General features: G+C 36.5%; 2 protein-coding genes across 2 annotated transcripts; one reads left to right on the forward strand and one right to left on the reverse strand.

Moving 5' to 3' along the window:
- Window positions 1–2,044: 2,044 nt before the first annotated feature.
- On the reverse strand, window positions 2,045–16,003 carry MLC1 (modulator of VRAC current 1). Its single transcript, XM_021555225.2, has 12 exons — window positions 15,902–16,003; window positions 15,038–15,221; window positions 12,843–12,932; window positions 10,768–10,821; window positions 10,526–10,627; window positions 8,789–8,890; window positions 7,839–7,910; window positions 7,266–7,382; window positions 6,512–6,568; window positions 5,325–5,447; window positions 3,743–3,910; window positions 2,045–2,606 (listed from the first exon to the last, which is right to left on the reverse strand). Exons 2-12 carry the CDS (start codon window positions 15,215–15,217, stop codon window positions 2,532–2,534), a joined length of 1,140 nt encoding a protein of 379 aa, XP_021410900.1. The 5' UTR covers window positions 15,218–15,221; window positions 15,902–16,003; the 3' UTR covers window positions 2,045–2,531.
- Window positions 16,004–20,359: 4,356 nt separating this feature from the next.
- MOV10L1 (Mov10 like RNA helicase 1) lies at window positions 20,360–48,171 on the forward strand. Its single transcript, XM_077783124.1, has 26 exons — window positions 20,360–20,438; window positions 21,489–21,673; window positions 24,691–24,847; window positions 25,219–25,331; window positions 26,101–26,291; window positions 28,322–28,462; window positions 29,383–29,609; window positions 29,740–29,935; window positions 31,150–31,344; window positions 32,701–32,815; window positions 34,138–34,315; window positions 34,921–34,991; window positions 35,368–35,459; window positions 36,199–36,257; window positions 36,813–36,928; window positions 38,019–38,049; window positions 39,167–39,345; window positions 39,861–40,007; window positions 40,743–40,864; window positions 41,650–41,749; window positions 42,136–42,300; window positions 43,705–43,878; window positions 44,626–44,775; window positions 46,394–46,501; window positions 47,154–47,291; window positions 48,049–48,171. Exons 1-26 carry the CDS (start codon window positions 20,360–20,362, stop codon window positions 48,142–48,144), a joined length of 3,525 nt encoding a protein of 1,174 aa, XP_077639250.1. The 3' UTR covers window positions 48,145–48,171.
- Window positions 48,172–54,780: the final 6,609 nt, after the last annotated feature.

Below are 54,780 nucleotides of genomic sequence, written 5' to 3' on the forward strand. Positions count from 1 at the left end.
AGGGCATATGAGCAGGGGGTGTTGAATTACAAAACCATTGGCACACACAGTGAGACTCACAGTGAAAACTTTCTCTGCCTGAAAAGTGCTTTTCATGTCAGCAGCAAGCCCTACACTGATTATGATTTTAAAAGCCTGCCTCTTACCTCCATGATTTTTCTTCTTGAAGGATATGAGAAAATTCAGCCTCCAGAGAGGTATCCATGGTGGGGCTCCTAGTTTACAAGGCATGCAGGGAGAAGTCCTGCACCTGGCAGATTGTCCAGTCTCCACTGAGCTGAACAGAGCAGGAAGGGAGCCATGGCCAGGCAGGGAGCCCTGGGATGTTCATCTTCATTGGAAGGCAGAATCTATGGCTGGCATCTCTATTGCAACTTCTTTTTTTTTATTCCCATCTATTCCTCATCCTTGTTAACCTAAGATGACTAAAACACCTCAGATACACTCATAACCATTACTCACAGGCAATCCAGTTTTTAACTCAATCATCCTGTTTAGTCTATTTAGTTTTTCTCTTTCTTTTTGATGATTGATATTTTCTTCACTTCTTATTAAAACACTTCAGTTCCTCAAGAGAAATGCATATATCTCCTATTATATATGCTTTGTTTCTTCACAGTCACTCCTGACAGCAAAAATTAAAAGAAAAAAATCAGGAGCTGTTTAAAATGCTCTCACTCTTTAGAGGAGAGCACCTCAAGCTGACTCAAAAGGATGTTAAAGTGCCTTTGTCTAGTTTGTTGGTATAAGCATTTTGTGGAAAAGAAATTCCATCAGTTGTGCAACTGCCCTTAATTTCTTTTCCACCTAAATTATTTACAAAAGTAATATCTACTTATGTCTAACCTGGATGACCAAAGCCAAGCTTTACTTGACAGAAAACATAGAGATAATCTCTTAAAGATATAGATTCAGTTAAACAAAGTGTTTTACCATATAAAGTAAAACAAACCATTAAAGAAACAGTTAAGTTACATTCACAATATTCTACATATTAATATCTTTTTACTTTAAAAGATTCATGAAGAACTACTACACTGTCTACAGTCTTTTTCCAGTTTCATGCATGAGATTTAGAAAGATGTTTATTTTTAGGAAGAACTGTAACTGTTTCTTTGCAGCTTTCAAAAAAAATAGTGCACCATCAACCTAACTTTTCCTAGTTGTAAAATTGGTACGGTTGTAGCTGATATACAGTTAATTATCTGTTATGCTGAGAGAATGTTCACACAAGTATCACCAGTACAGGCATGAAATTTTGCAATATTTAAGCAACAGCAGCTGCAGCCTGTGGTTGTTGATGTAGTAGTCTATTTTTTTTAGGTGGACAGGGAGGTTGCTGTATACGTGCTCTTAAAAAGCACTGCTCTAAGCTTGAAAGAGTACCCTCTATGTATTTAAATCCAGAATAACTGTCAGCTTTCCCAAAATGAAAAGAAACATGCTCGTGTACCATACCAGCAAGGCTCCACACACTACACATCCTTCTCTCTTTCTTTCCCCTTCTCAAATGCAAAGTTAAGCTTTGCAGCATGCTCTGAACAAATTATCTAAGTTATTTCAAATTAAAAAAAGAATGAATTTTAAAGTTTATAACCTCTCAAAACCCAACAAAACAGGAAAAAAATAACCTCACCACCTTGTCAGCAGCTATCATCTTGGTTACACCAGAATTCCTATTAACATGGAAATTCTAATAGAGTTTGAAATCTACCCAATCGTACCCATATCTTGTATGGGAGACGTCCTTTGTATCAGGGCAGATAAGTTGCATAGGTTTTAAAGATAGCTAGGAAAATAAATCAGTGAAAAGTAATATATCTAAAAATAAAAAAAATAAAAACACTTTCAATATCAGTAGTATCTCCTGTTATTTGGCCAATTGCTTCTGTTTGTTGGATGTTTTAGTTTTAGCTAGTAGCTTGTGTGTCCTACCACTCAGAAAAATCCTCTCCCCCTCTTAATAGTCTAGAAATTAAAGTTTAATGTGAAAAAATATTCTGTTGTCACCTCTCAGATTAGAATGTCAATCCACATTCTTGAGTTTCCACATAATAAAGACTTTTATTTATATAAAAGCAATAAGATGCAGAACACTTTACAACTCCTACAAAAGTGAAGTATAAGCAAAAACATCAATTATGACTTGTACTCATAACTTTACAAAAGCATTTATCAGTCACACTGACTGCATAACTGCAGTTATAACAGTCTCTTGCAAATATATGAAGCTTACTACATATTGCAATATTTTACTTTGCCATCAGCATAAATCCATGTGACTTATTACCTTTTTCTAAAGGTATCTTCTAAACACTAGACTACAGATACCAACAGAAAAGACAGGTGTTAAAAATATTATTAACAAATTTTAAAATTATTAGAAAGATACATCATTTATTGTGTTATTCCATGGCTCCTACTATTGCAACTATATTGCCATTTAAAAATTGAAGTTTTTAAACCTTAATTCAAACAGTTGATTTATTTTATTGGATTGTGCTGTGTTGGCTGCATTTGTAGAATCCAAACTACTGAGCCATCTGCACCACAACTGCTTTCCAAGCTTTGTCTTTGTCAAAATCCTTTAAGGTATTATTGGAAACCTAAAAGTAAACAAATTTAAGATAAATGCAAACATGAAAAAATGTTTTGATTAAAAACTGAAGTTCAAGCAAATAAATACTTGAGAGAAACTAGGAGAATGCAAATCTGAATAGGTACAGCCAGAGCTATTAAAATATTCCATACATGTGTGAATTGTATAGTTTTGTATATTACAGAGATTATATTTAGGATATAAAATATAATAGTGTAAATCTTATAACACTTGAAACATTTGGGTCTAAGAAACTTGGCCAAATTCCTATTTAAAAACTGTTACTTTAGACATGAAGATTTTTTCTAAAATATGACTGAAAGCCTTTGCACCTAAACCTTTAACCCCAAACCTTTAACCCCATAGTGCAACTGAAGCAAGATTTACCTACATACACACAAGCAAAATAAGGTCTTGCCTAAGAACACAGACTTCTGAGAAGCCAAAGGGACTTGCACCTTCACCTACAACATTATTCATGTGTTTAAACACTAAAAGGTAAGCAAAAAATGTTGCTTTTGCAGAGAAAGTGCTCCTTTTAGCATTTAACTCACACCTAATTTCTCAGTGACTCACAAACCAGGAATACTTTTGTGAATAATCTCCAGCAGAGATCTGTTTAGCCATGCCATGACCCATGCTCCAAAACCTGACTTGCAGCAGTGGAAGTGCTGCTGTGCTTCATCTTTTATACAGAACCAGCAAATAAGCAAACCTACACCAACCTACATCCTCAGCAGCCTGAAGGGACATAATTCCAAAGCTTCCATTTTCCATTAGCACCTGTTTACTGACTTGACTGATTCCAGTGTCTGCTCCCAGTGCTTTCTATCCAGTGCTGCACTGAATCTAGCACTCTCCTAGTGCAGTAAACATGAGTTACTCCCTGAGAGTCTTTAAGGATACAGGGTCTAGCTCTGTACAGCAAAGGAAAGCCTAAAGGGTACAGTTTTGTGCCCTATGTCATGCTCAGTTATCATCTAACCAGGAAACTATTATCTCTTGATTACAAAATTAAGTTTCATAGAACAGCTTTTAATTGTGGTCTGAATTAAGATCAGAAATTAAGACCACAAAACATTACCAAAACAAAGTATTTTAAAATAGATATTTTCAAATTTTCTAGTGGATATAAATACAAACCTCTGTTGTTCTGTATTCCTGTTTTTTAACCTGTGATGGTGTCCATGCTGAATCTTGTAGTTTCATTTTTGTCTTGTAATTCACACACTGTATTACAGTTCCAATAGTAAGGCATGCCTGAATTAGCAGCATCAACATCAGAAGCAACAGGAGCACATCATAAGATTGCTGAAAATAGACATATATTGTTAACTACTTGAATAAAATATTTTCTAGTGTTCTCTATACTTTAAAAATTCCTATCTAGATTTTTTAAAAACAAATTATAATTTACTATTCATTTCAGCATAAAGTTTCAACCAAAATTTTAGTGCCTGAGTTTGCTGAAAGTAGAATAGATCTAGAACTTCTAAGAAAATGTTAATTTGGCAAATTATCTTTTCCTCTGGAAAGAGGACAGAATTGAAGAAACTATCCTCTAAAATAGTGCCTTACTGCTGGTTCTGACCTAAGCAATATCACAGCTATGCTTGAATCTGGCTCTGTGCCTTGCTGGCTCTGATCTTGCCTTGCTAACCTGAGTTCCTGGATGACCTTGGATCTGCCTCAGTACTATGGACTTACCTGGCAATCACTGAACCTGGCTACTATGGCTGGACCTGACTTCCTTTACTGTTTTTTGTGGTGCTGTAGGACTGCCCTGCTTTCCCAATGAAGTTACCATTCTTTCGCTGTCTTGCTGTTACCTCCTGCTCCATAGTTTATCATCCTGTGCAGAGCAGCCCACTCTTGTAACCACACACAAAAAGCAGAGTGAGAATGTAAAAAATGCTCTGCAGGGTCACACCAACTCCCTAGACAGTGTAGTCACCTGTCTCCAACATGTGTGACAGGAGAAGCTACTTAAAGAGGGTGTGTGAGCTGTCACCATTCCTGAGGTTCAACAAAGTACACTCCTCCAGAATAATAACAGGATCACATACCCAGAAGTTGATTTTCCAGTCCCTGAGATAGTAATTTAATAAACATTTTCCCTCTTTTCTTCTAAAGTTACAAGACAACTTAGTAACTAGTGGATACTAAGAGTAAACTCTTAAGGACATTGACCAAATGCCCCTAGTGGCTCTTTGAACATCAGGGATTGGCAAACACTGCGAGTAGAGCCCAAGAAAGCTCTTCAGCAAGGCACTGGTAACACTTCATACTGAAATGTTTAAACTTTCCAAACTTTTTCTTCTCTGTCTGAATCCAGATTTTTAATAAATCTGGGTGTAAGCTTACAATCCCAATGATTGGTAAACATCCTAAGAAACAGAAAAATGTACTCTTCAAAGAAACCTAGAATCTTTAATTTAAATACTACAAATTATAAAAGCCTCAAGGAATCTAGCATACTGTATATTATTTTTACTGTGTTTTTAGAATAAAATCCTACCTTTTTAAAACTACCATTTCGGGATGCCAATAGACGCAACATACTTTCAATTATATCATAAGTCAAATAAGAGTTTTTAAATAATTTCTATAACATTTAGTTCAAACTTTATAAAACAGTACCTTGTCTTCATATACTCCTAATTTACTACTACCTTGCTACTGTAACATATAGAGGTTCATTTTTCAATTGTATAAAACTACATACTTTAACAGCAGGTGGATAACTTTTAAAGATGTCAACAACTTGCATGATACTGAAGGATAAGTATGCAGAAGCAGTGAACAACAAAGGAGAGGTAACACTGCTAATGGCAATCAGGACCTCAACCTAAAAAATAAGAAAATAAATGTTAAATAATAATCTAAAAAAATTCACTCTGGTTTGTGAGCTATGTCTCCTTGAAGCAAGCATAACAGAAGTGTGTAAAACTGTTTAAGATTATACATAAAAGACAAATACTAAGAACCATCCACATTTCATGGAGATTCAGAAGCAAACTTTGAATAACCTAAGTTTTCTAGCCAAAACACTGCTGGCTTGTAATTCATATTTCATTCAATGCAGATGATGACATTTTTCTTTTATTTTACAAGTGCCTTCCATATCCACATAGAGGAAGTAATACCTAATCTGGAGAGCCAGTATAGAAGTCACCATTTATTCTTCAATTTGTATGAAATAATGAGAATTAACAACAGATATTGCAGACTTGCAACCTAAAAAATCTTATGCAAATAAATTTGAGCACCCTGAGGTAAATTTAATGCCAATAGCAGCCAAGTTTCATTCAAATATCACCCCTATAGGATTATATTCTGATTTCAATTGTGATTTTGCCTCATTACCCACTTTAATATGGTCACATGACTATTACTTAGATATTTTAATAAGCCTTAACTACACATCTATAACACTCAAGGAATAAATGCACTCTACTGAATATTATTAGTTCTTGTTGCTAATCACAAAGATGAAGAATTTGTTTAAAATAGGTTCTAGGTCCAGCACAGCCTGCACATCTTTCTTCCAGAAACCACAACTGATAATGAAAGAAAAAGGAAACCTCATCTCAGGAGCTTGAGAGCTGTTCTTGGCATACCATATGTGGCACGTCATTTTTCTACAGTAATGTCTTTTCCCAAGAAATTGCTACAAAATATCCAAAAAACAGAAACAAACAAACAAACTCTTCAAGTTATTTTCTAGAACATTAAGCCTCCAAAGGACCTACAAGAGTTATTTTAAGGGATATCAGCTAACACTCCTGCTACATATTTGTCACATTTTTAGAAGCAGCTAAAAACAAGTGAGCAAAGAGTGCCCACTATCAGGCAGATTTTCTTAGCATTATTCCACTCTAATGAAAAAGTCCAAGAATTTTACATACTTACCAGACATTTACTTGGATATTCAGCAGCTACATGACTTGCGATAGCACTTGGAAAGCACTAAACAAAAGAGTGTAACAAACTAAGTATTTATTGACTTGAAAATTACAAAAATTACAATTATAATAGTAATTCCCACTATTCACAGCTTTTTTTCTCTTTTGTGAATTTTGAATGCTGAAAAGCTTGTTTATAAACTTTTTCCACTTCATGCAAAGGAATTTTACAGACACATATATAAGCCTAGTGGTCATTGTCTTCTTTCTCAATCAGTTCCTTCGTGGCAAGCAGGGTGGCAAAATATCATTTATGAATCCACTACTCCTGAGTACAGGCTGTCATTAGGGATAAGAGTTACCAACCACAGTCTCAGACTTTTAAAACAGGTAAAACTGAGAGGTTTCTAAGGATTCTACCATGCTAAAACTAAACCAAACCTTTTCTTTTGCAGCCTGAAATATTCTAAAATCTATGACTTTTTTTGACAGAACACCTAACTTCTAACACCCATTTCCATTTTATTCAATTAAGGATTGAGAATGTATTAGAATACTTTACTGAAGTACTTCAAACCAAAACAGATAAAAAAATATTGCATAAATACATTAAGTAATTTGAAGTTCTAATTCATTTGATAAGCAGCAATTCCCAAACAGTATTAGAGCCAAATAAATACTCTAATGGGGAGAAGAAAAGTGAAAAAAAATTGAATAAAAAATTTTTTTTTTAAAGAGTAGCTTCTATTTGAACTACTTACAGCAACTAAGATCCAAAAGAATGTTACTGAGAGGTATGGACCTGAGACAAGAACATCCATATTCAAAGCAATTATTCCACCAAATACTGATGAAATTCCAATAATCACCTCAATTACCTAAAACCAGTAAGAGCACACAAATTATTAATAATGTATTTGAACACTAAAGTTCCTACTTGCGTATAGAAAAGACCTCACTGGAAAGAATAAATTGCATTTATGCTACTAGTAAGGCATAAAGTCTATGTTTTCCATATCTAAAATATGGCAAAACACTAGCTAGCTTAAGTGAAAACAAGATCAAATTCATTATACATATTTATGCTTTCATTTATTAACTCCCCCAAACAATAGTTAAGTAAGTTTACACTATTTATCCTTAAGTTATTAAGTAGGCTCCTTCCCATAATCTTGCAATCTTCTAGAAGGAAATACTTTACTATTTATCTCTCTCATTTTTTTTCTTTATTCTTTCAGTTCTTAACTACAGTGATCTCTTCCTGGTTTTAAAGAACCTCAGCACTTACAATGATGAAGTAATAAATTGATTGAATGAAACAATGCTTTTCTTACTGAGTATGACTTCAGAATTCGAGCAGGAAAGCTGACATTGCTCAAAACAATGGCACTGTCATGTGCAGCATTCTAGAGGGGAATAAAAAATCATTATAAAAAATATAGAAAGCAATACATTTCTTTCTAGTATCTTGTACAACTTCTTTCGGGTCCTAATGGTGGTATGTAATATCTGGTTGGCCCAGAAGAGGTGACAGTGACACATCACAGTGTCTTCCAGGGTCAGACAACAGCAATTACATTAAAACCAAATTAATTAATACCAGATAAGCTGTTCCATAGCCACCATTCAATAATGAAATATTTTCATCTTGTCTCGGTTTTCCACCTTCAAAGAATATACTTTCTTCTTGAGCCTTCAGATTTTACAGAAGTGGATCAATGGGAGCCAAAGGAGAACAGGTGCACTACACAACTTTATCAATCAGTATTTCCAATGGCATATTGTGTTTGCTTCATTCTAAAAGTACTGTTGTAGAAAAAACTAGTGTGGGGTTTGAGAAAGCACTTGTGAATAGAGAAAATTTTATCAAGAGCCCCAAATCCTGAAGCCAAGAGTCATTGTGCAGATACCACCAAATTGTCATACAAGCCAAATACTTCCTCTATAGCAGGCTTCAAAAAGATATTGCTTGCATACATATAAGTTATAGTACTCCAATGTTTCAAACATCAAGCCTCATTCTACAAACAGAAATAAAACATTTGCCATGCCCATTCGTGAGCTATTCAAAGAACTCTGTGCTGTATAATTTTCAACAGGTAATTTTGCAGAGGGGTCGTAGCACTTTTAAAAGATAGATGAAGAAATAACTGCTTAGTATTATACTTTTATTTGTAGTTCAAATATAGCCTTAGCATGCAAGGTATTGCCAATAAATTTTCAGCATATGTAATACAGGAAAATAGAGACTTTTTTAACATGAACAATCCTTAAGGGTACCTACTTTCTTTCTTGTGCAGCAGTCTTCAGTAGACCTAGCTGAAATGATTACAGTAGTTGCCATGAAGATTTCCAGCAGAATAAGTAGAATCAAGTTGAAATTTATCTGTCAGTAAAATCCCAGACATTTAAATTAGTTATGTCTTCCATATTAAAAATAAAACAAGGGGCTCAGTCTAGCATGATTAGGCAGGTTTTCCAGTTTCTGTTAGATTTAGACACATCTACTGATTACACACTTTGTTATCTATTTTCTGGGCTCTTGGCAAACTTCAAAACCATTATTCTCAGAATGCCTAACCTAAGAAAGAAACCTTTACTTCATTTATGGAAATATTTTTTTAGTACTGTCTTCCAGAAGAGGAGCTTATGATAAGGGAATGTTTGTTGAGTACATTTGCATTTTGCATGCCCTTCTATGTGAACCCAGAACACTGCAGCAACTAATGGAAGATTCTCAGGGGAAGGAGGGCCACAGGTCACAACTCCTAGGTTGCAATCCCAAACTGTGCTACCATATTGGATGCTGAACCAAACACAAACCAAAGAACTGCACCAAGGATCCCAGTTCTGTGCCCTGCTTAGTGCTGGTAAAGCATTCACAGACACTCTTCATGGGTTCATGACTCTTGCAGACTACACTGCAAAAACATGGATGCTGCCATTGCTCATATTCAAGAGACAAATAAGGGAATGCAATACTTAATGTTGCTCTTTCTTTTCCTTATTATTCCCATGAAAAGAGGTAGATACCTACACTACATGGATTGAATCATCTCCTAGAGGCACACAAGTTAGGAAGAGTGGATCTCCCTTTCTTGTCTTCAAAAGCACCATGTTAATCCATCAACAGCCCAAAAAAACATCTGGCAGTCAGTCAGGTCACTGGGGCAAAGTACCAAAAGCATAGGAAGAACTGACACCATTCCAAACCTATACAATTGATGCAAACCATTGTTCTACAACTTAGAGCAGAATTATATTGTTTCCTCATGTCAGACCTGCTTTGTTGATGATGAAATCTCTGTCTTTCTCTGGCACTCTGACACATATCTTTGCAGCACGTGTTTTTTGAAAATAGTATTAAGTGGCAGATGAGGAGACTTTTTTGGATGCTGAAATTCACTTTTGCTTAGGAAATTATATTTGTAACTATGTGCTTTGCTGTACCCAACAGATTGTATAGTTGTACTAACTCTGCAAACAGCGATAAATGTCATTGTGGTAAACTAGAAAACGTGCTACAATGAAGAACACAGGAATTGTTAGGCAAAAGAAGAAGTTCAAATGTGTGGCCTGTAGAACAATTTAATCCAGATTATAAATTCCCATGATTTAGATATGCTTTGACACAGTGCCAATACTGATAGAAGCTGGCAAGGCTACATGTCACACTTGGCAGTGAAGTGTCAAGTAGATGCACAAGTTTGAGTCCAGAAGCACTGTAACTAAACTGATGGACTATCTCACTTAGTCTAAGGTACAAAAAGTAAATAACAAAAATTGAAAAAGTAAGAGTAAATAAATTAGATTATTGTGAATATTATTGCAGGTAACTAACACTGGCAAAGAGAAATGTAAAGTTACTGCTGTATGATGTCTCCTCACAGACCAAGCAGGAATACTGGGATATTGGCAGCAAAATAATGACATGTGATCTCCAGCCACCTAATGTCCTCCCCGCCTTGTTTTTTTAACACAGATAAATGTATCATCATTAGTAATTTATTTAGTAACTTACATTTATAGCTGATGGATTGAGGACAAGTTTGCATCCAAACCAAATTAAACATGTTGTTGTAACAGCAAATGTAGAGACAAATAGAATCTGAAAATTTGGTATCTGAAAAACAGTTTCAGAATGAGTTTCTCTCTTATTTTAAACAGAGGGGGAATATGAACACACATATAGATATATATAAATAGATGATACAGATAGATAGAGAGAGATACATAAAATTGACAATAAAGTTTCATACTTACCACATTAATTTTATTCCTTGCTATAGCAAAGCTCACAACTGCAGAAGGAATACACTAGGGAAATTAAAAGAGAAGACTAGTGGGATCTTCTGCACAATGAATTTAATATATTCTTATATATATATTAAATTATTAGATGCATTTTATGTGTCTGTATTCATATTCAGTACACTTAGACAACCAGAATATCAGAAACTCTGAAGAAAATGTTTCACTTGACCGAACTCATTAATCACAAGAAGTGTCTGAGAATTACAAGTTCAAATATACCTTCCATATCCCTCAGTTTTGCCTAACTACCAAGCATGATGTGATGAGTAAAAGAAAGAAAGTCTTTCATGAGGTATTTCATGTCTTTGTTAGCTTAAATTAACTCTAGAAGGCCTGAGATCCTTGAGCAGGAGAAAACAGTGCTAACTCCCAAACTGGGCCTGCACATTCTTTAAACAGACATCATCCTCTTTGAGTCAGCTAAAATTTGCCCAATCTCAAAACAGTTCTGAGGAACCTTAGGAAAATCTGCTGATTCAAGACACACTTGGAAAATTGTGCCTAGGATATCCACTCTGTTCACTGGGAACTGTTTCCCTACTTGAGGTCAAAGATAAATGGAAAAGTCTTGCACAAATGAAAAGTCTCACAAAGTAATTTTTCTATCTCTTAGCTGTTTCCCACTACAACAGACATGGCTCCATTATAGATCCAACTGTATTCTACACAAATGACTACTAAAATTATAATAAAAGTGTTCTTTTGTTAAATAATGAATCATGCAATAAATGAATTTCTAATTCTCTTCCCACACACCTGAACACTAATGGCTTAACAATGGAACACTATAAAAAGATTAATACTGATAGGCAAAATTCTTGGCAGCACTTCCTCAACATCTAAGTGACCTTTAGTGAACATAACTGAAACATTCTTGTATGTCCTGGATACACAGGAGTCCCTAGAACACTGCAGGACTATGTTTAGGCAACTGAATGCAAGTACTAGTCCAGATGGTGAAAGTCTAGAGAGCAATTCAGCTTCAGGCTAAACAAGACACTTGGTGGCCAGCTGGCTCCACATCTCTCCAGGCTCTTCCAACTGCACTATGCCATTATCTGCAGTAGGAGCTCTAACACTTTCCTCACACACAGACACCAAACATACACACGTTCAAACCCAACATGATAACCTCCTGCATCCAAAGAGCTACCAGGTCTTTGGAAATTTTTAAACATGAAGTTCAAAGAGTCAAGACCAGGGGCAGAGAAAGAGACATCTCAGTAACAAACTCTAATATTGCAGAGAATAAGGTATCTGTGAGGATACTGACTTAAAAAACTCCAACTTTAACACCTTTAGTAAAAACTCGTGATAACTCATTCACAGAGCAACTCCTGGGACTTGTTTGTTTCAAGTAAAGCAATAATCTTGGACCTAACTTAAAAACAAATATATATATAAGTCCAGTTGAGAAAATAACAATGACAGAATACTGCCATAAACAAAGCAAGTACATGAGACTTATTAATATCTAAAGCACAAAATAATATATAATACAGTAAACATATATACGCCCCCCTAAAAATATAGAAAAAATTATTGGCCTCTGGAGAATGCCAGCCATCTTTAAGGCATACTTTACTAATAAAATAATAATATGCAAGAGAACTTTATTCTGCTTCGGTACTTGGATATTATGGCAAAATAAACTTAAAAATTAACACTTTGAAATATAATATAAAATACATCTTGATAGCATATAGACAGAAAACTTTCCAAATACATAGCAACAATTTTTTTCTTAAAATCAAGCACAGAAAAACTGTTCAGCAGATTAATATTGCATGCCAGTAGTGAGCTGATTAACAAAAATGGTAACACAAACCCAGTTGTCTTTATGACAAGTTATTCCTTTAACCATGCAATGAAAATCAATTTAATGAACTGTTAAATATAGTTAAATCTTCCAGGAAGAAAAGCAGTAGAAAAATACAGACAGAATAAAAGACATAAACCCACAAAAATTGTTTACTATTGCATTTGCTGTCAAACAGCCACAGCAAATAATTAAGAATGCTTACTGAACCTGCTGCACAACGTAAATAATCCATTTCAGATGGAAAAATATTTCCCAGATATAGTGAAAATCCAGAAGTAATAAGGAGGCAAGTCTGCAAAGCAACAAATAAAATAAATGTATATGAATAAAACTGTATTTTTAAAGAACTAGTCAGTAATCAATTCCTTTCAAATTGAGCTACTTTTAAGAATGCAGTTTTTGTGTGAATAAATTTAAAGAAAAATATCAAAATATGCTGACTTCTGAAGATATTTTGCTGGTTATCAGGACCTAATAATGAACAATGTTCATGTTTAAATCAAGAATTTTGTCCTGACCTGGCAAGCATCTCAATAAAATAGTCAAAAGGTAACTGTAGTGTTTAGTGGTAAAAATGTTTCAGAAACCTCAGATATGTCTCTACTTTGCATTCCTTGCTTGACTCCACCAACATTCATTATGCATATGGGCAGCTGAGCAATTGCCAACTAGAACACAGCAGTAAAAATAGAACTGAAGTTTCTTTAATAAGGTTTCACTAATTAAGTTTCTTCCACTATATTCCTGAGTCACTCCAAATTCTCTTCCTGCTTTCATTCAACAGCACATCCAAAAATGTTCAACTGCTCCTCTTACCTTAATAAGTCTCTTGTTTATTCCATAACTACCACAGTTACACACTCTGCAATAAGCGATTAGTGTCTTCTATTAACATTATTTTGTTTTTCCTTGTCATTCCTCTGAGTAAGCATTTCTTTGAAGGGGCTGGGAAAGGTAAGAGACAGAATGGCTCTTTTGCTTTATTTGGGTATTTTTTTAATGTTAGAAAATTATTGGGGGTCTTTAAATTAAAAAGTCCTTTTAAAAAGTCCTTTAAAAAAAGACAGAAAATAAGGAAAGCATATGTGCATGTATAAACACACACACAGAGAATTTTGGCAGACTGGAGGAACAATCTATGGAACCATGAGTTGAAATTGTGCTTGATGCTCATCAAATTGTTTCTGCACAAAACCAGTCCATCAGCCGCTTTGATGTCACTCTACAGTTTGCAACTGCTCCCTGAAGTAGACTGTTCACTGTGACTTACAATGCTCAGCATACAGACTTTCTCTTCTGGACACTGTCTTTCAGAAGGGTTGATAGAAACTAAACACTTGGGAGAAAAATCTAATTAGAATTTAATCTAAGAGTTTATTTATAAAACTGCACTTTCATTTTTCCATGAAATTCATTCTTCTTGGTAATATGACTTCAGCAAATGATCATTAAACATTATTATCTCCAAAAATTTACAACTACTCAGTAAATTACAGACAGTCGTTATTTTGGACAATTAAGTTTGAGAAAATTTAATGCAAATAAAGTCAGCACTTCTTTTGCTCTCTTTTCATGTGACAGTACATCTGAAAGGAAATCCAAACCTTGCAGTTTGTCCAAAAGGAAAAAATGCTCAGCTGTTTCCACAAAAATAAGGCAATATTTTTATTCACTGTGCAAAAACAAGCAATTACCACATTAACAGTGAGACAATCTTAGTTCTTAATAAAAAGTACGCATCAAAACACACGAGCTGACAGAAAAAGATCAAATTCTAATTGCTATAATTAAGTTTAATTAACTTGTCTTAGAACATGGAGAAGCATATGATGTACACACAAGATGAGCATCCTGTGATTCTAGCAATGAACACAAAAATTCAAATCACTGTGTTGTTCATGTAAGAAACACAAGTGTATACCTCACTACATTTACGATTATACCAAATAATTAAGTGGCCCTAATAGATGAATGTGGCAATCAAGTTGCATATGAATGTGGCATATTTTTAATGCCAAAATGCTATCATGGCAGCCACAGTACATTTAATAGAAATATTTTTTAAAGAATGCATATGGTCTGCATACTTTATGTACTCTATCAAAGGCACTGCTTATACATACACCTGGGCTGATATTTACTTATATGATTAATATTAATGATAAAAATAAGCCTTCCTATACCATCTCTGATTAGTGAAAAAACAGTCAAAGAATACCAGCAGTTAATAAATTGCTACATTCCAGATTTGCTAAATATGTTTATATTTTTACAGATTTCTTTTCAATACTATCAGTGATGAAATTCTTAGTCTTCAAAGGATATCAAACAGAGCACATTGCTAGGCACTAAGGCCTCACCTGTATTTTTAAATTTGCCACAATTTAAAGTACTTACTCCCATCAGCAAAGAAAATATCCATGTTTTGTAACTAAAGCAAGGATGCAGCCTCTTTGACAGCTGAAGATCACTGGATTTGATATCTGGTATATAATTTCCATTCTCTTGTTTTCCACGCTCCAAAGTTGGCATCCTGTCATAGCTAAATTCTTCTCTGTAACCTTCTTCCCTGGTCATAACACTTCACAAAGACAATTAAATAATAATAATGCAAATTACAAAGAAAGAGAAAAAAATATAATTTAGATCCTTCATATACTTAGATCAGTGTTCAACTAACTTTTTGTATATTCAGGACAAAATAAATAAACATGATGTTTAGCTACTGGATGTATTTACATTTCAAAATATATAAATTTTCTAACAACTTACTTGCACACCTTAACTAAATTTCATGCTACAGCCACAATTCATACTAACATAGTATAAGTACCAACAAATTTAAAGTTCGTGATAAAAGTCTATGATACCTCAGTAAGTTTTTATTTCCAGATCTACAAACCAGTTTTAGAGGTTTTTAGTTACTGCATACTTCTATAACCAAAGCCTTTTTCTTTTTCACTCTAGGACAGCAAAGAAAATCAAACAGGTTTCAATATAAATTCCATTTGAGTTCAACACTTTTTATCAGCTGTCTGAAATGACAGACTTCCCTATGAGTTCCATGAACACGCATACCCACAATAACTCAGCTACAGCAAACTGTTTCTAATTTACCCAGTATCAACCATTTCTCTTGTTCATTTCATCCTTTTTTGTTTACCTCACTGCTTGCCAATCTGTTAAAATACCATGAGGAGTATCTTATATTAGAATTAAGTTACTGTAGATTTTTCAACAGTTAAAAACCTGCGTGCTTACCTTCCACTGAAAAGTTAACTGTCAGTTTAAAACAGCCCTGTGAACACAGCTGCCTGTACACTTTGTGATATTCTCACCGTTCAGTGAGTCATGCCGGCTTTGAAAAGTTCTCCCTTACACTTTGGCTTTCAACAACATCTATTCAGATATGGAACAAAAGCACAGCAAGAACTTCAGTTAAGCCAGGGAACAGGAAAATGCCTCCTGAATTTTAATTAACAGAACACACTAGAAAATGACTGTACTACATCTCATAGGGCTGCTTCCAAACCAGACCAACAAATTAAAAGTTTCATGTCTCTTTTTTATTTGAGTACTAGCCCTTACTTAGCATCTTAAATAAGAGCTTCCTCACTTTTCCACTTCTATCATAATACCCACTGATCACAATATCTAACAAGCCTTGTTTCAAAAGAGCAAAATGTAATTACAATGCAATATTCTCCTAGAAAAAAAGCTACAGATAGAAGTTCAAGTATTACAGTATCTCAGCAAGATGGGAAGCTCAAAAGTTATAGGTTAGAAATCCATCAAGATTATTATTTTCACTGTAGAACACTTCTCTTTTTCCACTAACCCCAGTCTTCTGGAGTGTTCAGATAAACCCAGCACATTTCAACAATGCCGTCATTTGCACTTACAGAACGCCCGGATGACTAAACAACATATTTTCAGCCTAGCAGGCAGCAGTGACATGCAATGGCCAGCGTACATTGGATCCAGTCCTCCTGCTTATTAAGCAATGAAAAGGGGGAAAAAAAGGACGTTTTTATCTGGAAGATGTTGGCACCTTGACAGCTACAGCAATGACAGGGTCTTTTGTCTAAACTTTAAACACTCTTGTAACCAAGACACAATTAAATCTTCAGTATTCTGAAGGGCATCACCTTCAAAGTATGCTAGAAAAACTTTTGAACAGCAGAACTTCTCAGTTTAACCAGAGTAGATTTTCCTTTTTTCATAATGTCAGTCAATACTGAAATAATATTAAAATGTTACAGTTCTTTTAATAGATTTAAACAGAGGAATTAGTACATCATACACAGCAATAGACACATCTGTAAACTGTGCTAGAAAAGAGGGGAAAAAAGATTGTACAGTCAAGCAGAACTTTCTGAAGTAATTAAGCCCTACTGTTCCTCTGCTCATGAAAGAAACACTGCACAACTATTTCCATTATCTGTAACTTTCCAAAGACCGTGGTTTAATGAAAAATGGGTATTGCTTACCTGACAGCTCTTTCAGTGAATACTAGGAACTGTTTGACGCAAATTACCATAGACACAAAACACAACCATATTTTAACCCTTTTGATCAGTTTAGGGAGAAGATTTATGGGGTTTTTTTGGTGGCTTTTTTTTTACACAAAATTGTTGAGATATTCAGGTATTTACTTGATCTAATCTCTTTGAATAAAAAAGAATTTATAAAGTCTTGCACCACTGACCAGAGCAAGGTTCAAACCCTAGAACAACTTGTTCACAGTTCCAAGTGTTTCAGCCAGTATTGCATCTGAAAGTTCCCTCTCTCAAGCATGGTTATACAGTGTTTTCTCAGGTTATTGTGAAATTCCTCCTACCCCCTTTCCTGTGTACTTCTCAGTATTTCCCATTTCCCTTTTGCATAGAGGTTCATTTCATAATTAATGCATCCTCTGCAATTGGCATCAACAAAAACATCAAGAAAAAACACATACATTTCAAAGTTCAATTTCTAAAATTTTCTGTGACCCTTATTTTAGGTTCCCTTCATCTCATGTTCCTGATTCCAGAAAAAGTCTCTTTTTTGTGCAAGTCCAGAACCCAGGTCGTTGACTAAGACCTTCTAATACTAGATAAGGTAAAAATGTGCTGTAGAAAGAGAGTCCTCCTAATTCTAAAGAATGCATAGGAATTTTACACAAAGAGTGCAGAAAGTATATCAATTCCAACACAACATGAAAAGCTTCTGAAAAGGATTTACAAATTAAGTGTTTTAAGTTAGGCCAAAAGGTATCAAGGGATGACAATTAAATCAAATCATGATCAGCTATGAATAACTACATACTTCCACCACAGGACTGACCACTGAATAAATTCAGCTGCCTGAAGCAGTTACAGCATATACTTACTTGGTCATTGCACACAGACTGTGTGCACTGCAAGCATCCCCTACAGTAATGACAAAAGATAAAAAACAGATTACCAGTTATAATTCAAGTGTCAAGGGATAATGTGACAAAAAGGTACATAAACTTGTCAGAGTCCTACTTTTGCTATCAAGGACTAAGGAAAAAGCATTCTGTCCTGGGACACATTCCCTAGCCCTGAAAAAAGGTTCACACACACATTCCAAAATTGGAATATAAACCGTACCTGAAGCTCTGGTGAAGTTTACATTTATCATCCTGACCAACTCTTCAATTTTCTGATGAGTTAATAGCTGTACTACACCTGTGTTTTTTTCACACAATATTTAATTATGCTACTTTAGCTAATTACCTGTATTCCTTGTTGTGTATTTTCTCCTCTTTTAAAACCAGCTCTTTGACATATTTTGTTTCTCTGTAGCTGATTCCTCAGTCCATGTTTCCTAGTTCATGTCTTGGGGCATGTATTGAACCAAGATGAAAATGTAGATCAAATAGTTTCAAATTGATGCCTTGCTCCTCTAGAATAACATTTGTTCCTCCATGATAATACAAACTTCTTTGGATTTAGTCCTTTGTGTAAACCATTATCCTCTCCAGAAACACAATCTCTTCATCCACCTCATTTTTGCCAACTAACAGTTCCCTGCCAGCACTCCCACTGGAAACTCAGTGGAAGAAAACAGGAGTTAAAATTCTTTAAATCAGTGTATCCAAAAGAGGCTAACACTGTCTCAGCACTTTTCTAAAAACAGTACTGACTACAGACACTCACATGTTTCTCCTTCCCATGGCATCATCTCAGTTACTTCAAAATTAGACACTGGAACCTGTGTGCAGTTACTGGCAACCAGAATTTATTCTACTCTAGGAATTGTATAGAACTGTACGAAAGTGTTAAACCATCTGAAATTCATTCCTAGCCCTTCTTTGCCTAAATAATGCTGAGTGGACCATACAGCTAGAAACTAAAATGCTGCTTCAGTCACACAACTTAGGCAGTGCATTTTGTGATTTCTACCAAAAAAAGTGCACACTGCTCTGCTCAACCTCCTGTAACAGCTTTTATATGGCAGCTCCTATTTAAACTACTGGGATGCTGAGCTTGTCAACTCAAAAAAAGCTCTGCTCTTTGAAAAAGGATTTGTTGAACAAATTGCACAGAGGCCTTACGCAAGATATTGGAACTGCACTGTGTGAAGAGAACTGGTAAAAATACAGAGATAGTAACTACAGGTATAGTAACTGCAGAGATACTAACTGTCTAGAACTACAGAGATAGCAAGTCAGTAAATTTGTATTTCCTCAGGCTCTACAGCAGCTCCTTCATTAATGATATCAAGTCAAAAACACCTTTTTCCTGTTAGACAAGTTTCTCATGTTCTAGAGTATTGGAAATGCAGGCGAACCCAACAGGAAGAAATGATGATGTTGGACTCAATTTAGGTTGAATTATTTCTTTATTATAACTATGTTAAAACACATTAATATACTATATAAAAGGAGGATACTAAAATTTATTTTATTATTATTTTCTCTGACTCTAACTCTCACATAACTCGTGACCCTCTCTTGAGAGTCCAGACACAGGTGGATTGGATTGGCCATCAGGCTCAAACAGTCCTCACCAGAATCCAATCAAGCACTCACTCCAGGTAAACAATTCTCCAAACACATTCCACATAGGAAAAACAAGCAGCAGAAATTGTTTTCTCTTTCATTTCTCTTGTGGACCTCTATGAAAAATCTTGAGAGGGAGAGAAATGTGCTTGCCACACTAGAGTTTATCGTATAATTTTGAAACTGGCTGCTACTGAGAGCATCACGATCCATCAATACGTCAGGTGCAGACTCTTCCAACCCACTCCGTTTCACCACGCTGGAGGGCCTCCGTGCCTGGTTTATTCCCAGAGCCACGGAGAGCTCCAGCCCAGGGCAGGTGACAGCCCGTCCGCGAGGTCTCCCTGGTTCGGGCGTCTCGTCACAGACACGCTGTCATACACCACGGCCGCAACTTCAGACAGCGCCACCAGCAAGCAAGAAGCTGCCCGCACCCTTTTCCTTTAAGCCCTTCCGCGGTAGCCCGCTGCGCCTCCCCGTTTGCCGGGCCGCCGCCCGCTGAGGCCGCGGGCTCTTCCCGCCGCCGGGGCAGCCCCTGCGCGGGCCCGCGGGCGCTCCCGCGGCGTGCGCCCGGCCCCGTGCCCGGCCCCGTGACCGGGGCGAGCGGCGCCATTGGCCGCGGCCGCGCGGGCTCGAGGCGCGCCGGGCGGGACTTCGCGCCTGGCCTCGGTGCGCTCCGGGGCTCGGAGGCTTCGCCGAGGCGCTCCGGGATGCTCGCTCTCCTTTCTAAGGCGCTCTCCTACGTCTGGAGACGCGCAGATGACGAAGATGAGAGAGGGGAGGCTTCTGGTAGGAATTCCGGGCCGGTTGTGGGTTTGTGGTGCAGCTTGTGAGGCGTGCTCGTCCCATGTGACTGGAGCTGAGTGCAGATCTCTTTTCTGAAGAAAGGACTTAAAGAGGAGATTGAGATGATGAGGCACCATTTTGGCTACAGAGCATGTGGAGTTTTCCCGGATAGACTCTCTTGCCGTTCCGTGGGTAGGACAGGTTCCTGTTGCTGCTGGGAGGATGGAGTGAGGAGCGGGAGCGGTGCCCTGGCAGCCGGGGGGCCGGTGGCGTCCCGGGCTGCATCGGGCACGGCATCGTTGGCTGGCTGAGGGAGGGCATTGTCCCCTCTGCTCTGCGGCGGCCTCACCTCAACTCCTGGGGGCAGTTCGGATGCCCCAGTACAAGAACTGCAGACCATATAGTGAGTCCAGTGGGGGCTGGGCAAGACAGTGAAAGGTCTCGAGGGTGTGACTTGGGAGGAGCAGCTGAGGTCACTCGGTTTGTTCAGCTCCGGGAAAAGAAAGCTGAGGTGTGACCTGACAGTGGACACCTTCAGGCGGTGTGCTGGTCTCTCTCGGAGGACCAGTGACAGGATACAAGGACATGGAAGGAAGCTGCATCAGGAGGAGTTTAAATTGAACAGTCGGACAGACTCCTCAGTGGGAGGGTGGTCAGTCACTGGAGCAGGCTTCCCGGGGAAGGCACCAAGTCTGTCAGAGTTCAAGGGCCACCTGGATGATGTGCTGAGTCGTGTTGTTCAGTTTTAGGTAGTCCTGTGAGGAGCAGAGAGTTAGACCCCCGTGATCCTTATGGGTCTCTTTCAGTGTGAGATACTCTATTTTATTTTATGGTGCTTAAAGCATGTTGGTTTTAAAATGTAGTTTGTCTTTAACTAACTTTATTAATTGGTTGAAACCATAAATTGCCATAAGACCCCAAGACTTAATTGTGAAAATAATTAGTTGGCAGGTGTTGCTGCTTCCAGTTGGCCTTTTGATAGAACAGATGTCCCTTTTAGTAGCATTCATAACTTTTTGCATAGTTCTGTCAACACTTTTCCTTTTGATGCAGGTGATAAAGAATTGAAAAGGGTACAAGGAGTAGTGACAAGACTTTGCCATGATTATGGGATGATAGATGACATGATAGTCTTCACAAAGGATGTTGTTACAAAAAATATGTTGCTGGCTGTTGGACAAGAAGTTATTGCCACTGTGGAAGAGGATAAAACGTCAGGTGGCCTGAAGGCTGTCAGGGTAAGAGGTGAAGATAAATAGTAGTCTCACTGTCCCCATAAGTACCTCGAGGCTTTGTTTTGGAAGTTGCTATAGTTTTAGCCTCACAATTTCTACAAAATAGGAGAAATTACAAGCCGTTCACCTACAGGGGATAAGTTGGATTTTGTGGATCATTTTATTGTTTCATTCTATCTCTTTAAAAATTATGTTTAATACTGATTCTCTGAGTACAGGTGTAGTGAATAAGAAGCTATTAATTGCATCAGAATTTTTGTCATAGCTACTCCAGTAAGAGCATAACTTTTCCAAGTTTCAGTCAATTTTATGTTATTGTTATATGAATGGCTAAGAAGATAAAGCAGTTTGATTTTGTGCAAAGTTTGCTCTTTTTCCACAGGACTAATTTATGTTCTTGTGAATAAGAACAGAGACTTCAAAACTTCTTGTAAAAATTAGTAACTTGATGTTGTAGACAATTACAAAAATTGAGATCTTGCTACATTTTTTGCTTAACACTTCATTTGCAAACTTGTTTCAAGCTTGGTTATACCTTGTCACAAATTTTGAGGGGAGTTTTTCTTAGCAAATCATGTTCAAATTAAATGTAGTTTCATTGTTTAAATAAAACCAAAGAAAGACGTAATGGAGAGACAGTTTTATTCTGTGACCCAAAATTAAACAGAATAAAAGTAAACAGGAAGTCTTGTTTCTAAAACGTTATCAACTGTAGTGCTGTCAAAAACCTGGTGTCTTGTAAGATAACCTTATATCTCGTACTTCCTTTTGTTTTTCCTTAAATTACTTTCTTGCATAAAAACTAATTATTGTTTGTCCAACAAGCAATATCAGTGCTGTTTGGTAAAACAGTACTCACACGCAGTCAGAAAATTGAGTAGTTTAAATCTTATTTTTTCTTCCTTCTTTTTCTTCTGACTGACAGCTTTCACTTTTGAAATACTGTAATTGCTCCAAAATACATAAACCTAGTAACTGAGAAACTGCATATGGATCTACAAAGCAACTAGAGTATTGTAGCAGTTGTGGCATGCTTTGCTGTATATTCTAGATAATGGCATTTTCAAAAGTGTGATGATATTCCTTATTCCTCTTTGTGAGCTATAATCCTGCAGGCCTGTCATACTGTTGGCAATGTAGTTTATGGCTGGGTAAAAAGCTTTGAGACAAGTTCATGTCAAAAGCTAACTATACTCTATAAATAAAGTCAAAGTCCAGGGGCAGTCTTGATTCAATAAGGAAGAAGATAAAGCTAATTTCTTAAAAGTCTGTTCTAAGAACATAAATAAAAACCTCAACCATTCTGTACTTTGTGATTTATTGCCTTACTTTCCATATAGTGGCACAAACTTGAGATACTCCCAACATTTGATAAGAACAGATAACAGTATTTGAATTCTAATTGTTTCACATGGGAAAAAACTAAGTCCCTTTTCAAACCCCTAGTTAGAGGAAAAAATTCAGCTTCCTGACAAGCATAATTAATAATTAACTACTATATAAATAGATACTTGAATACCAGTACCATCTTCTTCCAAATAGTTGAGGTATTGCCACTTTGGGTTTTAAGTGATCTAGAAGGCAGGATTAGAAGCTCTGAAGCCTGGACCCTGCCAGCACAGTGTGGGGCAGAATCTGGAAGGCACAGTTCAAACTTCGGTGGTGTCGGTGTGTTTGTGTTACTTGCTTTAAGGAAGAGCATGGTCAGCCCTGGGTGCCTCTCTGCTCAGTGTACTGTTTCAGCTGCTCTTTGGAGCTGCTGGCCATATGGTTTGGAAAGATCATGGCTTAAAAGTTTGGACTTCAGTTTATTTGAGGTCCAGTCCTAATTCAAGTCTGCATTGAATGATTATAGGTTCTGTAGCAGGCTTTAAAACCAGGCTGCTCCCAGTGGAAGTTGGAAGGCCATTTTGACCTAGTATGAGAAAGAACTTTAGATTTATTGGTAGAGAAAAAATGAGAAGTATCAAAAGAAAATGTATATAGGGAGTTTTAAGGTGTTTTCTTGTCTTAAAAACATTTCTTTAGGTCTACATATTACTTTCAAGTGTAACTGCATGTGTAGTTTACATGAAATATAAATTTATTCGTTTTCTGAGTAACAGTTTGCTTATACATGTTCTATCCATATGAAGCCATAAAAATAATTTCAGAAAAAGTTTGTTATTCTCAGATCTTCCTGGTGAATGGGAAGATATGTCTGTCAGGCTGGAACAAAGTATAGATTTCTTTCATTTTTTTTACTGTGTGTTTTCGAGTTGTCAAATATTATGTAATAGTAATTATTTTAATGCAATAAAACGGTATTGGCCGAAAAATAAATAGCTGTTTATAGTCAACAAGTGTTTGCAAACCTCTGAAGTATAGGTAGACCTACTCTGTTCATTACTATTGTAAATGGTAAGCATTCTGCTCAAAAAATAAATAATATATAGTATGATCGTATGCTTCAGATTGGATCAGACTTCAGTAAACTTACATGTGAGGTGGTGATATGAAGAATCTGAAGCAGCTCTAGGGGTTTTTTTAATCAAATTACTAAAAAGTGACAGGGTCAGTCTGAAATACATACAGTATTTATAAAGACCATCTGGAAAACATGTTTTTTGCTTTCTGAAATAGTTATTTTCTACTTCCAGTTATGTACAGGCACATGGCTGCATGTGATGTTCCTGTCAATTGAGGAAAAATCTTAAATAGACCTAGAGCAAGGGATGTGTGAGAAAGATTTGAAAAATCAACATGTAATTATAGCCGTTGTCAGTACTGCAGCATACAGCACTCTAAAAGAGAAGTTTTATACAGCACTCTTTAAAAGAGAAGTTTTAAACATTCTCTTTAAAAGAGAAGTCACTGTTTATTACTTACTCTTTGTGTCCAAAAAGTAACAGCTGCAGTAATTGTATAATCAGAAGCTTTGTCTCCATATGCAATTGAAATTTTGTATATTTGTTGTAGGAATATATATTTCATTCTAAGTCTCAGCTGTTTAAATGTTGGGGTTATTTTTGTATCAATAGGTAGACACCATCCAGAATACACAAGAAGACTTCAGTCCTACTTGTGATGCCACTGAACTGAATAAGAAAACACTAATTGGCAGTATTACCTCTCTCTCTGTGGATGGTGGCTATATTAATCAGAATACATACTTTGCAATGCAAGACGTCTGGGAAGGTGTGTAGGGACTTGTTTCCTCTTTCTTAATATTTTTGTGTATACAATAGAAATATCTTCTGACAAACTTGAAGTTGTCATCCCAAATAAATTCTTATAGGATATGTGGTGAAACATAGTGAAACAGCCAGACATGGGTGGAGAAAGCTGCCTGTTTATTCTCACTGAGCATGGCCTGCATTTAAGCATAAGTTACATGTAAGCAGCGTATTTTTCCACTAGCATCTCCTATGTAGTATGCAAAGCAAAGGACTGCAAAGAAAACTTTGGACTCAGTGGGTCTGAATAATACTTTTATTTAACTTACATTAATTCTGTAGGGGAGTAATGTAAATGTTATCAACATTTGAGAAATGTTCTGTTTTGTATAGATTTCAAACCTTATGAAGGAGACTGGGTGCAAGCAAAGTATTATATTAACTCAACAACATGGAAGACTGAAGCAGTTGCTGTAAGGCCTTTGAGGTATAAACAAGTAAACAAGGTAAAGGTTCTACACATTGTTTTTGGCAATAGGAATCCTGGGTGAAATGAGGTTTCAAATTGGTTTCAGTTACAAATATCGGTAGATCTTCTATAGCACATCTTTAAGTAAAAGATAAAACATATTAATTCATCCATTTAGAGCATGTTAGTAAAATAATAAGGCATTTTGAAAATACATATTTTGGGTTGGACAGAAAGAGTAACTTATCTATTAATTGCTGATTTGTGTTCCTGCTGTTAGTTATAGTGAGGATGTGTCATGATTGAGGAATTTATTGTGTTTAATTTATTCAACTGTTTCAGCTTAAAAACACTTAAAACCACAGTCTCTTTATTTTAACAGAAATATTTGTTCACTCTAGTAATGTGTATGTTATGCTAGGTTTATTGTCTTAAACCTATATATTGAATATTTGCACATCAAGTGTAGGAAAAAAATTGTCTTGTTACTACTAGTATGGAAGTATAAATAAGGTAAGTTGATACGTCACAAGAAAGGTATCATGATTAAGTCTAATGTACATATTGTAGTATGCACTTCAGTGGAACTTAATGCTTATTTGAAGTACTTGTGTTTCTTTACTCTTCTAAATCTGAAGACAGGCACAGTGATTCTGGGTTAGGGCTCTGTGTTTACCTCCTGTGAATAACTGAAAATTCAGAATGCATTTTTATTAATGCTAGAAGGGCTGCTTCAGGTGAAAAAATAGTATGTCTGTTAGTTTAAAAAGATAATAGTTTGTATTTACTGTTACTTGATATTACAGGTTCGCATTTCCAACATTTGTGGAAGAACTGGGACAGTAGATGACAGTATATTTTTCACTTTGGATTCACTGAGACTTCCTGATGGTTACTTTCCTCGTAGACATGATCTGGTGAACACAATTGTGGTGGAGAGCAGTCAGTCCTGTTACATTTGGAGAGCTCTCTGCTTGGTGCCAGTCAACCAGGATGGGTAACTTTATTTTTTCTCTTTATAGCAGTTAGAGACGTGGTGTAATTATGCAGCTGAAATTTCATTGCATCTGTTAAGCAAGAAATACTGTGAATATTTCCCTAATTGACTAGAAGGCATAATAGACCATTGTAAAAACTAGAGCATGGTATGATTTGGCCCTTGTTTGGATTTTTTTTTTTTCCTTCCAGAAGGTGGGAACATGAGTGCCACTAGAGAAGCAAAACTAGTAGCAGTTGCTCTCAGGGATATTGCTAGGCAGGGAAGGAATTGTACATGCATATTAGAAAAATGCCAAGTTCATTGTGCTCCTCTAGTAGGGCTTTACAGTTTGAAAACAGATCACAGAAAAATACTTATAAAATCATGTTTCTTTAATCCATTTTGCTTAAGTTACACTGTTTGTTCAGGTATCTGTCCTAAAAGGAAAAGTTTGATGGTCTAAATCTAGAGATTCATTTGGTTTGCAAGTATTGAACTGAGAGGTTCTGCAGGCACTTTAGGTATTATATATGGTATGAGGAGGATCTGGATACACCGCTAAAGGGATTGGAAGAAGTAGGCGATCTTCAGTATGGAGAAGAAGCAAAACCTAGGGAAATAATCAACTACACAAAAGTAAAATAGGCAACTAATCAATAACGGACCTCAAAGGTATGGAATTGGACTTTTGAGTTTAAGTATCTGTACTGTGAAACACACAATTACCGCCTGAATAAATAGAACTTGTATCTATCACTTTCCATGCTGAGGTCTTGGCAGGATTATGTAGTCTAACTCTGCAGGCCAAAAATAAATTGTCAATTGGGAAGTCCAAAGGGAGACCAAAAGGACATTCCGGTATCTTTCAAACATCATCTTTGGGAGATCTCTAGGAAATTTAGCCAAGGCCATATGGCCATATATATGTCTTCAAAGAATCTACAAATAACTATATAAGCTGTTTTCTCTAGAGATAACAGATCTAATAAATTGTACCTAAATGAAACTTTAAGTGTTTACAACATTTTGCAAAACAGTACAAATTATTCACATCTTTTTCTCAGTTGCACCTATTTTTAATGATAGATTTTATATAGACAATTATTAATATAGTCAAATTACAAAAGTAGACCTTAGGGTTGATTTCTCAGGTTTAGAGTACATCTGCCATATCAAAAACGGCAGCTTAGGCTGCAGTGGGAGACATCTAGTGGGCTTGGCTAGTAAGTTGATATAGCTAATGAGAAGCAGTTGCAGTCATTTTCTACTTCAGTATGTCAGATAACTCAGGAGTACGGAGGGTGTGTACATATCAGTGAGATTATTAAAATATTTCTAAATTATTTCCATGCCATTTTATCTAAATGAATAGTTTCTTAATTACAGAATAGAATCCATGTGAAAATTTGTTATTATGGGTAGAAGGCACCAAGACTTTAGACAAGTGCTCAGTGTTTCAGGCAGTAAAGAGCACGTGCCTGGTTTCATAGGCATTTTTTATTAGTTGTATGTGATAAAAGTTTTCAAGGATAGTTTTTGGTTTTCAGCTGTTTTTTAATTTTTTCCTCACCTTGCTGATTTCAGATAGGAACAGTAAGCAGAAGACACAAATGCATAGGTTGAAACACTTCCAGTCTAGTCATTTTATCTCCTAGCTGCAGTGCTAATCATGGCTCTTGCTTAGGAGCTGCTCTTTGTTGTGTCTTTGCTGAGCTCCCAAAGAGAGCCATAATGACTTCACTCACCATTTGATTTAACTCTTCAGCAGGGATTCATTAACTCCTCAATCATTTTAGTCTTGCATGCAAAGTTTTATGCTGGTTTATTGTGCTGCTGACAAAGACTAAAGACTTGTTGCTGCTTAAATTAGTTAATCTAATTTTCTTGGAAGTATAAATGGCTGAGAAAAAAAATGAACTTTCTCACCTGCTTGTTTCTAAATATTATGACTATGCCTTGGTATAGTGTTTCTTAAACTTGTGCTGAATCAAAGATATATGCTGAGCCTATTAGTGTTTAAAAACTGCAACCTAAAATTATTTTTGCAGACAGTCTCACTCTAATGAAGGTAATGTGGATGAGCCTTATGAAGACATAATGAGAGACAGAGGAGAGTTGAAAGTATCAAGAATGACTGACTTTGGAACGCTGAAGCAAGGGGAATCTAAAAGAATGATTGTTTGGATAGAGTAAGCCTTTCTAATTGTTTGAAGATTTCTTTATTAATGTCACTCTATCTGTTAACCTGTTTTACGTTCAGAATCTCTTCTAGTCAAGCCTTGTGGTTTTGATCTTCAAGTAACTTCCAGATACTATGGAATTGAATTCACACTGAATTTAACACTTTGAATTTAATGTCTGTAGCATAGCCTTTCTGATATTGAGCATTTATCTTGCAGATAGTGCTTTGAGACTCCACAATCCTGTATCTCTTTTAAATCCTAGTCAAATCCTTCCTAGAATGAGGATTGAAGCAAAAACTTTTAATTGTGTTTAACTTAAGCTCCAGATACTCTGCCATCTTCAAAATCTTAGAAAAAAAGGTCTCTTGCATACTTGTGTATTGAAAGCAGACCAGAATTTTTTTTTCTGGGGTTTGGTTTTTTCTTTTTGTAAATTTGTATTCTGAATAACTATGTTAGTGTATCTTTAGGATGGTCTTCTTTTGGTGGTGGGGGTTTTCTAGGGGTTGATTGGTTGGGATTTTTTGCATATGTTTTCTTTTTCACATCTGGGCATAAATGCTTAAATGAAGACACATCTGCATACTCATTATTTATTATTCTATGCTCTTTCCTAAGAGTTGGTTACCCAGTTACGAACTTTTAGGTCCCATTGGTTTATATTATACATATATAATATATATACAAATATAAAAATTATACATATTTTTATATGTAGTTGATGTGACCTAGAAATATTAACATAAAGCAGAGGTTCTTGTCCTCATTAGTTAGAAGCAGCAGTGCAATTTCTTTCTTATAGCAGTTATGAAATAAGGGGAACTAACCTGCTGCAGACAATTGTATTTGACTTCAGGTAGAAATAAACTTCTCAAGAGCATTCACCATGTACTTAATTATGTAACTAATCACATAACTACTTCTAGGAACAAAGGGAGTGTTCCACAGTCCTTAATCAGCTGCAGATTAGCTGGATGGGTGAAAGACAAGCAATTCAGTGTTGAGATTCCTCAAAACTGTGAGAACAGTCCATCTTTTCCAATAAATCAAGAAAACTTCTCAAAAGCTGCAATTAATTCCTTTAGCAACAGTGGAGGATCAACATGTGAGTCATTGAACCATACATCCATTATGAAGAATGGAGTCATTCCAGGTACAGTGTAATGACAGAATTTGAATGCTGAATGTTAGCTCCTCAGAAGACCAGTAGGTTTGTTTGAGAAGACTTGGCTATGTTAGCAGTAGAAATTGTGATAACAAAGTTTATTGTACATTTACTACAGAAGGAATTAATTTTCAAGATACAAATTTATCAAGGACGAAGGAAAACAATTCCTTGGTGAAAGATGAAAATATGCAAAATGGAGAAAGTGAGCAAAAGGACCACATGGAGCAAACAGCTAAGCACAGCAATATTACTTCAGAAATTGTGATACCACCAGGTGAAAAAATATTCATAGTGGTTATATGCACAGCTGTGTAAGTATTTCTTTCCATTATTTCTAATCAATACAATGGCCAGAAGTAATGAAAATAGACTTAACAGTTCTTTTATTCTGGGCATAGTTCTCTTCTTGGCATGTTGTGCTTTAACCCCAGCTGGCAACTAATCCCTGTTCAGCTGCTCACTCACTCCTTCCAGTGGGACGGCAGGGACAATGGGAAGAGTAAAAGTGAGAAAGCTCATAGGTTGATATAAAGACATTTGAAAAGGTAAAGCAAAAGCCACTAACAAAAGCAAAGTAAAAGAAGGAATTAATTCACTTCCTGTGGGCAGACAGGTGTTCAGCCGTCCCCAGGACAGCAGGGCTCCATCACACATGATGGTGACTTGGGAAGACATGCCATCACTCAGAATGTTCTCCCATCTTCCTTCCCCCAGCTTTATGTACTGAGCATGATGTCCTATGATGTGGATTATCCCTTGGGGCAGTTGGTGTCAGCTGTCCTGGCTGTGTCCCCTTCCAACTCCTTGTGCACCCCTGGAGTCCTCACTGGTGCGACAATATGAGAAGGGGAAATTCTTCTGGGATGCATTTGTTTCAGGCATTTGGTAACAATGTTGGACCATGTATTTAGAGAATTGCACTGCAGCAATGCTTAAGTTTCTTAGAAACTAGCCTGAACAAACCTTTCCCTCCTGTTTTTGTCCCATCTGTCACTCTCCAAGTAACACTTGCACATATAAAGTATGTTTTCCAGAATTAGAGGATTTTTCCTTCTTTCTCCATTCATGTGTTTACAGTTAGGGTTCAGTTCTGAGTAGCCTTTTCCAAGGTGCTGCAAAGCAGTTATTACAGACAGTGAAGGGATTTGCTTCAGGTTCCTCTGATGGACCTGTTTGTCTCTTCTTTTGCAGTAGCAGTAATTCCAAGATATTCCTCCTAACAAAAGTATTAATTCTGTACCCTAGTATATTGAGTGGAGGGATTTTGCATTTTACTGAAGGTTTTGATGAAATTGTGGGGTTGAGACTTTTGCTGTGGCTTTGGGTTGGGATTTTTTGGTTGGGTGGGTGAGTGGCTTGGGTGAGTTTTCTAATTATTTGGGATTGAATTTGAGGTGACAAGGGTGAGGAATTACCCTAAATTAGCATTCTCATATTTAACTGAAATGAGAATGTTTCTCATGGCTGGGGAAAATGAAGTTGTGACCGTATTGGTTTTAAGAAGATAACTTCTGTTTACTTGAAGGATTCATGGACACAGTAAAGAGCTCCTCCTGCTTGGCTTTTCTGATTTTACTGTTGGCCGCTATATTGAAGCCACTGTAACAAATGAAGAGGAATTACTTATAGCACCTGTACAACCTTATTCTCCAAGAAAGACTAAAATTATTACAGATTCTCAGCCAAGGAAGACAACAGTGGTTGCCCCTAAACACAAAAGGTACTGTCACTTAGAGCATAAAATAATACTTGCCTAACACTGTTCTATTTCATAGTGCTATATTTGTTCTGTAATGCTGAGAAAGAAAATGTGAATCTGGAAGAATCTATACATGTTTTTATATATATAGTAAACAAGATGATTGTGGACATTTCTGATGGAATAGATTGTTTTACTAATTAATTGCTTGATTTCTTTGTTGATTTTTCAAACAATCTCTAATATGTAGTGTGGTAATAAGATAAAACACTCTTCCTTATTTATCTACTTAGTAAGAATTGTGTTACTAAGAAAAAAATGGGAAACTGAAAATAGTTTTCTGAGATAATAAGCTTCTCAATTCTTTACACAACTTTAATGTCTACATCTGACTAATGTCTCCCATCTTTCACTCAAAACTTTTTTTGGTGGTTGTCCATCTTTCTAATTTGTGTGCATCTTTCTTCAGCACCTCACTGCATCTGAGGGAGTCCTCAGCTCCTTGAAACTTAGTATCATTGTCAAACTTACTCAGTATGCCTTCAAATCTGGCTTCTAAGTCATTTGAGGAGATGTTGAAGAAAACTGTCCCTAAGATGGAGCCCTGTGAAACCCCACTAGGAACAGGTCACCAGTCAGATGTCACCCCTTCACAGTAACCCTTTGTGCCCAACCTGTGAGCCAGTTGCTCACCCGTGGCATGATGTATTTATCCAGCTCTGGGCCGGATATTTTGTCCTGAAGGATCCTCTGAGAGACAGTATCAAAAGCTTTACTGCCTTGTGATGACATCAGCCAGGTCTTCAAGTATTCAGATGAATACTATCAGGTCCCATAGACTTATAGCAATCCAGCAAGAGCAGCAAATCCTGCAGAAGTTTAGGTTCAACTTGGATTTTATCCTTCTCAGTCATGACTCTCCAGCTAAAGGCACTGGCACTCCCTTAGCCCCTCATCGATGTAGAAGATGGAAGCAATGAAAGCATTAAACATCTCTACCTTGTCTGTGTCCCTGTGTGTGAGGTGATCATCCTCATCCTGTAATGGGCCAATGTTTCTGCAGTGCTTTTTGCTATTGGCATATTTTTAAAACCTCTTTGTTGTTCCCCATAGTACTGGACAGCTTTAACTTCAATTGAGCTTTGGCCACATGAATTTTTTTCTCTACAGTGTCAAGGAGCATCTTTGTAAGATCGCTTGCCTTTCTTCCCAGTATAGCAAACTTCTCAGTTGTCCCTTTGAAGGAGTTATTAATCTGTCGTGTGTATGTGCATGTGCTTTGGGTTTATAGTCTTGTTGATGTGGCATGTTAATCAGCTGTTTTTTTCATACATTACTTAAACAAGCTAAATGTTATGTTGTATAATTTCATTTTAGAAACAAGAGAAGGTGGTGTTCAAACTTTCTCCCGCATTATACCATACCAGATGAGTTAAGAAAATGTGTGGAGCAGCATTTAGACATACTGACCTTTCAGCCCCTCCTAGCAGAGGTATGTAAGTTTAGGTTTTATATAAAAGATATTTTTTGATACTGTTGTTTGTTCAAGCACCTTAACTTAGGAAGAATGTATAGTCCTTAGTGTAAGAGAAGATGACATAACACTTGAGTCAGGTAGGCTTACACTTCATTTTGGATTCCATAACTTTCATGGGTTTCAGTATATTACAGAATCCAAGCTTACAAAAGCATAAATGGGAAAATCTGAAAAGAGAGTTGAAGTATATTGGGGGTGGACATCACAGAAGCTGAACAAAGATTTCTCTGTATTCTCACTTTTTAGGCATCACTGGAATGGGATTTTTTTAGGTGTCAGAAAGGTTGTTATTTCATAGAAAATCACAATCTCTTATATTATTGCAATAACAGAGGCTTCTTTTCTGGTTGTTCAAAAGTTTTTGTAAACATCTTCAGATTTAATTCACTAAAGCTTGTTCAGATTCTTCCCACAAGTATAGCAGTTTAAGATGGCATATAAAACACCCCCAAAAAAGCTATAGTCTTAACAAGAATATTACAATGATTCCTTCTCCAAAACTTAGCTCCGATTTCTGGTAGAATATGGCTGCAACTCAATTTCTTTGTAAATTTTAAGTACTTATAAGCTGGGACTGACACTTTTTTAAAATATAAAAGGCTATATTGTCTGTTGACTAAACATTTCACATTAAACTTGAGACGACAACATTAAGCTAGTAGGTTGGACATTGCCTCTCAAAAAGCTCTGTAGTGTTTACAATAATTTTACACTGAGGGCCTGCCATTACTGGTTACCTTTTTTAACCACACCATAACCCTAACCTTAGAAGTTGGTACTGTTGGAGAATCTCACCTCTGCAGTGAGATTCGTTAAGGTTTGAGGGAGAAAATTCAGGTTATTTGAGCTGGCCTAAGCTGTATGATCATCAGCCAGGGCCAAGATTGACATGATTCTCTCTTTTCAGCTGTCTGTGTCCATGTATTTAAATGTTTTGCTTTCTGGGCATAAACTGAGCATAGAACTCAGTCTGTAGACTGCCCCTGGATTCACATGGTGAAACTGCTGCTGTAGTAGGGAGAGACTTGGTTAGCTCTTTAGGTAAGGGGCTATTATATTTGAGCTCAAGGACTATACGAATCTCACTTTGGCTATCAAAGAGGTTTAAAATATTATATCTAGTGTACGGATACATGTCTTTAGGTATCTTATTTGGCAACCTAGTTGCTGTACAGTCTATCTCAAGAAGTGTTTTGTTTAATGTTAGCAATAGTAGGTTCTGTATCTTGGTGAAAAACAATAATGTATATTGGTTTGATTTTTTTTTTTTTTTTCAGCGTCTTAATCTAAATAATTACAAAGCAAACTTTTCAACTCTTTTATGGCTTGAAGAGATCCAAGCAGAAATGGATTTAAAAGATTATTACATGAGTGGGGTTACTTTAAAAAGGAATGGGAACTTGTTAGTGCTGGAAGTGCCAGGAGTAGAAGAGGGCAGACCTCGCCTGATTCCAGGTAGAAATGAACGTGAGATAAAGTCAAATGGCATGTTGATCTATATTTTCACTACAGTGCAAACTATTATTATTCATTTGTTTAAAAAAAGTCTTTCAGATATTAGAGCACAAAGTTATTCATTTAAGCTACTAGACAGGGGACACAAGAACACTATGTTAGTGTCTCAGAGTGGCTGCGATCTGAAGCAGCATTGCATGTGTCTGTTCTTACAGATGTTTCAATACTTTAGGATTTTTCTTTTGCAATAATCAGTGGGGCTTTCAGCAAAAATAAGCTGTGCAATGTAGAAATAGATTTAAATGCAGTAAGTGTAGCAAAAAAGCTGGGAAAGAAGCTAAAGTAAAATTCATAATTTCTAGTAATATAATATGCAAGATACTGTTTCCAAGAGGTGTTGTCTGATGGCATCAATACTAGATGCCTTTTGTAACATACAACTGCATATGGCATTTCAAAACAGTACTGATGCATACAGCAACTTTGCTGAAGTTAGCCTCTTGCAAATTCCTAGTTCAAACATAGAGAAGAGAATTACATGCTGCAGTGAAAATGTTAGTATTCCTTGTAACAGTATTTTGCCTTTTAACTTTGTTTACAATTAGGTGATAAGGTGATACTGAAAAGTCAGGTCTACTCAGATCATATAATAGAGTACATTGCCCATGTTGCTGAGGTAAGCAAGATGTTCTCCTTTTGAAAAAACTGTGGTTCACAGGTTTTCTAAGGGAAGCTTGCAATTCCTGGAATTACAGACTATTTTAACCTGACTCCTGAGAAGATAGGTTTATTTTATCTATATCTTGAATAGTGATTTTGTATTTTTGACAACTCTGGCTTCCCTATTCTTTTAAGATTATAATCTTTGCCTGCTCTGAAAGCACTTTTAACATAATCTAGATATGTAATTTGTTGTTAGTAAGTAAATCTAGATTTACTTTTTGGAGTTGGTGGGAGGTTAAGTTCTTTCAAAAGTGCCTCTTTATGTTTAAAGCACTTTTGAAAGCACTAAATCTTCATCAGTATCCAAACTTTTTTTATCTTTGTAACAGATATGTGAGGAAGATGTTACTCTTAAGGTTAATGCTGACTTCGAACGTGCTTACAACTTGGAGCCCATGGATGTGGAATTTGCTCATTGCAGGTGTTTTTATAAGCTTTTCAGAAAGCTATGTTTAGTGATTCCTTTAGTAGAGTGACTTTTAAAATATGACCATCAACTGTTTATTTTGGTGGACACAGAGAAAGACATAATTAAGCTCTTGCCAATTTTTTCACTTCTTTTCCTCAACACACCTTTACTACCATATTCATGGTTAAAAGTGTTCAGAGAGTTGTTATCTTAATAACTTCTAGATAGCCACACTAATACCAGACAGTAAAATGGGGAGGAATGATGTGGGGTGTTTGGGGGTATTTTTCTTAGGGTTTTGGGATTTGGTTTGGTTTGGTTTTTTTTATGTACTGATATGACTGTAAGACAATACAGGAAGTAAAAATAGCTGGTGATAATCTCCCATTCTTCTATACTTTTTGTTTTACTCATGGGATGTTGTTATTTAGTTGGAGTTACATAATCCACTATGTAAATTCAGCCTTGCAAAGAGGTTCCTTGAAAGTGTTGAACACCAAGCCATCTTTGTATGGCTAAAAAGCTGGAGAATATGTATCAATATTATTCATAGCAAAACTATTTATACTTCTGCAGCATATTTCTCAGTAGATTCTTTTTTTAAAAAAACATGCATTTTTATGTAAAACCTTTTTTTTTTTTTTTTGTGTTTGCACTGTAAAAAGTACCAGATAACTCATAGTAGTGTGCTGTCATAGTATATTGAAATATAAGCTTTTACTTTAATTACAAATCTGTATTCTGGTTCCAGTGTTCCTAGCAGGCGATGCCAGTTGGCCATTCAGCAAGCTGTCTATCTGGGTGAAAAAGGTTTGACTATTTAATTTGACTATTAACCTGTCTAGAGGAGTTTCTTTGTGCGGAGTTGCGTGGGTTTTATTGCTTTCACATCAGGGCATACTGGGAAGAATGCGTTGTAATTTATTCTTACAGGAGTTTTCCTTGTGTTAGGGGCTTTTTGTTTTGGTTTGGTTTTTAAGAAGAAAAAACAATGCTGAATGTATAGAAGGTTTTGTGAAAATTATTTCATCTGTTAGCCATCACAGGCAGGAGGAGAGGAAGCAAACTTTGTGAACTGCTAGAGCCAACAAGAAATGTAGGAATAATACATACTGTTATAATAATAGCCAGTGAAATGGCCATGCTTTGTGTTATTTCAGAATTTATTAAACACTGATTTCCTGATCCCCGGTTGAGTTGAACAATGCATATGAACTTCACATCTTTACCACCTTAGTTCTGATAAACCAATTTTGGCAGCTCAGACTAAGCTGATGTATCAACAGTAACATTAATCAGTGAAAGATGAAAAGTATTTGTGTGATTTTAAAACTTCTCTACTTTCTTTTTCTCTTCTAAATTTAGTGTTATTTCCAGAAAGGCTTGTGTTACAATCACCACAAGCTGTCAAGACCCAGAATAGTACAGAGTATTGTGCTCTTGATGATGGCTTTAAACAAGCTTCACAGCAGGAAAGTAAGGTATCTATTCTGTAAATGTTCCTTGAAATGTTTCTTCATTCAGATTGGTACCAGATACTTAGTGTACAGCTATTTCCAGAAGGGAATTGCATAATGGAGTATCAAAGAATCAAAGTTGTATTCTGCTGCATTCTAATGACAAAAGATTTTGTTTGCTGCCTGGAGATGGGGAATTTATGACAGCTGACACTATAAAGCTTCAAAAATGGAAAGTGCATATTAAAAAAAGTGTGTGATTGTGATGGGAATTGTCATATTTGCCTTAGACTAGTTTCATAGCTACTGTTAAGTAGATATGCAAGTCCAGTCAATGTGGCAGGAAATAATTTTATAATAGAAGAAAATCATCCTGTTCTGCGTAGATTTACCCAGGCTTAACTGCCACTTATATATTACTAAAATGTAGAAAGGACTTGTGGACGCTGCCTAATTCTCTTTCCTTTTTGAAGCAAGTCTGTCACCAACACTAAATCAAGTCAGTCTGGGGGTGTGTGGCAGCATTTCTTTATTTTTGTCTAGAATTTTCACAGTGTGTCTGCATAATCTGTGTTTCACCACCTTTGCACTCAAGATTTTTTCCTAATTCCCTAATTATTTCACCTGCGGTTTGTGTTTTACAACAAGGAGTAATCAATCAATCTGGTTGTAAATCAGTATTTTAATATGATAGAGGCATGATATCCAGAATCTTGCCAAACTACATTCCCTACAAGCATTTTTCTCCTGTGCTACAATCTGAAGGGACATGCCCACCCAGGAAGATGCATGTATCTTTCAAAGTGGAATTTGACTGTTTACTTTTGTGGAAGCAAACAAGTTATGTAGTCATGGCTTCAAAATCCTCATCTGAGCCTGTAGAGTATTTGTGAAATAAACTTTTAATATTAACAGAGCCAAAGTATTAGAAATCTTAAACTTAACATGAAAATTCCTGGCACCTTCTTCTGCTACTCTTACCTTTCTGTCTTAATGGTAGATAATTCTATTTAATGGGGAAAATTAAAGGTTAGCAACTTCAAAAGTATCAGGGAAGATAGTTGCCTGTCTTCTTAAGGTTATAAATGCATTTATCTTCACTTGCTCTTTTCAGGTCAAAAAAAAGCAGAACAAACAGACAAAAGGTATGACATCAAGGGAGGTGAACATAACAGAGGTGATAAGAGTAACTCTGCAAACAAGTCAACTTGGCGTATTTTTTGTGCTTAAATAATAAGTATCGTATCAGTAAATCAAAGATACCTTTAAGATGTCCTTGTGCTCTGCCTTTAAAGACAAATTCTAGAAATACTAGCAGGAAGTTTCTATGGAGGCTTTTGGTGCATTATTTAAACATGTCTAATTTGCAGAGATTGTTTGGGTTGGAAAGGACCTTAAAGATCGTCCATGTCCAACCCCTCTGCCACCATCAGGAACACCTTCCACTAGACCAGGTTGCCCAGAGTTCATCCAGGCTGGCCTTGAACACTTGGGGGAACAGGGAGCAGGCATATGATAATATATTTTGTAATGAATAAATAGTTATTTCCCAGTCATTTACTCAAAACCTTTTGATCTGATTCAGAGTTTTCAATTTGTTATTGGGATGCTGTCTCTCATCTTTTGGAAAGCTTTGCTGAAGATGCTAAAACTTTTTCAATATCCCAGATTATTCCTGCGCTTTTTGTTTTGAAATTGTGACTTCAAATATCATTGTAGCAATATGCCTAAGAGAAGAGTGATCATTTTTTATCAAAAGTATGCTAAAGAATTTCTGAGAAATTACCTAGAAGGCACTTATGTCCAAGGGTTAATACGATTATATTGTGGAAAGCTAAAGCTAGACTAATTCAGACAGGATTAAGAAAAAAAAATTTCAGCAGTTGTAGCAGAGGCCTGATCATGTAGTAGTGGTACTATCCCCAAAGTACCAGTTACTGGAAGTCTCTCAAGTTTTGCTGTTCTAGGACAAGAAATTGAACATGATTCTAAAATGACTGAACAGAGTTTTTACAGATTGTTTGGTTATGTAATCATGGTCCTTTTTTACCTTTCAATAAAGAGCCAATACACTTTTGAAATATTAATGGCTTATTTTCTACTTGGTATTCAATGAAAACGGAATTTTTGAGAAATTCATTAGTTGTTGCCACAAAAGGAAAACAAAAAATGTGCAGAAGCATATTGTGAATTGGAATTGCTTAAATGTGCATACATTAAAAAATATATATGAGGTTCTAATCAATCTTGTTTTGATTATAGTTGATGAAACTGTGGCACTTAAACAGAGAGATGGTGAATTTTTCAATCCTGTGCTGAATGTGCAACAGAAACTGGCAGTGAAAAGGATACTGAGTGGTGAATGTCGCCCAACACCTTATCTTCTCTTTGGACCACCAGGAACTGGAAAAACAGTAACAGTAATTGAAGCTATTTTACAGGTAGTAGTAAATAATAAATCTGTCATCTCTAGTCTTTTCCATATTGGAACATTTATAGTATTTCTGTAAGTACCATCATATTTTTTCCAAAGGAGTTTTCAAAACAGTCTTTTTAAAATAATTTTCTATAGCTCCATAAAAGGAGGAAAATCCATCTTCATATGGATTTAACAGAATTCTGAATGGCTTATTTTCACGCCTTTTTATCTTTAAAACTTTAGTGAACAGTGTCTACCTTGTGATTGCAGTAGTGCATAATGTATTCATGAAGCACAGGTATACATTAAAATGTTAATCCTTAATTAATTCTGTTGTGGGTGCACTCAGTTCAAGACTACTTAGTCATGACTGTCGGCAGGAGTGTTACCAAACTGCTAAAGAACTAATTGATATTGCACGTGTGCAAAACTCTTTCGGGTTCTGTATTCAAATGAAAGAAAATTGAAATGTTTGCAGTATTGCTGCTTCTTACATAACCTTTTTTGTTTTTTTAATATCTGTCTTCTTTAATGTAGATACATTTTACTCTCCCAGACAGTCGGATTTTGGTATGTGCACCATCAAATGCTGCAACAGATCTGATTTGCTTGCGGCTGCATCAAAGCAGTCTCTTAAAACCAGGAACTATGGTTCGAGTTAATGCTGCCTTCAGGTCAGCAGAGGTAAATATTATCTGCCACTTAAGATTTCCATTTTAATATTTTCTACCTTAAAATACTGATTTAGTATTTTAACTCTCAGTGGCTATGAGGCTGCTTAGGTTTGCTTAGGATCCAGAGTATTACATTGCTTCAGCTTTTCCAGAGGGACTAACTAACTGGAAAGTTGATCATAATCCTTGATATGATTGTGTGAGCATAGGATCTTCACCTTTTTCTTGATGTGCGTAAGTCCATAAACAGCAAATAAGCATTGGTGGGGATTTTTGATTTAATTTGGGTTTTTTTGTTATCAATCCACGTTAAGACTACTTAACACAGATAATAAGCAAGTAGGATTGTCATCTCCATGCAGGACGCACACCTTGTGGGTTCATTTCATATATACATACATATTTATACATATGTATACGTATTTATACATAAGTGTACATATATAGAGATACACATTTGTATATATACGTGTGTGTTTATATGTATATATGCACATATATATGTGTGTATGCCTAGATGAGTATATGAAATATCCTTATGTTCCATTTTGATCCTTACAATAAAGCATGTCTTGCATATGTACAATTTTGCTTAGGCAAATCAATTAATTCATTGTGGTATATGAATGGGTGTTAGTCTATGTGTTTTGCTCAGCTTTTAAAATAGTTTTCAGAGAGCTTTTCTATTCAAATTTAAATGTTCTGTTTTAGGCTGTCAAGTTGTTTTACCTTTTTGTTTCTGCAGCAAATTGATGACATGGTGAAACCTTATTGCAAAGATGGTGATGATATTCAGAAGGCATTGTGGTCCAGGATTGTAATTACAACATGCAGCAGTGCAGGATTTTTTTATCAAACAGATACACGGTACAGTACCATAGATAGGAGGATCACTGAAGTGGCTGGATGACACAAACGCCAGAGCTTTTAAAGACTGTCTAACCTGTAACTTGGGCTGTTTTAGTAGTTTATTGCATGCACCTGTATTGTGTAAGAGAGCAAAGTACTTGGTTTTAGTAATGTTTAAGTAGAAACTTTCTCCATGGTAAATTTAAGAATTATCTTGAGTAATGTTTAAGATTTTTGAAACAATAATGTCTCCTCTGCCACCAGTGGGAGTTAAATTGCTCTTGACAATCACTTCGGCTCAAAATGATTGCCAGTCTAAAAATGTATTTGGTTTTTACCAAGTCACCTTTACTAATTGTAAACTATCATATCAAGTTCTTTTAACCAAGGTTGTCTCTGACTTGGATTTTGCCCTCAGAAGAGGACAGTCTAAAGCCTTACTGTCTCGAGTTGTTTGGCAGAAACAAAGCTTGGAGATACTTTGCTAAACCAAGTGCATTGTTTTCATTCAATACCTTAAGGAAACTGAGAATAAGGGAAGCTTTTCTAAGTATCTTAACATTGGTACAAAGCTTTAATTAAAATATCAGAGTATGTAAGTGAAATCAAAGATGAAAAATTAAAGTTAGGGGGTTGTTTTTTCTATATTTCCTTTTGGGAATACACATCTTTGCTCTGTGTCTATGGGGTTGCCTGGCACACTTGATGAGGACGTTAACACAGTTGCTGAGGTCAGCCACAGGGTGGCAGAATGAACTAATCGGAAAACAGCCCTGTTTCAGGTTAATGTTATTTAATTATAGGCTTGGACATTTCACTCATGTGATTCTGGATGAGGCGGGTCAGGCAAGTGAACCGGAGAGTCTGATTCCTATTGGGTTGATTTCAGAAGCTGATGGACAGGTAGTTCTCTTAACATCATTTACTGAAAGGGAAAAATCTTGTTTATTATTTTCATATTTTGTGGATTATGTAGAATGCAAGCAGCCATTTTCTGGTAATGGATTTTGTAATAGAGATTATTCATGTATAATATCAATTCTCAACACTTAAGTTTCTTTTCATCTAGAACAAGTTATGTTGGGAGGACTGGGTCTGTGTGGGAGATATCAAAGATGTGCTCTGTTTGAGACAGCAACATACTTCTGTCCTTTGCAAATAAATGTTTGAAGGAAAGCAGAATATTTTATATTAATTGATCTCTGAATTCTGAAATGTGTATGTCATTATAAAATGAAGTTTCAATTACAATTGTTTTAATCTAAGATGTTTTTAAATTTCATGTACAGATAATTCTCGTTGGAGATCCAAAGCAGTTAGGGCCAGTAATAAAATCTAAACTTGCAGAGTCTTTTGGATTAAGTATGTCCTTGCTAGAAAGACTGTCATCAAGAGAGCTATATATGAGAGACGAGGATGCTTTTGGTGCCTGTGGAGCATACAATCCTTTGTTGGTGAGTTAAACTTTCCATCAATCTTTTTCAGCTCAATCAAAAAGGGAGAAGTTGTGGTTTCTTACCACCATTTTGATCCCTGATGGTTAGTGATAAGTCTACCTTGAGCATGAATTCACTAGAAAAGCTTGATTAGTTTGTATATGTAGTCTGAATAGTAATGATGCAGAGTCCTCCAGCATGTTAAAACTTCTATTTGAAGGGATCCTCTATTCTTAAGTATCATAAGTCAAATATGGTACACAAAGCACAGTTGTAAATAATAGCTTAAAATTCCCTTTCATCTTCATAGTCCAGATTTACCATAACTTCATTTTCCACAGATGAAAAAGTATAATTTCTGCTTTTAACATAAAAAAGACAGAGTCTCTTCTTTGAAGATTAATTTTGTAAACATCATTCTCATAGAGAATAAGATAAATTGTTCTTATTTCTTTATCATGTCTTCCTTTGAAGGATAGTTCCCCCAGATTCCTGTATGGGCAAGTACCTAAAATCTATGTTAAGTGGCAGAGGTGGCATAGTATTTAAACAAGTACAGGTGTTTGAGCTGCTTTCAATTACTGTCTGAATCCGAAACATAGGGCTAATGTAAGCTTCCGAAGATACCTTCCTATTCTCAGGGTAACATACTTTGAAGGACTAAACTGAGAGCAGAAGATGACTAGATGACCATGGAAATAGAGAGCGGAGGAAATCTGATGGCAGATTTAAGGGTGAAAGTGAGGGTGTTTGGACCTAGGTTTTAGGTCAGGTTCAGCCTGCTGAAAAACCTGTCACACTTCCTCCTAAAATCTGCTAGCGCAAGCTGTGGTCATTGTGTTCCTTACACAGTGCTTAAGGAGAATTGGCATAGTGAGAGATCAGGAAATGGGAGGGCTTTAAGGGTATGTTTTGACTTGAACAGCCTTTGTTATCCTTTTTACAGGACTGCGGTTTTTTGAGCTGGTTAATACTTTCTGGAATGTTTATTTAAGATTGTTTTTTCATTTAAAAACGGATAACTTTTAGATATTTTAAGGCCAGCTTCTGTCAGCTGTTCTGATGCTCCCTGTTTGCCTGTCAAGACTTCTTCAAAAGAAGACATTACATCCTTTGAAACTCCATGGAAGTAATCTGACTCTTAAAAAAGGAGAATGTATCTATACATCAAATGTTTCAAGAAACTGGGGAATGACCCATTCGTCTATCATGTACATTCAATTTTGTTTGTTTCTCCTTTGGAGGGGAAGGAGATGGTCCTTCAAAAAACTGTTTTGGAGTACTTCTTACTTAAAGGAGATCACAACTGCAGTTTTTGCCTTGAATACAGTTATTTGGCAGCCTTATGAATGCTAAATGCTAGTGGATGGTAAGGTTGTAGCTATGTTCTGAGAAGTCTGATTTTGGATTTTGTCTTTGCAGATCACTAAACTCACAAAGAACTACAGGTCACATTCTGCTTTGCTTGCCTTGCCATCTAAATTGTTTTATCATAAGGAACTGGAAGCCTGTGCAGATACCTCAGTAGTGACTTCTTTCTTGAATTGGGAGAAATTGCCCAGGAAGGGATTTCCATTAATTTTTCATGGAATAAGGGTATGTAAAATGTTCATAGAGGGAACTAACTGTATAGGCTTGCTAGCAGTTTGCTGATTTTTTTTAGAAGAAATTCTAGAAAGGATGTGACAAAGGGTTAAACTGCCTTTCACAGGTAATGTGAATTCCTGACCATACGGTTTTAAAAACAAATACTGAAGTCAAATGTCTGCTATGAACGTGAGCAGCTGCCTCTTGAAGTGCACTGTGAGGACATTTTCATAGAAGTTTAAATTCATAGCAAATGATCAGACTGGAGTTATACCATCAGCTTCTCTAGATTGCTTTTGATGAGAGTTTCCTACATTAAATGGATACAAGCCTCTAAAACTAAAGGATTGTTAGAGCTTAACTTGGCAGGGGACAAAAAAATTTCTTTAGTCTTTCAAGAAGTTAGTCAGAAGCAATATCTGCTGTTTGGAGAGGTTTGGTTTAGAACACTTCCACCTTGAAAAAAGCAAGATACCAGCTTATTAACATATGTTGTACTGAGTTGAGATATAACTCCTTTGTTGCATACTTAAAATACTGTTGTTATATCAATTATATTTGTAAATGTATTAAAAATATATCTAAAATGTGAGGTGATACTTGTTCTCTAGAAAAGATGTATGGAGAGGAAGAGAAATTATATATAATATTCCATCATTTTTTTGCATTCAGGAGGTATAAGAATAATGTATTGATAAATATGTAGTCATTTCTGCAGCTGATCTCCATCATCTCATTCCCTTTCCCCCAATACAGGGCACTGAAACACGTGAGGGTCACAGTCCTTCATGGTTTAATCCAGCTGAAGCAGTTCAAGTCATGATGTACTGTTGCCAACTGACTAGAAGTGAATACTCTGCAGTCCCAGTGACAGATATTGGAGTGATTGCACCATACCGTAAACAGGTATAGTGTTTAACAGGTCTGATGTCATCAGAGCTTCAAAGTTGCTGTATTTCATCTCGGGTATTTATATGGTGGCTGTGGTTTGTTAAAGCAGGGGGACGTATCTTAAAATTCCACCATAGTGTATCCTGCTACACAGTGTATTATCAATGATTATGATGCTGCCATTGAAATCTAAAAGACAGCAATAATGGCATTCTACTGGTTTTTCAGTTTTAAAAATCAAGCAGTTAAGGAGAAATTTGGAAACAAGCAGATTTTTCAATTGTTGGAAGTAATGAGTGCAAGTCAAGAATTCATTATCCAACAGCTGGAACAGCAGTCTGGTTCTGTCACTTTCTGCACTGAAGACTGGAACAAAAGGGGATTATTGTGAAATAGATGCCATGACACCTTGCTGTGGTCTTGAAGAGACTAGAGGAAACAATTACTGTGACTTCTTAGGTGTCCTATAGTCAGACTTGAAGTTTGTAATGCTCTTTAAACCTCTACAGAATGTTGAACATTAACTTCAAATGCTGTGCTTTATTTTTAAATGTATTTATATCCAGGTGTGTTAAGTGTGTTATGTTTACTTTCATTTTTAAAATAAACTTTAACCCATTTTATTTGCAGAGGAGATTTTGGACAGTGCACATAATTCTTCTTGCTTTTCACATCTCAGAATTCATAACCTTGCACGTGTGGCTTGGAGAAAACATTGAGGTGTATGAAAAAGACCAAGCCCTTGTGAAGAAATCTCACATGCAAATTAAAGTTTTGCTTTTATCAACACAGCTAGTCAGGTGCATGCACCTGCCTGTGTTGACAGTTATTATTTGTTTTTTCAAATATGTATTCATACTACTGATGTGACTGAATTTCTTTCACCCTATAAACAATGATTTAATGTGATTAATTCACTATTTAATGTGATTTTGTCCTTCATCTGCCTATAATACAAGGTGTATGATAGTAACATCGACATTAAGAAAGTCACTTTGTATTGCAGGAACACTGATTAGAAAATAGTCTTTGACTGTAATCTTGAGGTTAGTCAGGCAGGATTTCTTCTTAAGTCTTTTGGAGCACTTCAGTTATAATCTCTGAGCAACTTTTAGCAGATGGCAGTACAGTAATCCAATATATACCAGGATCCCGGTGCCTGAGACTCCTTGTTCTCTTTCTTTTTGGTGGATACTTAAGATCATCTCTCACACCTTTCACCTTTCACTCTGCGTGATGCACCTGGCAAGCAAAGGTGGAATCTTTGTAGACTTCTTCAAGGGCTAGTGGAGGCTGGTTGTCCTTGGATCTGTTGTATGCATGGTTTTGGATATGATGCACATTGGAAAAAGAGGGTTTAATGATCTGAGTTACTCTTCTCTTGAAAATCTGGACTACTAAAAATCTCTTGCCTTCTGTTCAATTTATGATAGAGAGTACTCCTTTACCTAAGTTGTGTTATTAGCTGTGATGCTTTCTTGTAGGAAAAGTTACTATTTTATTTGAAAATTTTACTAGTGAATGATGGCTAAGCTTGGTGTATGTGGTATGGTTTTGGTTTTAAAGCAGTCCACTCTCAAATGTAACACTAAATTCCCTCAACCACTTTTTTTTTTTTTTTTTTTTTTGATAGGTGGAAAAAATTAGATTTCTTCTCAGAAGTATTGATTTGGAAGATGTAAAGGTTGGCACAGTAGAAGAGTTTCAAGGGCAGGAGTACATGGTTATCATCTTATCAACAGTGCGTAAATCTACTGTGGTCCTATTGTGAATTTTTATTTGTCTAATTCTGCTTTTCATTTTTAATATAAGCCTTTAAAAAAATTTACAAGCTCTGTTTTTGTCAGTCTGTCACAATATTTGAAAGCAGAGCTTATTAAGTGCATGCTTGTAGAGTTACTCTTCTCTTTAAAATCTGTATTCTTAAAAATCTGTAGTACTTCATGTTTGCAGCTTGGAGGAAGAGTCTGCGATTTTCTCGCTTTTTTTTTTTCCTGAGGGCAGTGGTACTGTGCTTACTTTTACTGTTCCATGTCATAGCTTTTCAATACAGGTCTCCCTTAAAGTAGTTCTAGGTATGTACTACATTCCTATTTAAGAACTCATTATTTAGGTCATGAAAATTTTCTTTTTTTCAAATATAGGTTCAAATATGGATTAAATATGGCTGAAAAACTAATGAGTCATACTTTTAGCACTCTACTTGTTTTGGCTGTTTTTCAAATGCTAAGACAAAGCACAGTGATGAGGCTACTGAAGAAGGCATACTGAAAGACAGATTGTGAATTGTCATTCAACTGAGTGGATTGTTGCAGTAAGGAAATAGTATGTTAAATTGTGGTATGTTGTGTTCTCATCATTTTATTTCTAAAACTATCCTTAATTAATTTTAGGTGCGATCTCAGAAAGTCGTAATTGATGATGAAAAACACTCTTTGGGCTTTCTCTGCAATCCAAAGAGATTTAACGTCGCAATTACTAGAGCAAAAGCTTTGCTGATTGTTGTGGGAAATCCTCACATTCTTGTGAAAGTAAGTTTTGAGTTTATATTTTGAATTGCATATGTTATTTGCCACAGCAATTGAATGATTTTGTGGTTAATCTGATGTTAGGAAGCATCGGAATATGTTAGGAACTTGTACATTGTCCTCGGTCTGCATTTGGGAATATCTGATCTCCATGGGTTCCTGCACGAACAGACAGTTCAGGCACGCACACAATAGATTTCCAAGTGCAAGGGAAATTGTGCTCTGTGTATACAGACATGGAACTCCTTTTTGTCTCCAGCATGGAGGCTCTGACCTCTTCTAAAGTTCTCCAGCTACTTGCAAGTCCAGTAAGCACGTTCTGAATAACCTCACACAATGAGGTTCTTCACAAAATGTACTTTCATCACTTTAAATGGAGGGTGGCAGAAGTGATTGTTCCCAATTAATGCAACGAGTGCCAGGGAGGAGGACTCCTTTTGGGCTTATGCATGGTCATTCCACAGGAATAAGTTGAGCTTGTCTTAATATCTCGTTCTATGTCTGACTTCACTAAGGACAAGGAAAACAGTATTCCAGAAATGGTCTGAATGAGAATTTAGTTCCCCCACACTTAACATGTAACTACATGTAATTGGGAGCAAATACAGGTACCTTCCTCACATGTTTCAGCATACTTGACCATTTGTAGAGTTCTGTTTCTGGAAGAGGTCCTATTAAATCCCTTATATTTATGTGCAATGTTAATTTGTAAATTCACAGAGCACCGCAATTACAGTTACATATTAATTTTCTCTTGCAGGATCCCTGTTTTTGTGCACTGTTAGAATACAGTTTAATGAACAGAGTTTATATAGGTTGTGACCTGCCCGCAGAGCTGGAACGCCTGCAGAAGTAAGTGTCTGGTCTTCACTTTAACCTTGACAGATATCGATCAGTTTACAGTATTTTTAGAGCTTGTGTCATTTGAAAGGTTGCTAGTACAACAACCTGTTATCATAGTAGGATTGGATTTTGCATTCCTAAGTAAACATTATGTAAACATAATGAGGTAGTATAACCCTGTTTTCTCCCACCCTATAAGAGAGTCTGAGCATTAATTATTAAATAAGAGCTGTTGTTGACTCAAAACTGTTGTTTATGGGAAAGGTAAGCAAAATATTTATGTTACTCCCTTTAATTGACAGGTGTGACTAGTTTTTTGGTATTCCAGATGCATTCAAGAGTTTGGTATTCATCTGTTTTGAAACTAAAAACACTTATGATAAATTCAGTCCTGAGCAGATCAAGCGCTTTTTGTCCTCGGGGAGAGGCACATGTTCTGAAATTGACAGAAGCTTCTGCAAACAAGATTTTTTTTTAAGAAGTGAAAAAGTTGAAATTAATAATGCAAATTAGTAGTGGAACCTTATTAGCTTTTCTGTTTAAAATGTGTATTACTGTGCATCTGCAAAGAACAGTATGCTTGAATCCTCCAGGCTTCAGGAGAAAAGTATTGAAGGACTCCTATGTCCGGTTTTCCATATTTCATAATTATTTCAGCTTCTCAGTTTTCTCAGACTTGTGTAGTGCCACCTAAAACTGGACTGTCCCAAGAACATAAATGTGTGTCATTGTCGTGGGAGTGTTACAGTAGTACATGTATGATGTGAAGTGGAATGATACATTAAATATCTCCACTCAACTGATACTAAGTACCCTAAGCCAAAACTCTACTTCCAGTTTTTAAGGCCTTTGTATATACAGCTGAGATCACAGAAGGTATTTTTGGTTTCCACTGTGGTTTAGCCATCTGCTGTGGTTTGTGTCAGAGCAATATCTTAAGTGGAGGGTTAAAGAAAAAACAGAAAGTTAAAACTTTGTTTTGCCTTCCTATAAATGTGCTATAGAATAAAGTATTTTATTTTTGCAAAATTAAAACAAAATGATACATTAGTGGTATTTCTGCTCTTGGCTTAATTTGGCACTGTGCTGTCCCATTAAACAGTATTTTTTTCTCTTCCTTGTCCTCTTCTTGGTGATTAAGTCTTGCTACACAGCACTTCAGGAGTACCTTGACAATTAGACACTGTTTAAAAATTGCCAGTATAACAAGATGGCTTTCTGTATTAAACAGAAGTGTGTTAGTTAGAAGTATAGGCTACAAAAAAACAAATTAAACAGGGGATAAAGACAGGAAGCTTCTGTTTGCCTTGTTTACATTCCTTTCATGTCACTTCCATCCCTGGTATGCACTGTGCTTCTTCCCCTTGCAGTGCACAATATGCAGATACTGTAACTTTTGTGCATTCTTCTCAAGGAAAGGTAGTAGTATTGAATCTGCAGGTGGGTGCCTAAAGGTGCTGTTCCAGCTGTGGCTGAGGGAACTGGGTGGTGCTTTGTGGCTTTTCAGTTCTCACAAAACCACACAGGTGATAATGCAGAAGGGAGGTCCATGAAACATACCCTGTGTGTCAGGTCCTAACATGATTGCACATGTCTTTTTTAGCACACAGTAAGATCCCCAAAAACGATTTTGCTTCTTTAGCGTGCCTTTTAGTGCAATGATGCTTAGTGGAAGCGTGTGTTTTCATGAGATCCCCATATTCATAAAAATATAGCACTTTCCCATCTCTGGAAGTATCCAAGGCCAGGCTGGATGGAGCTCTGAGCAGGCTAGTGCTAGTGGAGGGTGTTCCTGTCCACAGAAGGGGGCACAGAACTAGATGATCTTTAAGGTCTCTTCCAACCCAGGCTATCCAATAATTCTGTGATGCTCCGTCTGCCAAACAACAAAACATGTCCCTGTATGAGTACCAGAGAGATGATCCCAGTCACTGACAACTTGGAAGGTGATGGCTATCACAATGTATGTGTGTATTAAGAGGGCACATAGCAGCTGAAAGAGCAGTGAAGCTACTGTAAGGGGAAAGGGGACATAGTGTTGTGCCACATAGTGAGACATTTTAAGCAACAACACGTACCATGTTGACACAAAGACAAAATTGTGCTGCAAAGGACAAGTGCTAATAATGCAAATTTGTCATTTCAATTGGTCATTGACAGCAGAGTGGCCCTGGGGCAAGGGAGGGCAGCAGGGCCTGCAGCAGGTCCTGGCAGAGCAGCCCAACCAGAGCAAGGTGCAGTTCTGCTGCACTGGCAGGCCTGCCCTTGGCACAGAGCAGGTGGCCAGGCCAGCTGGGACAGAGAGCTGAGCCAAGCCCATGCACAGCCCTGGCAGCAGGGAGGGCAGAAGCATGAAAATACGCATGTTGTCAGCTCTTGGCAGATTGCTGAAAACAGCTTTTGGGAAGTCAAGGGCCTTTGGTGGTTTCCACTCTGCTTTTAAGAGCTGTGCCCTGGGGCAGTGAAGAGGATGAGGTAGTGAGAGCCTTTTTGCTTCCCTTAAATTAATGAGCAAGCTGCCCAGATGGCATAAGTGAGGCAGAAGAAATCCAACATAAACAATTTGTTTAGACTGCCTAAAATGAAGACATCCTTTGTATGGAACAGAATAGTGACCAAAAGGCATTTTCACCTTGCGTCATTTCTCTTTTGGGAAGAGCTCTCTGCAGATTGTTCAGGTCTTGCTGTAGAAAAGAACTGTGCCTGCAGCGCTCCAGATGTGTATTTTCATCCTTGAAATAACATGCTGGTTTTCATAGTCTCCCTACCTCTGCCACCAGTCCAGCAGCCTGTGCAGAAAGGGCAGGTGCTGCCATGGTCGGAGCCAGTCAAGTTCAGCATGTGCTGTACTGTCATTTTGCTGGCAGGTAATGCAGTTTCTTCTGTCCAAATTTCTTTAATCTGGAGGTTGTGCTGGAGTTGCCTCTTGGAAGAGTTGACATTTATCAGATGTGGTAATTTTTAACTTTAGACACAAGGAATTACTGTTAATAGGGTAGAAAATAGCTGCAATTAATTTTCTCAGGCTGGTCATTAATTTTACTTAAGCCATCAGCCATTTTTAAAAATCTGTTTGCCAGTACTTCTGTCAGATTTCTTCATCTGAATAATACAGTCAAGGGGGTTTTTAAGTTTTAAGTTATACTTGGTACTGCTAGCCAGGCATTAAGTCATTCCAGATACATTCTGTCCTGTTTGCACTGAAAATGCTAACAGTAATATTATCCCTTTTTACTTTATTATATCCAGAATAAATCTTAAAAATGATTGTGTGCTGCAAGCATTGCATATGTGGCCTCTATGGTAGTGCCCTGTACATGAACCTCATTTTTGTATGGAGACATTACTGCCACCACAGAAAAGCCTAGCAAGAGAAACTTTTGAAAACAGATTTAAAAAAAAAAAAGGTGACTCACAGCAGATACATATGGAAAGAAACATAAAAGGGCATAATTAATTTTTACTGAATTTATTAATAGTAGAAATAAAAATAAATTCATTACAAGCAGATTGATGCTATGTTTTATACTGCTGTGTAATCTTTATCCAGATTAAACTGCACATCTGCCTGGGATTGAAGTTAACAAGATTTCATCTGGACTTCAAAGCCAATCTGTTCTGCTGCCTGCTTGTAGAGATACTGTAAAATAAGTTACCTTTGTTTCCTCCCCATGAGAAATGTGAACAGTTCAACATAGTTTTCCCTCTGTTTCTCATGTGCTAGTGTTTGTGTCACTCTTCGTATATCCAGGCAAGATCTGAGTGCTGCCTTTAGTCACAGCCTGCTAAGGAGTAATACTTAATAAGTATCAGCCTTGCATGTACCATACCTGGAGAAACAGTAGTGGCAAGTCTGGTGACAGTGGTTTGAGCTGCATGTTAGTGTAGTCCCAAAAATAGTGCTGCATTAACCATGCACACTAACTGCATGATTAGTGTGGTCCTTCTAATAAATGATGTTTCAGAGAGTTTTACTATTAAATTTTCCAATGAACCACGTGGAAAAATCAACTCTTACCTCACAACACTGTAGGTGTTTTTTTAAAAATCTCTTGAATACAGTGAAGTACTTTAAAATTGCATTCTTGTTTGTCCCCAGTGCATTAAACTCCCCATTATTTCCTACAAAATAAAATTACATTTGCATCCTAGGAACAACCTGTGTTCCAAAAACTTTCTGTTTTAGTAATTCCTTGTGCTCTTACTGTAAAATGAATTTGCCATTTGTTTTTTTTATGCTGGAATGCAGTGCTGGAAACCATAGCATATCAGACTTCATAATTCACAAGCCTGAGAATTGTAGAAATTTGTATTGAAACAAAACTCCAGATAGAATTCGTATCAGTACACCTTCTGCTGAATCATAAAACAACTCTTCAGGAGCTTACCTCATGCAGTCTGAAGATAGGGTATAGATACAAAGAAGTAAATTCACTCTTCTCAGCAATGCCATTGAAATTCAGACATTTTTCCTATATAGGGCAGAGTACTCTATGCTCAAAGAGGAATGTAATTTAAATTTCTGTCCACCTTGTGGACTTTACAGAGTTTTTGAAACTAGACCCATTTAAGCGTTTCAACTCTTTTTTTTTCCCTGCATATCTATTGTGCAATAGGTATGTATGTATGCAGAAAATCCCACAACATGTGAGGAGGTGGTTAATGCAGTGCTGTATGTAAATGTAGACAATTAATGTTGAAAGTGTGAATAAACCCACAATTTCCATGCAGCCAGACCTGTAGAGCTGTGGATTTACTTACCTCATTTTAAAGACGGGCAAATGCAGAAATGTTTAAGAACATGAGGAACTAAACCAGCCCAGTTTCTATTTAAAGGTTATCCCAAACATCAGCTTATAAAAAATATCTGCGTACTGTTTGCACCTGTAAAATTAACTTCTTTCTTACTGAGTATTTTTGATACTTTGAAATGCAGCTGCTTTTTGCAGTGTAGATGCAGGCTCTGTGTAAGGACATTGTCCACTCTTCACTGACTGCAAAGCTAAAAATCCCATTAAAAGCCCAGGAGGTAATATGATGTTTTTTTAAATGTTCAGGAAGTGCACTGTCTCTGCATCAGTATGTATTTTCATGCATGGGGCTGAAACCTTTAAATGATGACTTTCAGTCAGGTACACATTGAATCTCTTTCTCCCCTTTTACCAGGATATTACAGTTTCAGTGTGAATTTTGAGCAGCTGCTGCCTATTTTGTGGTATGTGTATACAGTGTCTTGATCCATTAACACCTGAGTGGTTCCATTACGACATATAGAATGAGACAGGGTACTTCAGCAATTATTCCACCTCACTGACATCTTCTGCAATCAGCAGCGCCTGGGGAGGCACATATCTCTCCGTCCTTGGCAGAGCAAGGAATTACTGCACACCCTCTGCAGAGCCACAGAAGTGTTGTGTTTAAAGAAACCATGCAGCCTGATCCAGCTCCTGCTGCCAGCCATGTATTTCAGATTTTGGTAGAGTCACTCCTGCTTTCCATTGTGTATGCAGAGCAAGGTTTATACAACACCTTGTTTCTTTCTTCAGAAAATAGGCTTTTGCAGGTATTACTAGTTAACATTCCTTTAAGACTCTTTTCCAGTTTTATTTCTTTTAATAATCAAAAATTATTATTTGTCTTACATTCACATAAGAAAATATACTGGGATCTAATATCATAAAGACTAATTTTCCTTTTGTGGCTTTATAATCATGATGAACAGCTACAGCCTGTAAGAGCTGAATGCCCAGGGGCAGCATTGTATTTTCTGCAGATATTACCTGTGGTGCTTGACTTGACTGTTATTTTTTTACTGTACTTTTTCTTCTTATGTGAAAATGTCATTATATCTAAATTTTATTCTGCTTCAGCAGAAGCTTTATTTAACCATATATGCATCTAACCTTTGTTCATCAAATATCTTTCTGTTATTGTCATGTATCTAGCAGCTTGTGAATAAGCATTAAAGTTTTTCTTATGCTGTAATTTTCTGTATCAAAAAACTAACAGATACATATTTAATGTCTTAGAAAAGCCTTCAAAAGAATCTAGTACATCAAATAACTATTTCTGAGTATATCAACCAAATTTGTCATTTTGTCCAAGTGTATTTGATACAGTTGGCTTCAGATTTCTGGGTTCCTGGTATAAATCCTGCTCTTCTCTCCAGCTTCTACCAAGATACATCAGTTACAAGAAGCTTTACAGCATGGTTAAGAGCTGGAAAGCTTTCAGTTCTTGCCAGCAGAAAACATGACATGATCTGACACTAGCAGGGTTGGGAAGAAGGCAGATCCATTCCACAGCCTTCATACCAGGGAGTGTCTGCCCTTACCTTGTTGGTTGGCATTAGCTATGACACTTGCACAGTGTGATCTCTACAGTTTCTCTTCAGGGCAGACTACATGGCCCATAGTTCCACATGTAAAATTTGGGGGAAAAGGTGTGTTCCATTTTTTAATAGAACTAAAGGGTTTGAGCAGTTAAGTTGAAAATAGTTCAGATTACTTTTAATTAACTCCTTAATAAACAGTTTGCAGACTAGCTGTTTCCTTTAATTTGGTGGGGGTTTTCACATGGCTATTTTTGAATAAACTCCATTAGATAATGATGGGATATAAAGTATCTCCCCTTAATGCAATATATTCAT

This window comes from Lonchura striata, chromosome 5, assembly GCF_046129695.1.
Source record: "Lonchura striata isolate bLonStr1 chromosome 5, bLonStr1.mat, whole genome shotgun sequence".
In the NCBI taxonomy this organism is placed as follows: domain Eukaryota; kingdom Metazoa; phylum Chordata; class Aves; order Passeriformes; family Estrildidae; genus Lonchura; species Lonchura striata.

Bases quoted from the DNA above. Each gene is read 5' to 3' on its own strand.
- MOV10L1 (XM_077783124.1), top strand. From the start codon at position 20,360: ATGCTCGCTCTCCTTTCTAAGGCGCTCTCCTACGTCTGGAGACGCGCA. The intron at 25,332-26,100 runs GTAAAGGTTCTA...TTGATATTACAG, and splicing joins GGTATAAACAAGTAAACAAG to GTTCGCATTTCCAACATTTG. The intron at 35,460-36,198 runs GTGTTTTTATAA...TTCTGGTTCCAG, and splicing joins GTGGAATTTGCTCATTGCAG to TGTTCCTAGCAGGCGATGCC.
- MLC1 (XM_021555225.2), bottom strand. From the start codon at position 15,217: ATGACCAGGGAAGAAGGTTACAGAGAAGAATTTAGCTATGACAGGATG. The intron at 5,448-6,511 runs GTAAGTATGTAA...CTTATTTTTTAG, and splicing joins AATATCCAAGTAAATGTCTG to GTTGAGGTCCTGATTGCCAT. The intron at 2,607-3,742 runs GTTTGTATTTAT...GTTTACTTTTAG, and splicing joins AGGAATACAGAACAACAGAG to GTTTCCAATAATACCTTAAA.